General features: G+C 46.3%; 2 protein-coding genes across 2 annotated transcripts; one reads left to right on the top strand and one right to left on the bottom strand.

Moving 5' to 3' along the window:
• Positions 1–23432: 23432 nt before the first annotated feature.
• On the bottom strand, positions 23433–31810 carry LOC134396183 (zinc finger protein 397-like). The gene is made up of 3 exons (XM_063122587.1): positions 30933–31810; positions 29184–29292; positions 23433–24804 (listed from the first exon to the last, which is right to left on the bottom strand). Exons 1-3 carry the CDS (start codon positions 31731–31733, stop codon positions 23783–23785), a joined length of 1932 nt encoding a protein of 643 aa, XP_062978657.1. The 5' UTR covers positions 31734–31810; the 3' UTR covers positions 23433–23782.
• Positions 31811–39068: 7258 nt separating this feature from the next.
• LOC134396217 (zinc finger protein with KRAB and SCAN domains 1-like) lies at positions 39069–53313 on the top strand. The gene is made up of 4 exons (XM_063122636.1): positions 39069–39193; positions 41574–42289; positions 45349–45475; positions 52225–53313. The coding sequence occupies exons 2-4, from the start codon at positions 41588–41590 to the stop codon at positions 52956–52958; spliced, it is 1563 nt and encodes a 520-aa protein (XP_062978706.1). The 5' UTR covers positions 39069–39193; positions 41574–41587; the 3' UTR covers positions 52959–53313.
• Positions 53314–71486: the final 18173 nt, after the last annotated feature.

The raw sequence follows: 71486 nt of genomic DNA on the forward strand, positions 1-71486 counted from the left end.
TGTTCGTAATTTTGTAAACAACTATCATGTCCATTACCTCATTAGTCTTTTTTTTTTTTTTTTAAGATGGCTGCACTAAAAAAACCACAACATTTTGACTCATCAGGAAGGTTCTCCATCTCCTTGGTCATCCCGTAGCTGCGCTTTTATGTACACTCTCCAGTGTCATGATATCATTTTGGACTCAGGGAAACCAGAACGGCACACGCTGTTCTAAATGTGGCCACATGACAGGCTTATGCAACACTTTTCTCTTTTATTTAACCCCTTTCCTAAGAATGACTGTTTTTCGCATTCACAGATAAGGCGTCGAGGGTGAGTGTGGTTGGGCAACAGCTGAGGCCCCACATCCCAGCAGGGGCCCATTGACAGGAGTCTCCTGGAGTTGCGCCTCCTCTTCACCATGGCAACCTGGTTGTCCACCTGCCTCTTGCTCTGGCCCAGACAACATTGGTGGTGAGAAGGAGGAGCAGTAGAGGCCAAGGCCTACATGCTCCCTGGTTCTCTGCTTGGCAAGCAAGCGGGAGCAATGTTGAGGAAGAGGAGCAAGAGGAGATGGTGACAATGGTGGTGAGGAGGTAAACCTCACTGAGGGAGGGGATGATATTGAAGGCTGACTGCCTAAGGTAGGGTGGCCATATGAAAAGGAGGACAGGGCTCCTGTATCTTTAACAGTTGCATAGAAAAGGGAATTTCAGCAGGTGTCGTTTGTATGTATGGAGAACCTGGTGAAATTTCCTCTTCATCACAACAGTTAAAGCTGCAGGAGCTATACTAGAGTGACCAGCTTGAAAAGAGGGCAGCTTTAACTGTTGTGATGAAGAGGAAATTTCACCAGGTTCTCCATATATACAAATGACACCTGCTGAAATTCCCTTTTCAATACAACTGTTAAAGATACAGGAGCCCTGTTCTCCTTTTCATATGGTCACCCTACTTAAGGACTGTCAGAAGCCTGGAGCTATCAATTAGGGTGATCCACATTGAAAGGAAGACAGGGGTCCTGTATCTTTAACAATTGTATAGAAAAGGGAATTTCCTCAGGTGTCATTTGTATGCTATACTAGAGTGACCAGATACAAAAGAAGACAGGGCTCCTGCAGCTTTAACTGTTGTGACGAAGAGGGAATTTCACCAGGTGCTGCATGCATACAAATGACAACTGCTGAAACTCCCTTTTCTATGCAACTGTTAAAGATACAGGAGCCCTGTCCTCCTTTCCATATGGTCACCCTATATCAATGATCATAGCACACACTGCACTGGATTTTTTTACTGTGATCCCCAAAGAACGTAATCAGTTTGGACCCATACCTATGTATCTGTGAAGCTCGTATTTCTTTAATATTTATTTATTCTCCTACGGGCATGACTTTGACACTTGTTTAAAACAAACCAATTTTGCTATTTTGGAGCCAGTTTGGAGAGATTTCTTAATTAGGGTGACCCAATGAAAAGGAGAACAGGGCTTCTTTGACATTTATATAGAAAATGGGGTTTCAGCAGGTGTCACTTGTACATACACAGCACCTGGTGAAATTCCCTTTTCATCACAACAGATAAAGCTGCAGGAACCCTGCCCTCTTTTGTATCTAGTCATTCTAGCATAGCTCCTGCAGCTTTAACTGTTGTGATGAAGAGGGAATTTCACCAGGTCCTGCATGCATACAAATGACACCTGCTGAAATTCCCTTTTCTATATAACTGTTAAAGATTTAGGAGCCCTGTCCTCCTTTTCTTATGGTTACCCTGTCTTAATAAATAACCAGCTTTGAAGATTTCCCAATCCTGAATAATTGGGGGGGTCATTCTGAAAGCGTATTTATTTATTTGAAGCATTTTGTACCCTGCTTTTCCACTGAAAATGTCCCCTAGGAGCAGCTCACAGAGATCATTAATAAGTCGGTCCCTCAGGTGTACATTCTTAGAAGTCACAAAAATCAAAGGAAAAAAGGCGGGGAGGGAGGAGGAATCAAGCAAACTCAGGCATCCTTTCTTAGTTACAAGACGGCACCAACAACTCCATATGCAAATCTATAGTGTGGACACACTTGGAATACTATGATCTACTCTGGTCTCCACCCCTTAAAAAGGATATTGTAGAGCAACTGAAATGATCAAGGGACTGGAATAAGTCCCGTTTGGGACCACGGTATTTGGGGAGACATTTTTCTCCCTCTCTCATAATACTAGAACCCAATGGGGTCATCCCAAGAAGCTGACTGGTGGAGATTCAGGGCAGATCAAAGGAAGGACTTCTTCACACAGCGCAGAGTTAAGCTATGGAATTCATCACTCTAAGATGGAGTGATGGTCACCAACCTAGAAGAAGGTGTCCAGGTGATCAGTGTGCCTTGCTAAGTCTGCTGTTCAGGGCCTGTTGATGAGCAACCTCTTAAGAACATAAGAAGGGCCCTGCTGGATCAGGCCAAAGGTCCATCTAGTCCAGCACTCTGTTCCCACAGTGGCCAACCAGCCATTGGCCAGGGATGAACAAGCAGGACAGGGTGCAACAGCACCCTCCCGCCCATGTTTCCTCAAGGCCCCGATCTCCTTTCTGATGGTTTTCTATCTTTAGATCAGACTAGGACCAGACAGCCCTTCAAACAGAAGACACAGTCAAAACAGAGGACAATCCTCTGACAGCCCTTGAAATAGAGGACTGTCTTCGATCAAAGAGGACACCTGGTGTTGTTGTTTCCCTTCATTCCTGGATGATTCCCCAAAGGATTGCAATATGGGAGGATTGCAAAGAGCAAGGGGGTAGAAACATGTGCCAATAGGTTCTATCTGTTGTGGTGAGGATGTGGTGAGGATGAGATCACTGAAAATGAGTTTCCCCCCCTCTCATTTGAACTCCCGGGAGATTTCTGCTTCTCCCTCTGCCCCCCCTTCATTTAAGCACCCTTTCCAGCACGGAATTCTTTGTGTTTCTTTTGAAAGAAACAATTCAAGAGAGCTCCGACTGAAACAAAAAAGATGAATTGCATGGGTGGAGGACTGACGTGAATCATATATTCAGGAATAAACAAGACAAACTCCCAAATCCTCCCTCTCTCCGTTCCCTGCTTACACTTTGCCCATTCTGCGTATTAATCAACCCGCTTAACATTCCCTCATGGACACCAGCTGCTTTTTGTAAACGAGCAGCTGAGCAAACCCTGAGCCAGGCTCTAGTAAGACACCAAATCAAACTCAAGAGTTCGGAACATCAAACGCTGCCTTGTGCCAAGTCAGGCCATGGGTTTCTTTAGCATAGGGTGGCCAGGTGTCTTCTTTTATGGGATACCTGGCCTTTATCTGAAAGGCCTCCAAAGGACTGTCCCGTCCAATTACGGTTTAAAGAGAAGAAAACCATAAAAACTGTTGCCCATCAACACTTAAACACCTGGACAGCAAACTGAAAGGCAGGAACCCAGGTCATCTGGTCTCCCAGCATCACTACACCAGTGATTATGGCACGTTCATGATTGACCACTCACAGAGGTTCGCGGGTACATTACATGATGTTGTTAACCTCTAGGATGTCTCTCACATTTCCCCCCCCCCCCCGAAAATCTTGCTAAATAAAAAAACCAAAAACCTAGAGGTAATCTGGTATCTAAAATAATCACAGGATTAATTCTGCCACTAGATGGCACTGTTTCACTGAGCTTTGTGAAACATTGGCCAGAGGGGAAGGTTTCAAATGCAAATCATGTGGTCACATCTGAAAGAGCCTGTAGTGAGCATGGAAAAGCCCAAGGGGAAAAACACCTGGTAGAAAGATGGGTTTCCCCACCTTGATGTAGAGACATTCTCCATCTCCACCACTATGGTGAGATGTACTGCATTACTATTTAAATTAAAATATTTCTATATTTGCATCCATGCATGTAAATTAGTCAACTGCTGTCCTCTTTATTTGAAGGGAGTGGTGCATTTCCTCATTTTCGGTAATTCAGAAGTGGCCACCTGCCTCTAACTCTGTGTTCTTGGCTACACCGGGGGTGAGCAGACTTCATAGAATCATAGAATCGTAGAGCTGGAAGGGGTATATAAGGCCATCGAGTCCAACCCCCGGCTCAGAGCAGGAATCCACCTTAAAGCATCCCTGACAGATTGTTGTCCAGTTGCTTCTTGAAGGCCTCTAGGGTGGGAGAGCCCACAACCTCCCTAGGTAACTGGTTCCGTTGTCGTGCTGCTCTAACAGTCAGGAAGTTTTTCCTGATGTTCAGCCGGAATCTGGCTTCCTGTCACTTGACCCCATTGTTGTCCCTTAACCAGGGATTTAAAGGCCCGCTTCCCCGGCGCGTTAAGGGTACTATGGGCGTACCATGATTCCATGTCCTGCACTCTGGGATGATCGAGAAGAGATCCTGGCCCTCCTCTGTGTGACAACCTTTCAAGTATTTGAAGAGTGCTATCATGTCTCCCCTCGGTCTTCTCAAGGCTAAACATGCCCAGTTCTTTCAGTCTCTCCTCATAGAGAATCATAGAATAGTAAAGTTCGAAGGGGCCTACAAGGCCATCGAGTCCAACCCCCTGCTCAATGCAGGAATCCACCCTAAAGCATCCCTGACAGATGGTTGTCCAGCTGCCTCTTGAAGGCTTCTAGTGTGGGAGAACCCACAACTTCCTTAACTGGTTCCGTTGTTGTACTGCTCTAACAGTCAGGAAGTTTTTCCTTATGTCCAGCCGGAATCTGGCTTCCTGTAACTTGTAGGTGTAGATGATAAGGTTAATGATGGGCAGTGTTGGAGCTGACACGAGCGCCTATGAAAATTGAGTTGTGCTACCATAAGTGACCTCTAGTTAAGGATGTCGGAGGAATCCATCTGTCGTGGGGAGGTTGGAGCTCACTGAACCATCATCAGCTTGGCCCCCCAGACTTTGGCTCGTCCTCCCATGAGCTGGCTCGACTCTGTTTCAAGTCAGGCTAATCCATGGATTTTCTGCGGTTTTTTATTAGCATAATTAGCCATTTGGGAAAGTTGCCGTTGTAATTTGCACAGATTTGGGGTGTCATTTCTGTAATTCGTGGAAATTGTGGATGATATTTGTGTAAAAATTTTATTTTAAAAAATTCTGTTTTTAAATCTCACTTGAAAACATTTCTTTTCTCGAAAGCTTTTTAACCGTAGCATGGTCATACTAGTCTATATTTAGTTTTAATGTCCCCTACCCCTATTGGTTTTCCCCTCCCTCCCGTCTGTTACGGTGAGTTTAGGTTGTCAGCCATATGGCAGATTGTCTTATTTTGTTTTATTCTGTACAGCGCCATGAAAATTGATGGCGCTTTATAAATAAATAAATAAATAATAATAGGCTATGGCTGCAATTTGGGCAAATTGCTGTTTTTGCATTTAAAAAAGACCCCCAGAACCTTAAAGAGGTGCCCTGTTTTCTGGAAGAAACTTGCAGATCATCTCGCAAATGTAAGTCAAGTCAGGGGTGATGTGGAAATCTGGCAAACCCCAACGGGCCACATTTCCCAGCAACAACATCCCTACCTCTAGCGCATTGCCAATAACAGTGGCTGGAGTGATGGGTTTCCCTAGAAAACCCTTTGCATTGACTAACAACATTGGTGTTGCGCTAGACTTGGGATTCCGTTGCTGGGAAATCTGGCCCTTTATGATTGAGCAACATCATTTATGTTAGTGCTCACATCAACTTCCCAGTGGCCGGGGCCGGGGCCAGACTATTTTGCACCCTAGGCAAGGCGAGGTACTTGCACACACACACACACACACACACACACACACATGCCAACTTTGTTTCAGCTGTTCAAGAAGAGTTTCTGAAAAATTGCATTTTCCTTTTATTATGTTTTTTCTTTCTTAAAACAGCTAATTTGTATAAAACTGTAGCCTTTAAAGGGCTCACAATCTGAATGGGCCACAATCTGAAATTTGACATGAAGGGAACCACAGAGGGAGAGGAGGAAAGTGGAGAGAAGGGAAGCCAGTTGCGGCTGGTTCAGCTACACCCCCTTAGACTTAGCTCCAGGCGGAGGAACACACGTGTCCAAAAAGAGGAAATTAATCACCCAAAAAAGAGGATCAAAGCATACCGTGAATTGCATAGGATTGCATATGCTAATTTAGAGATACAGATGTACATTTGGAAAGAATGACTCTTATTTTATTGGAAATAGAATGAAACTAGTTAAGAACATAAGACGTGCCCTGCTGGATCAGACCAAGGGTCCATCTAGTCCAGCACTCTGTTCCCACAGTGATCAACCAGCCATCGGCCAGGGATGAACAAGCAGGACATGGTGCAACAGCACCCTCCCACCCATGTTCCCCAGCAATTGCTGTGCAGAGGCAGTATTGCCTCTGATACTGGAGGTAGCACATAGCCATCAGGACTAGTAGCCATTGATTAAGGTGACCATATGAAAAGGAGGACAGGGGCTCCTGTATCTTTAACAGTTGCATAGAAAAGGGCATTTCAGCAGGTGTCATTTGTATGCATGCAGCACCTGGTGAAATTCCCTCTTCATCACAACAGTTAAAGCTGTACTCGAGTGACCAGATTTAAAAGAGGGCAGGGCACCTGCAGCTTTAACTGGTGTGATGAATAAGAAATTTCACCAGGTTCTACATATATACAAATGACACCTGCTGAAATTCCCTTTTCAATACAACGGTTCAAGATACAGGAGCCCTGTCCTCCTTTTCGTATGGTCACCCTACCATTGATAGCTTTCTCCTCCAGGAATTTATCCAGGCCCCTTTTAAACCCATCCAAATTGGTGGCCGTCACCACACCTTGTGGTAGTGAGGCAGTGAGTTCCATAATTTAACTCCGTGCTGTGTGGAGAAGTGCTTCCTTTTATTTGTCCTGAATCTCCCACCAATCAGTTTCATGGGATGACCGCATTGGGGTCTAGTATTTTGAGAGAGGGAGAAAAATGTCACCCTCTCCACATCATCTGCCCAGAGAACGTTAGTTATGGGCCAGATTAAGAAATAAATAAATAAATAAATAAATCTGACCATAGTGGAGAAGAATGACCATTTGACCCATGTGCCCTGCTTGGTCAACTGATGTCCAAGTGCTGCTAACTGTGGATGGGGAACTTCCAGCCCCCACCTGCGCTCCCTCCCTTCTTAAGGTACTTGCTCTTTAAACTGGATTTGGGATGTGACAGCCCTTCAAATGAAGGACACCTTCAAAGAGAAGATTGCCATCTGACAAGTGTTCAAATAGAGGACTGTCCTATGTAAATAGGACATATGGCCACCCAAGGTGAGTTACAGCCTATAACCTCTTGTGCACAGCACCCACAAACCCCAGAAAGAGACCTTATCGGTAGTGCACCCCCTTGCTTGTGGGATTATGTTCCATCCACCAGGGCCTGTCATTATAGGCTTTCACAAGGGCCTTAAAGACTCACCTGCTTACTTTGTCCTATAATTGAACAAGGACCCAACTGGGCCCGGTGTAGGTATGGTGCTATTTGCATTATTATTTATTTATTTATTTATTTATTTATTTATTTATATAGCACCATCCGTGTACATGGTGCTGTACAGAGTAAAACAATAAAATAGCAAAACCCTGCCTCATAGGCTTACATTCTAATAGAATCATAATAAAACAATAAGAAGGGGAAGAGAATGCACCAAACAGGCACAGGGTAGAGTAAAACTAACAGTATAAAAGTCAGAACAAAATCAAGTTTTAAAAGCTTTAGAAAAAAGAAAAGTTTTTAGCTGTGCTTTAAAAGCTGTGATTGAACTTGTAGTTCGCAAATGTTCTGGAAGAGCGTTCCAGGTGTAACGGGCAGCGGAAGAAAATGGACGAAGCCAAGCAAGGGAAGTAGAGACCCTTGGGCGGGTAAGAAACATGGCATCAGAGGAGCGAAGAGCACGAGCGGGGCAATAGTGTGAGATGAGAGAGGAGAGATAGGAAGGAGCTAGACTGTGAAAAGCTTTGATTTTCTGCTTTCAACTATTGCTTTCTTATGTTTTGTGTGTGTGTTTAAGCTTGTGGCAGGTCTTTGTGGGAGGGTTTGCCCTAAACAGCCAGTTTATACATCTTTCAAGTAAAAAAATCAATAAATAATGAATTAACAGGAGCTCTCTCTTCTCTAACCACTAGGCCTCCCTTCTTTCCTCTCCAATGGAGGATTGCTGGCACTTAAGCCACATCCCTAATTCAATCTGGCGGGAAGGACGGGGGAAGGCCTCCTTTTTGTCTGGTTTATTTGGACCGCGAGGCCTTTATCGCACAGTATCACTCTAGGAGTCAAGGGGTGAGAGGGAGAGAGCACGTCGCCGGCATCCAGCCTCGGTGTGTCTGTCTCCTCCGTCCGTCTCCGTCCAATGTCCGTCCCCCGGGCTCCACATCTGGATCCCATCGTCTCCCGCACAGCTGGGGAAATTCACAGCTCACATCTGCTTCCAATACTGACAGAACATGACTTCACTCGCTGCGGCCTTCGCCATCGCTCCTCACGCTTGCTGAGTCACCCCGGCGGCGGGCGCCCCACCTGACTCCCCCTACCGCTTCGCGGCAGGCCGGGGGCTGGAGACGGGTCCGAAAGCCAGGGGCTGCAGCAACTGGCAGCAGATGCCTCCGTCCCATTACCAACATCTGGGCTTGTGTCAAAGCCGAGCGAAACGTGTGGAAAAACGCACGAAGCTCCTTCTGCGTGTCTTTTTTTGATAATATTTACATTTTTAAGAAACCATTTCCTGGCGGGTTGGATCTAGGGGGAGACCTTGCCAGGTGAATCAGTATCAAAGAAGCAAGATTTTTTGGTTTTTTTTTAAAGCTGAGCGAAAGAAGATAGATGCTTTTGAACTGTGGTGTTGGAGGGAAATTCTGAGAGTGCCTTGCATTTTAACAATCTATAAATACATTTTAACATGGTGTTTTAAATTTGTAATTTTGCATTGCTGCTGTTTTTATCTGGTTGAGCTTTTTTATTGTATTTTATATTATGGTTTTATACTGTTGTTTTATATTATGAATGGTTTTAATTTTTGTGAACCGCCCAGAGAGCTCTGGCTATTGGGCGGTATAGAAATGTAATAAATAAATAAATAAATAATAAATAAGATCAAACCAGTCCATACTCCAGGAAATAAAGCCAGACTGCTCAGTTGAGGGAATGGTATTAAAGGCAAAACTGAAGGACTTTGGCCACATAATGAGAAGACAGGACACCCTGGAGAAGAGGCTGATGCTAGGGAAAGTGGAAGGCAAAAGGAAGAGGGGCCGACCAAGGGCAAGATGGAGGGATGATATTCTGGAGGTGACAGACTTGACCTTGGGGGAGCTGGGGGTGGCAACGGCCGACAGAAAGCTCTGGCATGGCTGGTCCATGAAGTCACGAAGAGTCGGAAGCGACTGAACGAATAAACAACAACAATAGTTATAAACATCCAGATCCTTCGCTGCAATATGGCCTTATCAGTCGAAGACTTTGAAAAGAAAAGGTGGCTTGGATTGCCAACTAGAAAACGGGCCATAGAATCAGACATGTTTCTATGACATGGGCCCAATCTACACCAAGCAGGATATAACACTTTTAAAACTTTATGAAAACGATATAAGTAATGTGTCCTGGGCCTGAACAGTTGTCATAACCAATATAAACCGTTATAAGCAGTAGTGTAGATCCTGCCATGGAGTCTGCTCAAAACTTCTCTTGCGTGGCAGAATTCAAAACCAGGCTAAAATCTTACCGTATATTTATTTATTACATTTCTATACTGTCCAATAGCCAGAGCTCTCTGGGCGGTTTCGCAGGGCCTTGTCAGCGGTGGCCCTTCAGTTGTCCAGCATGATCTGCCTCACTGATTTCCTTCCTCAGACCGATAAAGCAGGCCTTTTCTTGCAAGGTTTTCCAGTAGCTGCTTTATTTGAACGTTGTTATTGCTGCTCTTGGTGTGATTTACCGTATTCCTTCGATTCTAAGACGCACTTGTTTTCCCATATAAACATCTCTAAAAACGGGGTGTGCCTTAGAATCTCGGGTCGTTTATTATTTCTTAGAATCAAAGCTTTTTTTCCTGTTGGTGGTACTGAAATTATTATTATTATTATTATTATTATTATTATTATTATTATTATTATTATTATTATTTATATAGCACCATCGATGTACATGGTGCTGCACAGACCACACAGTAAATAGCAAGACCCTGCCGCATAGGCTTACAATCTAATAAAGTTGTAGTAAACAATAAGGAGGGAAAGAGAATGCAAACAGGCACAGGGAAGTGTAAACAGGCACCAGGTAGGGTGAAGCTAACAGTATAGAGTCAGAACAAACTCAATATTTAAAAGCTATAGGGAAAAGAAAAGTTTTTAGCTGAGTTTTAAAAGCTGTGATTGAGTTGGTAGTTCTCAAGTGTTCTGGAAGAGCGTTCCAGGCATGAGGGGCAGCAGAGGAAAAAGGACGAAGCCGAGTAAGGGAAGTGGAGGTCCTTGGGCAGGCGAGAAGCATGGCATCAGAGGAGCGAAGAGCACGAGCGGGGCAATAGTGTGAGATGAGTGCGTCTTACAATCGATGGGGTCTTAGAATCGAAGAAATACAGTAGTTGCTTCTAATATTTAGTATTGAAATTCATTCTAATATTATATATAGATAGCAGAGTTAGGGCACAATCCTATGCATGTTTAGACAGAAAAAGGCCTACAACTCCCAGCATGCCCTGCCAGCCAAGCTACTGGGGCATGCTGGGAGTTGTAGGCCTTTTTTTCTGTCTAAATTTACATAGGATTGTACCTTAACAGATTTAAATTAAGTACAATTACAACAACGACAACCACAACTCGTGTTAGACAGAATCAAGGCTGAGGCAGTTCTGAGGGTGGAATTTCCTGGATCCAGATCTGAGGTAACTTATGTCTGACTGAGAGGTGAAGAAGAACTTGAGGATGAGAGTAGGGGTGGCCAAAGATCTCCTGGTAGGTCTCTGGGGGATCTGCAGTAGATTAGCAAGGATTTCCAGCTCCCAGCTGCTTAACAGAAGCGACAACATGTGTTTTCCCACCAAACGTAGGCTGCCGAACTGATGAAGAAAGCTCAGGGAGGGGTAAGCCGGGAGTGGACCGGTCCAGAGGCCAAATCCAGCCCTCTCAGCCCAGAAACTCAAGGGTTCCCCAGAAAGCCACACACCCTTCCCCTACCCACACCCCCTTTCACCCCTTTCTAAAAGGTTGATATGCCTCTCCTTAGGCTTAGTTACTAGCATTAAATGCTTTAAGCGAAAATACGTTTGCATTTTTGGCTCCGCCCTTTTTGCCTTCAGTCCCGCCCACTATTGGAATGCGGCTCCCAAGAGATTCTTCAGAATGGAATTTTGGGCCCCGCCTTGAAAGAGGTTCGACACCCCAGTCCCGGGCTCAGAACATGCTCAGAGGCACTCTGTTCTTTCATTCTATGGGGGCGTCTTTTTCCACCAGGCTCATTAGCAAATCTTGGTGTAGCAACGAATTCTTTAATAGTTAAGAAAGAAAATGATAGGGGAAAAAGAATAGCGTCAAAAGGGTTAATGAGTGAAATATATAGAATATTGGTGGAGAAAGGGTTGATGGAGACAGATAAAATGGTAAAATGGTTTGGGAGACAGATCTGAATGTACAAATAGGACAACAGAGCTGGGAGGGACTTTGGAAACAAAGAGCGTTGAGAAATATGTCAGTAAGAATAAAAGAGAATTATTTTAAAATTATATGGAGGTGGTACCTAACCCCGGTTAGATTAAACAAGATAAATAATCAGCAATCAGCAAATTGTTGGAGAGGATGTGGGGGAAAAGGAACGTATTTACATATGTGGTGGGAATGCAACTATGTACAAAAAATTTGGAAGATGGTGTTTTTGGAGATTGAAGAAATTGTGGGAATGAAGATAGAACGAACACCAAAAGTTGCATTACTGTCACTATTTGAAGATTTAAAATGTAAAAAAGAAATTAAGGAATTGATAACGAATTTGCTGACTGCAGCAAGATTGATTGTAGCTAGGAACTGGAAGATTCAAGGGGAATATTCTATTGAAGAATGGTATAAAGAAGTATGGGATATAGCTATTAATGATAAATTGACTTGTAATATTAAATGGAGAAGAGGTATAGCTAAAACAAATGATTTTGAAGGAATTTGGAAACAGTTCCTAATATTTGTGTTTTCTAAGGGAAGTGGGAAACCGCCAGCAGAAGAAAGTATGAGATTTTGGAATCAGGAATGAGATCCCGAGGTGGGGGGGTGCACTTATATGTTAAGTTTGATTGTTATTTAGATATGATATTATGTATTCAACATTTATTCAACATTCATGTAGTATGTTGTTTTCTTTAATTGTAATGCTGTATGTTCAAATTTTTTTTAAAAAAGCAACGAATTCTTGCCACCCCTAGTCTAGAAAGTAGCAGACAATATATCTGATTCTACTGACCAGAAGATCATAGAATCATAGAATAGCAGAGTTGGAAGGGGCCTACAAGGCCATCGAGTCCAACCCCCTGCTCATTGCAGGAATCCACCCTAAAGCATCCCTGACAGATAAGGCTCCCGGTAATGTATAGCTGACTTGGCCAATTGAGAAAGCCTCTAACTGTCTATCAAAAGAGCTGAGACTTGGGCAGGATCTACACTATTGCTTTATAATGGTTTATAATGGTTTTGACAACTGTTCAGGACCATGACACATTCCATATACCATTTTCAAACCGTTATATCCTTCTTGGTGTAGAGCTGGGCTTGGCCAATCCAGAATGGAGCTCAGCTGGATTTTCAACTGAGCTCCACTCCGGATTTTCAAATTTATACTTCCGTTGCCGACGTGCTACCCGCTCATGAGGACTAGAAGCACACCTTTTAAAATTAACACAACAACAACGCCCCGAATGTTGCGATTTTTCAGTCTAGTCCGACAGAGTGGTTGGGCAAATGAAACGGATTGCCTCCTGTATGCATGCCGCCCCGGAAGTCCTCGAAGGGAGAGCGTGATACCGAGGTCACCCGCAAAATCATTCCAGCGCTCGGGTGTGTTCTTGGTTCCAGAATTTAAATTGCCTTCCCAAAAAACAGGCGGGTCAGTTAGTGTTCGTTCAGTGCTTGTGCAGTCCACATCAATTACATCGCAACTGTGAGAGATAGCGAGCGTGTTTATGGAAAACAGAGAGCTGTTCTTGATTTGCACGCTAAGTGGATTCATGTCTCTGGTGGTGCTCATTTCCTTCCCATGCAGTTTCAGCTTGAAGATTTGTTTGCTTAAATCCCGGGTGGGCTGAAGGTGGATCTGGATGTTCGGGGAGATCACTGGATGATTTGCAGAAGATCGGTGAAGGTTTCTGACACCCAAAGGTTTAACCGTAGCGGCAAGGAAATAACCCACCTGCCCTAAGTTATACTGCTGAAATGGAGGAAGTCTGGGCTGACATGGAACGGGCTTTTTGCACAGAGGGCTTAGTCCTCATTGGGTGGACGCTTGTGTGTGGGGATGGCTCCATCTCGCACTTGGACGACGAGTTCATTGCGAGAACATCATTAGCATACAGCAGAGTGGGGCAACCTCTTTCTTCCCGGGGGCCAAATTCCGTTTCAGAGAATCTCTCAGGAGCCACAATCCAATGATGGGCGGGGTCAAAGGCAATGGGGAGGAGCCAAAGGCAAAAAGGGTGTGGCCAAAGCACACAAAACATACCTGCAGATTGTAACTTAACGCCGCTGGTGGCTTCAATTTTGGTGGGGCTGTGCATCCATCCTGAGTTTCAGTCAAAAGCAGACACAACTCTAAATGAGCTATCCAAGGAGCTGAACCCATCCACCCCAAAATAGGATGATGGGTGTTGTAGTCCAACAAAATCTGGAGGGCTGCCGGTTGCCCACCCGAGAGCTCTGGGAAAAGGGAACAGGGCAAGAGAAGGTTCTGAGAACAGCCATGCTGGATCAGACCAAAGGCCCCACGGGAAGGCCGCATGCAGGTGTGTACAACAGCACCCTCCTGCCTGTGATCCCCAGGAGCTGGAATTCAGAGGCAGGCTGCCTAGAGCCACCAGTACGGACTCCACGTCAGGATTCCACATTCAGCTGATATCAGGAAGTAGCCCAGGATTTTCCCCATGACTACCACAACTCCATGTGAATCAGCCTTGAACGAAACTTCCCCTAAGTTAGAGCTCCAGCACACCAGGCTGATAGTGTGCTTTCACGGCGAATTTTATGCAAAAGACGCCCATGACGCTCACTTTTTAGTCTGCTTTCGCAGCGAAGGACTTGGATGGTATCAACTATGTGCTGTTGTGATTGTGGTTCTCCCCCCCCCCCTTTGGTGATGTATTTCGCCCCTTGGAAAGTGCGATTCTTGAACTCCGAGCGGCCACTGGGGACGTGGAAGGATGACGAGGAGCAGAGCCGGCTCCCTTGGCAGCCCCCAAGCGAGCACCACAGAGCCTGGAGCAGGCCCAGACCTCCTGGGGTGTGTGCTGGAGCAGGAAGACGAGGAGCAATACTACAAACGAGAAGGATCTTGGAATTGTTGTAGATCACAAGCTGAATATGAGCCAACAGTGCGATATGGCTGCAAGAAAGGCAAATGCTATTTTGGGCTGCATTAATAGAAGTATAGCTTCCAAATCACGTGAGGTACTGGTTCCTCTCTATTCGGCCCTGGTTAGGCCTCATCTAGAGTATTGCGTCCAGTTCTGGGCTCCACAATACACAAGACAAGCTGGAGCATGTTCAGAGGAGGGCAACCAGGATGATCAGGGGTCTGGAAACAAAGCCCTATGAAGAGAGACTGAAAGAACAGGGCATGTTTAGCCTAGAGAAGAGAAGATTGAGGGGAGACATGGTAGCACTCTTCAAATACTTAAAAGGCTGTCACACAGAGGAGGGCAAGGATCTCTTCTCGATCCTCCCAGAGTGCAGGACACGGAATAAATGGCTCAAGTTACAGGAAGCCAGATTCTGGCTGGACATCAGGAAAAACTTCCTGACTGTTAGAGCAGTACGACAGTGGAATCAGTTACCTAGGGAGATTGTGGGCTCTCCCTCACCAGAGGCCTTCAAGAGGCAGCTGGACAACCATCTGTCAGGGATGCTTTAGGGTAGATTCCTGCATTGAGCAGGGGGTTGGACTTGATGGCCTTGTAGGCCCCTTCCAACTCTGCTATTCTATGATCCTAAGGAGCAGGGCCTCCTTCGGCAGCCCCCAAGAGAGCACCGCGGAGTCTGGCCCAGCCCTCCCGGGGTGCGTGCCAGAGCAGGGCGGAGGTGCGGAGGCTGGAGTGATGGAGTTCAACAACAACAGCTTTCATATGCTATGGAATAATTCGAGGAAGAACCAGAACAAAAGTGTAGGTGGGATGAAGCTTTTAGAACGGCTCCTTCGGTCAAACCCAGCGCAGTTTACCTTGAAATAAACCATGCTAGGAAACAACTTCCTGCTGCCATCTTGTGACCAAGGTCCGTATTGCAGCCCGTATAAACATCCAGACTCTAAACTAAAGTCCCTTGCCAAACGCTTTTGAACAAACTTAACCAGTCGTGGGATAAGAGGAGAGATTAGTAACTGACTAAATAACAGGAAGCACAGTGCAAAAGCTGGGTTGCAGTTAAACCTCAAAAAAACCAAGATTATGGCAACCAGCTTGATTGATAACTGGCAAATAGAAGGAGAAAACGTGGAGGCAGTGACAGACTTTGTATTTCTGGGCGCAAAGATTACTGCAGACGCTGACTGTAGCCAGGAAATCAGAAGACGTTTACTTCTTGGGAGGAGAGCAATGGCAAATCTTGATAAAATAGTTAAGAGCAGAGACACCACACTGACAACAAAGGTCCGCATAGTTAAAGCAATGGTATTCCCCGTAGTAACCTATGGCTGCGAGAGCTGGACCATAAGGAAAGCTGAGCGAAGGAAGATAGAGGCTTTTGAACTGTGGTGTTGGAGGAAAATCCTGAGAGTGCCTTGGACTGCAAGAAGATCAAACCAGTCCATACTCCAGGAAATAAAGCCAGACTGCTCACTTGAGGGAATGGTATTAAAGGCAAAACTGAAGTACTTTGGCCACCTAATGAGAAGACAGGATACCCTGGAGAAGAGGCTGATGCTAGGGAAAGTGGAAGGCAGAAGGAAGAGGGGCCGACCAAGGGCAAGATGGATGGATGATATTCTGGAGGTGACAGGCTTGACCTTGGGAGAGCTAGGGGTGCCAACGGCCGACAGAAAGCTCTGGCATGGGCTGGTCCATGATGTCACGAAGAGTCGGAAGCGACTGAACGAATAAACAACAACAACAGAGTAGAAATAAACGGGTGCTTCTTGCAATGGAGGGGTGTAAACCGTAGCATTTCACGGGGATCTATGTTGGGACCCAAGCTTTTTAATGGGTTCATAAAAGATCTGGAATTAGGAGTGAGCAGTGCTGGTGGCATCAAATTATTCAGAATAGTAAAAAAAACAAAAAGGATTGCGAAGAGCTCCGGAATGATCTCAGCAAAACGAATGGCCATTAAAATGGCAAATGTGGTTCAATGTAAGCAAGTGTAAAGGGTTGGTTTTAATTTTTGTGAACCGCCCAGAGAGCTTCGGCTATTGGGCGGTATAAAAATGTAATAAATAAATAAATAAATAAATAAATAAATAAATAAATAAAAAAGCAAAGCACATCTGGGGCAAAAAAAAATCATCTGCATAGCACATATACACTGATGGGTTCTGAGCAGGCGGTGAATGACCAAGAGGGAATCTACACGTTGCACTGAAGGCATTTGCATGCGCCTCCAGTACGCCCCCAAAACGATGGTGTAGATTCCCTAGCTACCTGCCCAGAAGAGACGGAGGAGGAGGAGGCTGGGGAATCCACCGAGCTCTCCGACCCGGGTCGCTCTTACCCCAGCAGCAGGAGGCCGGCGGGGAGGCGGCGGCGGCAAGGGCAAGGACGCGGGCGGATTCCCCAGCCGCCGCCTCCTCCATCTCTTCTGGGCAGGGAGCTAGGAAATCTACACCATCGTTTTGGGGGCATACTGGAGGCGCATGCAAACGCCTTCAGTACGACGTGTAGATTCCCTCCAAGAGAAGGATCTTTGGGTACTGGTGGGTAGCTCATTCAAAATGTCGACCGAATGTGTAGCAGCCATGGAAAAAGAAAAGGGGGGAAATGAAAACTCCATGTTGGGGATGTTAAGGAAAGGAATAAAAGAATTTGCCAGTATCATAATGCCTTTATGTATACAGTTCAGGGCATTGCACCTCAAAAAAGAATATGGAAGAGTTAGAAAAGGTGCAGAAAAGGGCAAACAAGATTATCAAGGGGCAGGAGAAACTCCCCTATGAGGAGAGGTTACATGTGGAGAGGGAGACCTTTTTCTCCCTCTCTCAAAATCCTAGAACCCAGGGTCGTCCCATGAAGCTGACTGGTGGGAGATTCAGGACAAATAAAAGGAAGGGCTTGTGAACCGCCCAGAGAGCTTCGGCTATTGGGCGGTATAAAAATGTAATAAATAAATAAAATAAGTAAAGGCTTCTTCACACAGCACATAGTTAAATTATGGAATTCACTACCGCAAGATGTACTGATGGCCACCCATTTGGATGGCTTTAAAAGGGGGTTGAATAAATTCCTGGAAGAGAAGGCCATCAATGGCTACTCCAGTATCCAAGACAGTAAGCCTATATACCAGTTGTTGGGGAACATGGGTGGGAGGGTGCGGTTGCACCATGTCCTGCTTGTGGGTCCCTGGTCAACAGCTGGTTGGCCACTGTGAGAACAGAGTGCTGGACTAGATGGACCCTTGGTCTGATCCAGCAGGGCTCTTTTCATGTTCTTATACTGTCTGCAACTGTTTGACTTCGAAAAAAGTCGAGGAGACATGAAAGAGATGTACAAAATCATGCATGGTGCAGAGAAAATGGACAGGGAGACGTTTTTCTCCCTCTCTTATAATCCTAAAACCAGGTGTCATCCCAAGAAGCTGATTGGAGGGGAGATTCCGGACAGACAGAAGGAAGCTGGACAGCCACATGTCAGGGATACCTTAATGCAGATTCCTGCACTGAGCACGGGGTTGGACTCGATGGCCTTATGGGTCCCTTCCAGCTCAACTATTCTATGATTCTATAATATGATCCTCTGCACACAGCACGTCGTTAAACTACAGAATCGCTCAAGATGGTGTACATGATTCTCCCTGCCCCCATTTTATCCCCACAACAACCCTGTATGGTAGGTGTTGATGAAAAGGAGTGGCTGGCCTAACATGTGAACTGCCCAGAGAATTTTGACTATTGATTAGCTTTTTGTTGTTGTTGTTGTTGTTTATTCGTTCAGTCGCTTCCGACTCTTCGTGACTTCATGGACCAGCCCACGCCAGAGCTTTCTGTCGGCCGTCGCCACCCCCAGCTCCCCCAAGGTCAAGTCTGTCACCTCCAGAATATCATCCATCCATCTTGCCCTTGGTCGGCCCCTCTTCCTTTTGCCTTCCACTTTCCCTAGCATCAGCCTCTTCTCCAGGGTATCCTGTCTTCTCATTAGGTGGCCAAAGTCCTTCAGTTTTGCCTTTAATTCCATTCCCTCAAGTGAGCAGTCTGGCTTTATTTCCTGGAGTATGGACTGGTTTGATCTTCTTGCAGTCCGAGGCACTCTCAGAATTTTCCTCCACCACCACAGTTCAAAAGCCTCTATCTTCCTTCGCTCAGCTTTCCTTATGGTCCAGCTCTCGCAGCCATAGGCTACTACGGGGAATACCATTGCTTGAACTATGCGGACCTTTGTTGTCAGTGTGGTGTCTCTGCTCTTAACTATTTTATCAAGATTTGTCATTGCTCTCCTCCCAAGAAATGTAAATAAATAAATATTCCATTTTCCAAGGGCCACAACTGGGCAATTATCTTTATTAGGATGAACCAAAGTTCCACAAAAATGTGCAAGCTTTCGAGCTCTCCAGAACTCCTCATGTGGCTAGATGGTACAAAAGGCCCCCGAATTTGGGCAGGTGTGGCCACGAGTTCTGCAGTTTCAATAGACCCAGACACAAAATGGAGATTGTGAACTGAACGGATTAATCAGTGGTAGCTGTTGCTGGTAACAGATGACACCTAGCAATGCATTTTGGGAGGAACAGCCATAGCTGATCTCCATTTCTGAAAACACAAAGGCCGGCTGTAACTCTGAGGACTGGCAGAACCATGTACATCCCCTGGGCAATTCGGTGCTCTCAAAATGGGCGTAGCGAGACCCCACTGCGCCTATCATTACAGGGAGATAGTCCGTATGTCTAAAGACCCTCGATGTACATAGGACAAACCTCAGGTGACTTGATCTAGATTCCGCAATTTCAGCGTTCTGAAAGTCTCAACTTCCAGGGTTGTTGTTGTTTTTAAAGCCAAGTTCCTAGCCCTCAAGGCTAAAAGCAGATGAGCTATTAATCCAGCCAAATTCCTGGAAGTCAGAGAGGAAAACCGAGCAGGGCCGGATCTACACTACTGCTTTAAAGCGCTTTATAACAGTTATAAAGCGCTTTAGCTGCTTTAAAGCGCTGTAAAACTGTTATAAAGTGCTTTAAAGCAATAGTGTAGATCCAGCCAAGGACACCAAGTAGTTAATTAAAATGTCAGTGCCTTTGAACGCGTTTTGCCACCTTGCCAGGACAAGCAGAAACAGAAACAGTTCTACAAAACAAGCAAACATACACAGACTTGCTTAATTTGAAAAGTTTATATATACAATGCCCTAAATCCAGCTTATCTTGATGCCAATTCCCCCCCCCCCCCGAAAGCAGAAGAAGTATACATAGTCCTGGTCTTTGCCCAGGAGCTGTCACTACAAAGCCCAGCATTGTGGCAGAATGAACCTCTCTCTCGTCAGTTATGGGAAGGAATCTTGGGAAGATCTACAGGTCAGTTACTTGAGCGCCAAGGCAATGCTCCCCTTTCTACATGTGCAGCCATGTCAACCTATATACCCAGAGACACTGTGCAACTTTGGGGCCCACGGCAATCACGTTGCAGCGGATGGTGCACGGCAAGTTAAGTGACATCAGTAATGTCACTCGGGCTGCTCTCAGGTACCCCGGCTGTATCCGTACCTCCCACCCTGCCCCTCACTCCAGTTAATTCATGCGCACCAACGCAGCTCTGTGGTTGGTTATTGATGCAGGGCATTTTTATAATATTGTTGGTGGGAGCTGTGATGATATATAACAGTGGTGCATAACCTCAGGCCTGGGGGGGTGTCAAATGTGGCCCTCCTGGGGTCCCCCAGATGGCCACGCCCCTTCTTCTGCCCCACCCTTCACCCCCTTTCTCCCAACCCCTGAGAATTGGGTATTTCCCAGCTTTTGCGCATTTCCCCACCATTCTAAAAAACTGAAATGCCTAAGGCTTAGTTACTGGCAATAAAAACATTAATAAAAACACCCACCACTGGTTACAGGAGAGTTTTTTGTGTGTGGCAGGACTGTAAGCTCTACCTAGTACTGAGACCAGACTCAAATTCTTTATTCTTGAGGCTCTAGCCAGGGGATTTCATGGTGGTAGCAAAAAACAAAACAAAAACACACACACACAAAGTAAATCTTACAAACCTGAAGTCCGCCAAACCTTGGCTTACAGTGTCTCTTGCACAGTGTGACCCTATGGAAAGGAGGACTGGGCTCCTGTACCTTTAACAGTTGTAGAGTCCTGGGCCCAGTGCTCTTCAACATTTTTATTAATGATTTGGATGAGGAGGTGCAGGGAACGATGATCAAATTTGCAGATGACACAAAATTGGGTGGGATAGCTAATACCCTGGAAGACAGAAACAAACTTCAAAGTGATCTTGATAGGCTGGAGTGCTGGGCTGAAAACAACAGGATGAAATTTAATAGGGATAAATGCCAAGTTCTACATTTAGGAAATAGAAACCAAAGGCACAGTTACAAGATGGGGGACACTTGGCTCAGCAATACTACAAACGAGAAAGATCTTGGACTTGTTGTAGATCGCAAGCTGAATATGAGCCAACAGTGCGATATGGCTGCAAGAAAGGCAAATGCTATTTTGGGCTGCATTAATAGAAGTATAGCTTCCAAATCACGTGAGGTACTGGTTCCTCTCTATTCGGCCCTGGTTAGGCCTCATCTAGAGTATTGTGTCCAGTTCTGGGCTCCACAATTCAAGAAGGATGCAGACAAGCTGGAGCGTGCTCAGTGGAGGGCAACCAGGATGATCAGGGGTCTGGAAACAAAGCCCTATGAAGAGAGACTGAAAGAACTGGGCATGTTTAGCCTGCAGAAGAGAAGATTGAGGGGAGACATGATAGCACTCTTCAAATACTTAAAAGGTTGTCACACAGAGGAGGGCAAGGATCTCTTCTTGATCCTCCCAGAGTGCAGGACACGGAATAACGGGCTCAAGTTAAAGGAAGCCAAATTCCGGCTGGACATCAGGAAAAACTTCCTGACTGTTAGAGCAGTGCGACGGTGGAATCAGTTACCTAGGGAGGTTGTGGGCTCTCACACACTAGAGGCCTTCAAGAGGCAGCTGGACAACCATCTGTCAGGGATGCTTTAGGGTGGATTCCTGCATTGAGCAGGGGGTTGGACTCGATGGCCTTGTAGGCCCCTTCCAACTCTGCTATTCTATGATTCTATGATTCTATGAAAAGGGAATTTCAGCAGGTGTCATTTGGATACATGCAGCACCCGGTGAAAGTCTCTCTTCATCACAACAGTTAAAGCTGCAGGAGCCCTGCCCTTTTTTGTATCTGGTTACTCTAGAGCAGTGGTTCCCAAAGTGGGTGGTACCGCCCCCTTGGGGGTGGGTGGGATTGCATGGGGGGGGGCGTTAAGAGGCAAGGGGGCAGCAGGGGGGGGGGCAAAATTACATTGAGCTGAAGCCAAAGTTTAAGAAATCATATCAGGAGTTTTGGTTACAGAAGGAAATTTCTGATTGCTATCCTGCACTATGGAGAGTGGTTCAGAAGCTCCTGGTTGCATTTCCAACACCATATTTGGTAGAATGTGGTTTTGGTGTGGTCTGCCTACTTCTCTCCAAGCAAAGAAATTGACTCCAGATTACTAAACGTGGTGATTTAAGACTCATGTTAAGTGACTTAACAAGTGACTTAGCCTGGAGAAGAGAAAATTGAGGGGAGACATGATAGCACTCTTCAAATACTTAAAAGGTTGTCACACGGAGGAGGGCCAGGATCTCTTCTCGATCCTCCCAGAGTGCAGGACACGGAATAATGGACTCAAGTTAAAGGAAGCCAGATTCCAGCTGGACATCAGGAAAAACTTCCTGACTGTTAGAGCAGTGCGACAATGGAACCAGTTACCTAGGGAGGTTGTGGGCTCTCCCACACTAGAGGCCTTCAAGAGGCAGCTGGACAACCATCTGTCGGGGATGCTTTAGGGTGGATTCCTGCATTGAGCAGGGGGTTGGACTCAATGGCCTTGTAGGCCCCTTCCAACTCTGCTATTCTATGATTCTATGATTTTAAACCAGACATTGGGAAACTGGTATCACTTCGTTAAGCCCATCCGTCACATTAAGAATTGACAGAATAGTGAGGTACTCTACCCTAGTTACTAAATGTGATATCTAATATTCTTGCTAAATGACTATCAGACTTTGAAAAGGTGATATCACTGGATCAAGTTCATCAATTATGTTTAATTGAATAAACTAAAAAAATGCAATTGGATTTTGAATAAATATTCAATTAATTGTTACTGTTTTGAATTTTATTGTTATTATCTTTCTTAGTGGGCCGTTGAAAACCGCTATTCTGAATAAAGATTTTTATAGGGTAGGGTAGGGGGCACTGGGCATGAGTTTGTGGAACCAAGAGGGTGGTTACCTGAAAAAGTTTGGGAACCACTGCTCTAGAGGGAATTTCACCAGGTGCTGCATGCTTACAAAGGACACCTGCTGAAATTCCCTTTTCTATACAAATGTTGAAGATACAGGAGCCCAGTCCTCCTTTTCATATGGTCACCCTACCCTAGAGGGCCAGTTTGGCCCAGAGCCTGAACCCCTGCATGCCTGATCTAGCCCAATTGTACTTTTTTTGTATATCTCCGCACCTACACACCCCACCCCACACACACTTTTCCCTACCTGCTGCTTTGCTTAACATCCAACCTAATGAAGAATCCTGGAGAACCCGAAAGCTTACTCACTATGCTATGACATGTTTGGTTGGTGGCAAACAAGATATTGCCTGTATGTGGATTTTGGAGGGTTTCTCTCCTTATCGACCAGTGCAGCTATCCTTTGCCTTTTTATTTGCTGAATCGGACCCCAAAAGGTTTGTCAATTATCCAGCCTTCCACTTCCCAGAGACCAGTAAGATGCATCCCGGGAAGCTTATAGGCAGGGCACACATGCCACAGCTTTCCTTTCTAAGCACCTGGTACTCAGAGGTATACTGCACCTGAATCTGGAGGTTCTATTTAGGTATTACATGGCTAAATTGGAGCTGGGGCATGCTTTACTAAAGGGGGACTCCAAAACAGCCACTCCAGTGCTTTGGGCAGGATGCCTAAGACAAGTTTTCGAGGACCTCTGTCCTGCACTAGGGTTTACTCTGCTCCTAAAACTAATTGGCAATATAAGCCGGAAATCTTGCTTCCATCCCTCTGACTACCCTATATTTTTTTCCTGCCTACCTCTATTTTCCAAAACCACCAGACTAATCCTATATCCTTCCCTATTTCTCACTTCCTGCCTGCGCTGTGCAGACCTCCACATTCCAACACCTTAGGGACTAGCCCCCTTCCTGCAAGTATCACAACAGACCGGGACAGGCTCCATCATAAAGAACAGAAGAGGCATCAGTCACAGAGGTGATACCCTTCCCAGGATGTTGCTGGGTCCCTGCTCGGCAGTTTCCCAAGAATTTCCCAGGCTGTAACCTTCAGCTGAATGGATTCTCTGGTGAGTAGTCAGGGTAGAGTGGGAACTGAAGCTCCTCCCACATTCATTGCAGATGTACGGGGTATAACCCGAGTGCGTTCTCATGTGTCTCGTGAGCTTTGAGCTGGAAATGAACCTTTTCCCGCACTCAGTGCAGCCGTACGGCCTCTCCCCTGTGTGGACTCTCTGATGTGTATTCCGGGTCGACAAGTGGCTGAAGCTTTTCCCGCACACGTTGCAAAGGTAAGGCTTCTCTCCAGTGTGGATTCTCTGGTGTTTGCTGAGGTTGGAGCTGTAGCTAAAGCTCTTCCCACACTCGGGACAGCTGTAGGGTTTCTCACCAGTGTGAACTCTCAGGTGCTTCGTGAGATCAGAATTCTGCTGGAAACATTTCCCACAGTCCGGACAGCCGTAGCCGTATGGCATCTCTTCCATGTGGATCCTCTGGTGAGTGACAAGGCCTCGGTGTTGGCTGAAGCAGGCCCCGCACTCGGAGCACACATAGGGCATCTCCCCGGTGTGAGTTCTCTGGTGGATGAGAAGGTTGGAGCGCTGGGCAAAGCATTTCCCGCACTCTGGGCACTGGTGCGGCTTCTCCCCTGAGTGGATTCTCTGGTGTTTGAGAAGGTTGGAGCTCTGACGGAAGCATTTCCCACACTGGGGGCAGGGGTAAGGTTTTTCTCCTGTGTGGATTCTCCGGTGGATAGTGAGGCTCGAACGCTGGGTGAAGTGCTTCCCACAATCGGGGCACTGATGGGGACTCTCTGCTGTGTGGACTCTCTGGTGTTTAACAAGGGCTGGGCTTTGGTGGAAAAGTTTCCTGCTCTCTGGAATCTGGAAGCTCCTTTGTCCTGGCTGCACTCTGCCGCTAGGAACCTTCAGCCCATTTTCAACACTTCGGTTGGTTTTCTTCTCCACACGGTTACTGCTGGAACCACCCGTGTCTGAAATGGAAGGGGGAAAGAGGCCTTATGTTTCCCAATGAAGTTCACTTCCAAAGATGCCATGGAAAGAGAATGGGTCTGTTCACACACTGCACTAACCCATGCTCAACGGTTGAGTGTGGGTTGTTTGTTGAACCGTGGGTTAGCATGTTGTCTGAACACAGCCAGGATGGCTTGTTAACCATGCAGTGTGGCTTCTTTTTCTCGAACAAGGCACCTTGAGCACCTACGGTTTGTTGTTGGGTTGTTCAGGGTGGGTAACAAGCCACGCTGCACGGTTAACAAGCCGCCCTCACAATAACCCACCCTGCGGAAAACATGCTGCGTTCAGACAACGTGTTAACCCACGGTTCGACAAATCAACCCACACTCAACCACTGAGGGTGGGTTAGCGTGTTGCGTGAATAGCCCTAATATCTTACAACTGCTAAGAAGGGCCCCATTCATGTACGCACAGAAAGAGGGTAGTTACAGGACATATGGAGCTGAGAGGGGTAAGAAAACCACTGCAAGGGGACCCACCATACGAGCGGCAACCACACAGTGCCCTGTGATTCACTTATTCCTCCCCACCTGTGAGTATTTCATCATCCTCCCACCGCTGCCGATAATCCCAACAGCTGACGCAGTGGGGAAAGACAACTTCAATCGCAGCTTTTAAAGCTCAGCTAAAAACTTTTCTTTTTCCTAAAGCTTTTAAAACTTGACTTTGTTCTGACTTTTACATTGTTAGTTTTACTCTACCCTGTGCCTGTTTGGTGCATTCTCTTCCCCTCCTTATTGTTTTATTATGATTTTATTAGAATGTAAGCCTGTGCGGCAGGGTCTTGCTATTTATTGTTCTACTCTGTACAGCACCATGTACATTGATGGTGCTATATAAAATAATAATAATAATAATAATAATAATAATAATAATAATAATAATAATAATAATAATGTGCCAGCCGCTGTACCTGTTGCGGTGTGATGGCTACTATTGAGAAAGTCCGTGCCAGCTAGAGCATCACTGGAAGTGACAGACACTCTAGGCTGTCATCTCTGTGGTTGGCTGTCTTGGGGTTTCTGTTTACGGAGCAGTGGCAGTGAACTAAGGAGTTCCTGTCACATGACAGCCCATTAAACCCACTGCAGAATGTAGGTAATGGGCGTGGATACCATCGGGGTGTGTGTGGAACCCCACACATACAACACACTAAGCCACTGTAGATCATGTTTTTGAGCAATTCATGGTGGCTTAGCATGATGTATGAACAGGCCCAAGGTTTCCAATGGAAAAAACAAACCGGCCCGAGAAGCATGTCCTAAGCCCAACTCACACCTAGGCCTCTTTACTGTGGTCTAGTTTTCAGAGAGGTGATTGACCTGTGCCTAAGCTGGGCCATTCTGGAAGTGACGGCTCAACCTATATACCAAGAATGGGGAATTGTTTGCTCTTAACTCCAATCACTGGTTGGAGATAAGAGAGTATTTAAAGGCAATTCACCTTTAAAATACCCTGCAAAGAATCAAAGCTGTTGCAAAGACTTTGAGCTATGCATTTTGCAGGCAGGCTAGCTGCTTCCTTGTGAGTAGACATGCACTGGTTTGGGATTTGGGACACTACCTGAAAGTGCTGCTGAGTGATTGAACCCTCCTCACTTCTGAGTAGAGATGCAGAATCCTCATCCCACTTACCTCTGAGTAATTGTAGAATGGTAATAATCAGGTTTGGCCCTGCCCACTCTGACTTTGGGCCCACCCACAGATGGAAGACCTTTCCCATTTTGCAATTTGGCCCTTGGGCTAAAAATGGTTTCCCACTTCTGTTATATACCGATAACGTACTCAGTTCTTGGAGTGCTGCACTTTAGGTAGCCAAAATGGCACCATCCACCCACAAAAGGGAGGCTTCGGTGAACCCAAGATTTGAAGAAGAACCAACAATCACCACCACCAAAAAGGAATGAAGGGGGGAAATTACCTCAAAACCGCTCAATGAGGACTGATCATGCTCAGTGGGCAGAGAATGCTGACTGACTGGGGCGTGGGAAGGATGGAAAAACAGATATGTGGAATGGAGAATCCTGGAAAAGAGCACAGTCAGCTGCAATCCTGAACAGGAGCATTTGGTTTCAGATCCCCACTTATAGGAATGAATATAGGGGTGGGGGTAAGGAACAGGAACCCCCTGCACACAGAAAGCTAGCATCTCAGGGTGAAGCCTCTTGTGAAGGCAATGTTTGTGTCTCAGGAGAATTTAATGGGGTGACCCCCCTCCCCACTTGCAGTCTGAACTGGTATAGGCCAGAAATGGATAAGTCTGCTCCGTCTTCTGCTCTTCAGATATTTGAAGGCCATTGCCAGGCACCCCCTTAATCTTCTCTTTTCCACGCTCCCATCTCTTTGGACTGTCTCCTTCGGGTGGGTGCGATTTTAGCTTTTGTTTTTGGTACCTCTGCAAACATCAGAGTTTCCCTCTGTGCACGCTGGCACCTTCCTTCTTGTTTCTCAGGGGCAGCGTTTTGCCTACAATCCTGACAGCGCTCACCACCTCACTTTGCTGTTAGTGGGAACGAGAAGAACAACAAACGTTGAGCTACTGGGAGAAAAAATGGAACCACTCTAAGGGACACCAGAGCATCTTAGAACCCAGTTATCAGACAGCCAGTGTGGTGTAGTGGCTAAAGTGTTGGACTTGGCATCAGGAGATCCGGGTTCTAGTCACCACTCAGCCGTGGAAACCCACTGGGTGACTTTGGGCCAGTCACAGACTCTCAGCCCAGCCGACCTCACAGGGTTGTTGTGAGGATAAAATGGAGAGGAGGATTATGTACGCCGCCTTGGGTTCCTTGGAGGAAAGGCAGGATATAAATGTAATAATAATAATAATAATAATAATAATAATAATAATAATAATAGTAGTAGTAATGATGATGATGCCTATGTACACCAGTTGCGGGGAACATGGGTGGGAGAGTGCTGTAGGCTTGTGGGCTTCCCATTGGGGCAGCTGGTCGGCCACTGTGTGGACAGAATGCTGGACTAGATGGACCCTGGGTCGGATCCAACAGTACTCTTCCTCTTATGTTCATTACAACTGATGGGAATCAGAAGTTCTTACTAGTCGTTTTGATTGAAATTAGATGCACCTTTCACCTCCTCTCTTTTAATTGTGACGTTTTTGCCATCTTGCAGACTTGTATATTTGGGGTATGATTATGATCCTAAGTTTACAACCGTACACTCACTTGCATGGGCAGCTGCTAGTCCTGATGGCTTTATGCTACCTGCAGTATCAGGGGCCTTATGCCTGAGTTCACCAGTTGCAGGGGAATATGGGTGGGAGGGTGCTGTTGCACTCATGTCCTGCTTGCGAGCTTCCCATTGGGGCAGCTGGTTGGCCCCTGTGTGAACAGAATGCTGGGCTAGATGGACCCTTGGCCTGATCCAGCAGGTGCAGGGAACGCTGATCAAATTTGCAGATGACACAAAATTGGGGGGGATAGCTAATACCCTGGAAGACAGAAACAAACTTCAAAGTGATCTTGATAGGCTGGAGTGCTGGGCTGAAAACAACAGAATGAAATTTAATAGGGATAAATGCCAAGTTCTACATTTAGGGAATAGAAACCAAATGCACAGTTACAAGATGGGGGATATTTGGCTCAGCAATACTACAAATGAGGAGGATCTTGGAATTGTTGTAGATTGCAAGCTGAATATGAGCCAACAGTGCGATATGGCTGCAAGAAAGGCAAATGCTATTTTGGGCTGCATTAATAGAAGTATAGCTTCCAAATCGTGTGAGGTACTGGTTCCTCTCTATTCGGCCCTGGTTAGGCCTCATCTAGAGTATTGCGTCCAGTTCTGGGCTCCACAATTCAAGAAGGATGCAGACAAGCTGGAGCGTGTTCAGAGGAGGGCAACCAGGATGATCAGGGGTCTGGAAACAAAGCCCTATGGAGACTGAAAGAACTGGGCATGTTTAGCCTGGAGAAGAGAAGATGGAGGGGAGACATGAGAGCACTCTTCAAATATTTAAAAGGTTGTCACACAGAGGAGGGCCAGGATCTCTTCTCGATCCTCCCAGAGTGCAGGACACGGAATAACGGGCTCAAGTTACAGGAAGCCAGATTCCAGCTGGACATCAGGAAAAACTTCCTGACTGTTAGAGCAGTGCGACAATGGAATCAGTTACCTAGGGAGATTGTGGGCCCTCCCACGCTAGAGGCAATCAAGAGGCAGCTGGACAGCCATCTGTCAGGGATGCTTTAGGGTGGATTCCTGCATTGAGCAGGGGGTTGGACTCGATGGCCTTGTAGGCCCCTTCCAACTCTGCTATTGTATGATTCCATGATTCTTCTTACACTCTTAACCCAGGGTCAGCAAGTTCTTACCCAACACCCTGGCGCCTTCTTGCTTCGCCTCTCTGCAGATCCTCTTCAGCCCAGTGCCCACAGGTGACTGCTTTGTCTCAGGCCAATTCACAACCCGGGCTTCCAGTGTCTGAAACAGCAATGAAACAATGAAATTTAATGCCACAGTAACAAGATGGGGGAATACTGGGCTCAGCAATACTACAAGCGAGAAGGATCTAGGAATTGTTGCAGATCACAAGCTGAATATGAGCCAACAGCGTGATGTGGCTGCAAAAAAAAAAAAAAATGCTGTTTTGGGCTGCATTAATTGAAGTATAGCTTCCAAATCGAGCGAGGTTCCCCTCAATTCGGCACTAGTTAGGCCTCATCTTGAGTATTGTGTCCAGTTCTGGGCACCACAGTTCAAGAAGGATCCAGAGGAAGGCAACGAGGAGGATCAGGGGTCTGGAAACAAAGCCCTATGAGGAGAGACTGAAAGAACTGGGAATGTTTAGCCTGGAGAAGAGAAGATTGAGAGGAGACATGATGGCACTCTTCAAGTATTTGAGAGGTTGTCACACAGAGGAGGGCCAGGATCTCGTCTTAATCATCCCAGAGTGCAGGATTCGGAATAATGGGCTCAAGCTACAGGAAGCCAAACTCCGGCTGGACATCAGGAAAAACCTCCTGACAGTTAGAGCAGTATGACAATGGAAGCAATGACCTAGGGAGGTCGTGGGCTCTCCCACCCTAGAGGCCTTCAAGAGGCAGCTGGACAGCCATCTGTCAGGGATGCTTTAAGGTGGATTCCTGCATTGGGCAGGGGGTTGGATTCGATGGCCTTAGAGGCACCTTCCAACTCTACTATTCTATAATTCTATGATTTGAATGCAAGAATAACTGTCTGTCCGGGCAGGGCAAGCGTCAAGATCTGGTCTGGTAAATGCTGAGGGCCCCACACCCCAGCACAGGCCCACTGGGAAGAGTATTGTCTATTCTCTGAGTGACAGAAGCTCTCCATGGCCTAAGGCAGAACTCTTGCACATCACCTGCTAGAATGCAAGTTAGTGAAGGCCTATCCTGAACCACTACAAATCCATTCAGCAACCCCATCTGGCTTTCGAGATTTCAACAGCTATTGCCCACATCTTGATTTGAGTTCAGACAACAAGATACCCGCACGCTAAAGGGTTGAATATGGTTTCTCATTGAACCATGGGTTGTTTTTGAAACCTGGGTTATTATGTTTCTGAACCCAGCTGTGAACAACCCATGGTTTGCTGTGGGGATGTGAACTGTGAGTTGTTTGTGGTTAACAAACCAGAGTTTGTTCCCACGGCTGGGTTCAGACAACAAGATAACCCATGGTACAACGACACCCCAAACTCAACCCTTGAGTATGGGTTATCCTTTTGTCTGAACCCAGCCACTTTCATGCATATCTTCACACTCATAAGGACTAGAAACACGCTCATTAAAAGAAAAAGGGAATCACAGAATAGTAGAGTTGGAAGGGGCCTATAAGGTCATCAAGTCCAACCCCCTGTTCAATGCAGGAAATCACCTTGAAGCATACCAGACAGATGGCTGTCCAGCTGCATTTTGAAGGCCTCTAGTGTGGGAGAGCCCACGACCTCCCTAGGTCATTGGTTCCATTGCGGAGATTCTCAAGAATTCTCTGTGTTTACTTACACTTTGCTGTTCAGCGTGCTCAGGTTTCACTGAATTGCATATCTGTAGCATACAAGCTCTTGCTACAGACTCCCTACCAAGATTACAGAAACTCACCTGTTTTTCCTTCCTTTCGGCATCTCGCCGCCTCAGCAGGAACGCCTCCGCCAGAGGCACTGCTTGGGCACATGTCTCCGGGTCATGTTCCCTCACCCAGCTCTGGATTTCCTGGGGTAGAAGGGTCAGGAACTGCTCAAGGACAAGAAGGTCTAACATCTGCTCCTTGGTGTGCTTCTCTGGCTTCAGCCAGCCCCGGCAGAGCTCTCGGAGTTGGCCACACACCTCCCGGGGCCCCTTGGCCTCGTGGTAACGGAACTGCCGGAAGCGCTGGCGCTGGGTCTCCGTCCGGATGGCGTCCACTTTCAAAATGGCTGCCTTGACTTTCGCGTACTCCCCTCTGTCTTGGAGGCTGAGGTTGCTGTAGGCCTCCTTGGCCTCTTTGCTCAGGACGGGCAGCAGGCGAGCTAACCACTCCCGCCGAGGGAGCTGGCAGGTCCCAGCCAGCCGTTCAAAGGAGGCAAAGAAGGCCTTGTTGTCCCCCCACGGCGCACCTTCCTCCATCCGCTGTGGGCTTCCCCATCCCAAATGAGAGGACTGCATGGCCATGAGGAATTCCTGCCACTGGGCCTCCCAGTGCTCTGGCAACCCCTCCTCAGGTTCCTGCTTCACTTGCAGTGGTGCAGCCCAGTTGAGGAACTCCCTGATGGTCCCAACCTGAATGACGCGGGGCGATTTGCCAGCTTTCTCAGTCGGTTTGGGGCACGTTTGGTCACGGTCTTCCATTTTGATTCCTGCGTGCCCCGGTGCAACCTGAGCCTGGGAGCTGCCAGCTGGTCTAGATCTTTGCTCGGCAGCCATTTCCTCTCAAAAAGACGAAAGCTCACCCTGGTTAAGGTAAAAGCCTGGACTTTTGAGAAAGGCCTTCACTGTAAACTTGTGTGAACGTCCAGGATACGACTTTGGCTCCCTTCCTCCCCTCTGTAAAATGCTCAGCAGAAGAGGCTGTTTGCCATTGGATTTTTATCCCGGATGTGAGTGGGGTTAGCTTTTTAAACAAGCAGATGGCCAGACAACATCCTTAAGCAGCAAGGCCAGGTTCTCTCTGAAAGAAAGAAAGAAAGAAAGAAAGAATGTGAGGAGCTAGAGATGTAAAATTTCCGGAAATTTTGAAGCCATGGGGGAAAACCGGGGGGAGGGGGAGGATGTGTGTTTCCCGTTTTTTCTGGGGGGAAACGGAAATTTTCAAAAAAATTGAAATAATGCAATATTAGCACTTTTTACAGATTGAAAGTCACTTTGTTACTTTAGGAACATAAAATGTAATTATATCCAAGTTGGTTTGGCATAAAATTATTGCATTTGGTAGATTAAAAGTACAGTGTATTCAAACAATTATTACAAATTTAACTTACTTTTTTTAATGTTTTTAATTTTTTTGGTAACAAATGGAGCTACAAGCTCCTGAACTGTTAGGAACATCTGAACTGTAAGGAACCTCTTTGGTTCTGCCAGTTTATGAGGAGCTGGCAAAAAACAATTTTAAAAAACAACTGAAGAAACCACCAACATTAGTAACAAAGAAAATTATTTACGTCTCCACTAGTCCTCCAGTGTCAAGACATAAAGCCCCCATTCCCATAAAAAGAACTGAGAAAAAGTGGGGGACCAAGATTCAATGAATATGCATGAAATTTAATCAAACTCATTTTCTGAGCTATAGCTATCAGTATCAGTTTCAGCCTCTGCTTCAATGGTAGTGCTGCCCCCAAGAGGCAGAAATGCATCTTCCTCTTGCATTTGAGAGTTGTAGTCTCAGTTTGCAACCTAGGACTTGCTTGTCCTTGGTGCACAGACATTGTAATAATCTGATACTGTACAGTTTTTAGAAATCATTTGGAGAAGTAAATATCTGAACACCTTGTCTTAAACATTTTATTCATTATGCTAAAATAAAACATCCCTTAATCCATTTTTTCTTCATTTCTCCCCCATTTCCCCCATTTTTCGGAACACCCCCCCCCCAAAAGGCTTTGAAAAAATGGGTTTTTTAAAAAAAAAATCTGGGTTTTTTTCTGGGCCTTCACATCTCTATGAGGAGCACAACATATATGATTTCAGAAGCTCTTCACCCAAAGCAGACATAAGAAATGAATCAATGTCTGTTTAGGGAAGCAGATGATCTGTGAATCATATAGATGAGGGAGTCAACATCTGAGAAGATTGTTAAACAAGAAAAAAGAGCTGCAGTAGACTAGGCCATGAACAGAATGTTTACAATGAGGGCTGAACTCGACAGAACAAGATGTATTAAATACAGCTCTCAGCCACACGGCTGGCAAAATGGCCTAGAAACAGGTCTGCAAGCAGGATAGGGCAATCATTTCTAGCAGATTGACGCCAAAAAGTAACTCTGAGGTTGATACATAAAAGCTAAGTATATATACGGAGTACATTCTTCAGTCTCCTCTAATAACCCGTCAGTCGCCAACGAATTATTAGAGGAGACATCTCATTGCAAGAGGAAAATCTCCAGACATCTTCTAACAACCCCCTAAAGAAGGCTTTTAACAGGACACAGGCCGAAACGCATTGGGCTTCATACAGATAAATCCTTTTCCCTCCTGAGAACCTGTTTCTCTCTTCTTTTGATTTGACTTGGACGCTTTCCTCCTTTTGATTTTAGCCTGGGAGCTGTCAGGAATGCTGTTAAGGCTCTGGGATTTCCAAAGGGGCCATAGAATGTACTTCCTTCCACCCTGATACATTTAAAGGAAGTTATTCCCTCTTCCTGGGGAAAACACACAAATGCCTGCCCCTCTGACTACCATGCAACCTCTGTTTGAAGGGCAAGTCCAGTCCAAAGCCTATATATCATTGGTTTTATTGTGTTTGCTTTTATTATGTAGGTCTCCCAAACAGCTTTGGCTATAGGGCGACACATAAATCAAATACATGCATAAATAAAGATAAAGAACCATTCGAACGGAAGGAGAGCAGCACGGGGCCTTGATGTTACCCACCCATACTTGGCACCCAAACAGCAGACGGAGCAGGCAAACCCATCATCTGCTCACAATCTTCCCCCCTTCTGTTTAAATTACACTCATCATTTCTACATTTACGTCTATACATATTTGCACGTGCAATTTGCATATGCCATGAGCATAAACTTTGCAATCAGCTCATGCAAATTTTATGCTAATCACTGTCCTCTTTTGCCCCCCCCCCTTTTTGGGTAATGCCTAGACGTCCACCCTACCTAGGAAGAGTAGCTTTGAATTTGCTAATCAAAAGCCTTGGTAGGAGGAAATGGTGCCATTCCAAAGTGTCCTCATCTCCCAGCAAGGTCAAGAACAAATAAGACTCACAGATCAGTGATTTGCCTAAGGCTGGCCTTGAGAATTCATGGCAAAGGTGGGCTTCCTACTCACAAGTTAGGTTCTGTAACCACCATGGCTCTCCGTCTCCTTTTCAGAAAAGCATTTGGTTCAATCCCCTGGTTCCCATGCCCTACTGTAACTAGCCTAAGGATTTGCAGCTGGTGGGGGGAATCACAAATTCCTCCCCTGCCTACCATTGCCTTCAACAATTGCATCCCAGGCAGAAGCCCAACAGATGCAGCTTCCCAATCACTGCATTGCCCTGAGAGGAAATGCTTCTCCTGTTGGATTTCGGCCTGCCATACCATTCTTAAGGCACAGGAGCCCCGCCAGGAATTAAAATAAACAAAAGGCAGAGACGGCAACCCCGAGAAGAGAAAGAAAGCAGAATGCTGTTTTTATTAGCTAGCTGTACTACACATGCCAGGTCCGGAGGCCACAGAAGAACGGGGAAAGATCCCCTGAATTAGCAAATGCCGATGTTGTGCAATGCCTTTTGCGGCAGCATCGATCTGCAGAAGTTAGCAGGCGAGAAAACCCTGGTCCCTAAGCCATGAAGATCTACCAATTCACCTGCTAATTCGCGCAGGTCAGAGCCGTCCTAAAAGGCACAACTGCTGGGGGCGATTAAAGAGTTGGCAACCCGAACGCCTTGGGGCCCTTAGGGCACGATGCCCCACCCCCAAATCATTTACTCATCAAATAGGACTTGACAGTGGAGAGATAAAAGATACAGGGAGAGACAGAGATCCCCACCCCAGTTGCAACTTCTCTTTCTTCTGAAGCAATCACACTTTGCTGTTTTTGCAAAGCAAACTCACCAATGCGTCTCCTATCCACGTCCTGAAAATGCACCCGGCCTTCCAAACAATACCACTCCTGGGAAATCCAAAAGCCAATTTTCTTCACCCCCGGGATAGGTAAAACAGAACAGGAAGGTGCACCTAGTATTTAAATCCCCCCCAAAACCTCCTCTCGGGCCTCTCTAGCAATGACCCTTTCCATCGATTTAACTCTTTGAGTGCTCAATGCAGGAATCCACATTAAAACATCCCTGACAGATGGCTGTCCATCTACCTCTTGAACGCCTCTGCTATAAATTTGATACAAAACACATCGATACATTCAAATGAAACGAGTTTAAAAAAGAAAGGAAGAACAGATTAAACATAGAATAAATTCAATATTGCAATGAAAGAACAAGCACAGGGCAAAATCAAAATTAATTGGTTCACAAAATCTGGTGAACCACCTTGAGAGCTTCAACTGTCTGTTGGGCGATATAGAAATGTAATTAAATTAATGGATATAAATAGAAGGTAGAGCATACCAGTGGTGCTGTACTTGCTGTCCCAGAGGGTCACAGCAACCTGGTTTACATAGAGTTCAGATGGGGTGAGGACTTCTCATTAAGTTTATGTTTGGGGCTCATAACCTGCCTTGTATTCAGGTTCTTGGGCAAGTTACTGGTCTTTTAGCCAAACCAATTTACCTTTATGTGAAAATGGGTGTTTTGTGCTTGGCCATACACACCATGGCAGCCATTTGGCCATCCCTCCATGTGGTGGCCATTTTATGACAGCCCCTACTACACTTCCTCAAAATTCCAAATATGCCCACTGGCCCCCCAAAAAAGTTGGAGACCCCTGTGTTAAGAAGGTTCCGTGGCTGGGCTTTCCATCTCTCCTCCCAAAGTGAAGTCCTGTAGAGACTTTTCCAGCTGTTCATGCTGCACTTCTGAAGAAAGGCTGAGGGGAAAAGCAGCAGTGGATTTTTCTGTGATAGATGTGACTGTAAGCTCAGCTCCAGTGCTGAGAATTAATTCCTGGGCTGAGCATCTGCTCAGAGGAACCCTGGAATAAAATCCAACATAGAGTAGACCCATTAAAATAAATGGGACAAGTTATTGTCATTCATTTCAATGGGTCTTCTCTAAGCAAGAAATATGTTGAATTTTATCCCTTTTTTATTCTTAGAGCAGCTTTCCCCAACCTCGTGCCCTCCAGATGTTTTAGACTTCAACTCCCATCAGCCCCAGCTAACATGGCAGATGATACCTAGATCCCATTGATGGACCGTGAGCCAGTAAAAGACAAAGAAGATCACTCAATCCTGAAGAAGTCTTCCCACACCTTGCCTTAGACAAACCACTTTCTCTCTCTGCCACAGTTTTCCCATTTGCAATATGGGAGATAATACTGACTTACCTTACAAGGGTTGTTATATGTCAACTGGTTTGAATTGAAAAGTACTATACAAATGTCAAGTACCAGTACTCTGAAGGTCATTTGGGGAATGATATTTATTATAATATTAATGAGAAGCATTGTTTCATATGTGAGGGATTTATATCTTAGCCTTCAATAAAATTCCTAGTCTGGAATGCAATTATTTTAAAAAAGAATAAATTGATGAGGAAGAGGAAGCCGAGATGGGTGTCAGGATCCGGGTGGGATAAAAACAGCAAACCCAGTTCTAATAAAACAGATAAAATTGTATTTAAAGGGCTGAAAAAATGAAAAGGGCCTTTTAAAATTTAAAATTTTTAATTTTAAAAATTTATAATAGTATAAATTGTGCATGCCGCTTTACAAAGACTGTGGAGGCAGATCCCTGCCCCAAGGGGTTTACAGTCTAGAAAAAACAACACCAGGGAGATAAGGGAAATGGAAGAAGACAGAAAGGGTGGTAGAAAAGAAAATGATTATTTCAGTTGCACCTAATTAGGTTTAGTTACCTTCCTGACAGTTGAGTATGGTGGCTCTGATTTCAGTGGGGTTGTGATTCCATTCTGGGTTTCAGTCAGAACCAGTCTTCTAAAAGACCTATGCAAGATACTGAACCTATTTTGGGGGTAAGGTTCAGCACTTTGGATAGCTCCTTTAGAGTTCGGGCTTGTTCTGACTGAATAGGGTGACCGTATGAAAAGGAGGACTGGGCTCCTGTACCTTTAACAGTTGTATAGCCAAGGGAATTTCAGCAGGTGTCATTTGTATTTATTTATTTATTACATTTTTATACCGCCCAATAGTCAAAGCTCTCTGGGCGGTTCACAGAAATTAAAACCATAATAAAACAACCAATAGTCTAAAAACACAAATACAAAATACAGTATAAAAAGCACAACCAGGATAAAGCCATGCAGCAGAAATTGATATAAGATCAAAATACAGAATTAGAACAGTAAAATTTAAGTTAAAATTAAGTGTTAAAATACTGAGTGAATAAAAAGGTCTTCAGCTGGCGACGAAAGGAGTACAGTGTAGGCGCCAGGCGGACCTCTCTGGGGAGCTCATTCCACAACCGGGGTGCCACAGCGGAGAAAGCCCTCCTCCTAGTAGCCACCTGCCTCACTTCCTTTGGCAGGGGCTCACGGAAAAGGGCCCCTGTGGATGATCTTAAGGTCCAGGCAGGTACGTATGCCCTCCTTTTCATAAGGTCACACTATTTCAGTCAGAACAAGCCTGAACTCTAAAGGAGCTATCCAGAGTGCTGAACCTTACCCCCAAAATAGGTTCAGTATCTTGCATAGGTCTTTAAGAGTTCTGGTTGGTGCTGACTGAAACCCAGAATAGATTCACAGCCTCATTGACATCGGATACAAAAGAGGGCACAGCTCCTGCAGTTTTAACTGTAGTGATGAAGAGGGAATTTCACCAGGTGCTGCATGCATACAAATGACACCTGATGAATTTCCCTTTTCTGTGCAACTGTTAAAGATACAGGAGCCCTGCCCTCCTTTCCATAAGGTTACCCTAGACTGAGGCCAAATCTACACCAAGCAGAATATTGTACTATGAAAGCAATATATAAATGGCAGGAGCCACACCAAGCAGGATATAGCGGTATGAAAGCAGTATATGGTATGCGTCAACGGGCCCCAACAGTTGTCAGTGCACTTCAATACCACCATAAAGCGGTAGTGTGACTCCTGCCGTTTATATACCGCTTTCATAGTGCAATATCCTGCTTGATGTAGATTAGGCCTGAAACTCAGAATGGATTCACAACAACACCGAAACCACAGCCACCAGACTCCACTGCTCCCTGATGCCCTCCAAATCTTTTCAGTTTACAGCTTTTATTTATTTATTTTATCTATTTATTTATTTATTTATTTATTACATTTTTATACTGCCCAATAGCCGAAGCTCTCTGAGCGGTTCACAAAAATTAAAACCATGAAGAGCATAAAAACAACCAACAATTTAAAAACACGAATACAAAATACAATATAAAAAGCTTTCATAAACCCCAGCCATCTTGGCCAATAATCAGGCATTACGAGAGTTGTACTTTTTAAAAACTTGATTTTGTTCTGACTTTTATACTGCCTGTTTGGTGCATTCTCTTCCCCTCCTTATTGTTTTATTATGATTTTATTTGAATGTAAGCCTATGCGGCAGGGTCTTGCTATTTATTGTTTTACTCTGTACAGCACCTTGTACATTGATGGTGCTATATAAATAAATAAATAAATAATAATAATAATAATAATAATAATAATAATAATAATAATACTCCAAAACACGCCAGGTTGCCTGCCCCATATTGCTCCTTGATGCTCTTCTTCTTCTTCTTCTTCTTCTTCTTCTTCTTCTGCTTCTGCTTCTGCTTCTGCTTCTGCTTCTGCTTCTGCTTCTTCTTCTTCTTCCTCTTCCTCTTCCTCTTCTTCTTCTTCTCAACTTTGGGAGGAGAGAAAGAGGTTAAGCGAACTGAGCAGTGATTCCTAGATAGGCCTTGATTTATTTTTATTTATTTATTTATTTTAATTAGCATTGGCTTCCTTTTCCTGTCCCTGCCTGCTCTCCATGGTGGGACCGAAAAGAAACAGCCTTTTGCATGGTCTCAGCTTGGAGGGTTCGGGTGGGAGGTTTCCGGGGGACGCGGCTGCATCTGTAGCAGCAGCAGAGCCGCCGAGACAGGCAGGGAATAAAGGTGAGTGAAATATTAGGATTTTTTTTAAAAAAAAGGGGGGGCGGAGAGGGGGAGAGATCACAGGAAAGGGGGAAGAAATCTGGTATCTTGGAGAAAAGGAGGTGGTTCCCAAACAGAGATCGCAAAACACACGCTCCAGATCAGCCTACCCCAACCTGGCGACTTCCAGATGTGATGGACTACAACTCCCATCGTTCCCAGTGACACTTCTGGAAGGCGGTAAATTGGAAAAGCCTGCTCCAAATCAGAGGGTGTCTGATTTGGCTGACCTAGGGTGACCATATGGAAAGGAGGACAGGGCTCCTGTATCTTTAACAGTTGTATTGAAAAGGGAATTTCAGCAGGTATGGGGAACCTGGTGAAATGTCCTCTTCATTGCAACAGTTAAAGCTGCAGGTGCTCTGCCCACTTTTAAATCTGGTCACTCGAGTATAGCTCCTGCAGCTTTAACTTTGGTGATGAAGAGGGAATTTCACCAGGTTCTCCATATATACAAATGACACCTGCTGAAATTCCCTTTTCTATGCAACTGTTAAAGACAAAGGAGCCCTGTCCTCCTTTTCATAGGGTCACCCTAGGCTGACCACGACAGTGTCCCAAAGGCGCAATGTTCCTTGAGGACTAGGAGCAGCGCACACAAGTGTGAAATCCAACAAAAATCCTTCTCCAGCCCTTTCCCTGGAAGGAGGAAAAGCAGTGTCATTTGGTGTATGGGTTTAGCCAGTGTGGTGTAGTGGCTAAGATGTTGGACTGGGAGTCGGGAGATCTGGGTTCTAGTCCCCACTCGGCCATGGAAACCCACTGGGTGATTCTGGGCCAGTCACAGACTCTTAGCCCAACCTACCTCACAGGGTGGTTGTTGTGAGGATAAAATGGAGAGGAGGAGGATTATGTACGCCACCTTGGGTTCCTTGGAGAGAGAAAAAGGTGGGATATAAACGTAATAAATAAATACATAATTGTATAGGGGGAAATAACGGCTAATGTGGTGGTGAGAGACGCAATAAAGGTTTATGACCTTTTACATGGAGACAGCTGAGGGTGAGTTAAGGTGAAATCCTATACATGTTTAGGCAGAAAAATGCCCTACAACTTCCAGCACTGCTGGATGGGGTGTATTGGGAGTTGTGGACTTTTTTCCGTCTCAACACGCATAAGATTGCACCCTTTGAGGGTTTTCTGTCCCATGCTTCTCACACCAAAACTCCAGTCCATCCAATGAAAGCAATGGCCAGCAGATTCCGGATGGAGCCTCCCCAAAATGTATCTATTCACCCAACTCATAATGAACTTACGGAACATACTGTCACCAGATGCAAGTAACGTAACGAATTCAGGGAGGAAGAAATGAACAGGACCATTAGAGGCTATAATCGCTAAGAAGAACCTCCCTGGCTGGAGGCAGTGTACCTCAGAGCGCCGTTGGCTGGGGAACAACAGCATTGTTCTTCTGACATTTTCCTACAACGTCTACTGGCATAAATCACAACCGACATTGAGAGTCCGCAATGTCTTTTATTGCACGTCGCTTATTTATTGGTGACATTTGTATTCCACCCTATCACAAAGTGCTCTGGCCGCCTTATAATAAACATACATAAACGCCATTTAAATATACATTATAGACCCCAACACCGTATATTCAAACTTTCTGTTTGTCCAGCACAGGGGCCAAATCCGGCCATGCCCCCTTCCCCTAAAGTCGCTGATAATTTGGTGGTTTTTCGGGCGCTCGTATAGTTTTCCTCCTATATTAACAAGTTGAGGTGCCTCCCTTAAGGCTTAATTACTGGCAGTAGATAGGGTGACAATATGGAAAAGAGGACAGGGCTTCTGTGTATTTGTGCTTTTAACCTGTTGATTGTCTTACTATGATTTTAATTTTTGTGAACCGCCCAGAGAGCTTCGGCTATTGGGCGGTATAGAAATGTAATAAATAAATAAATAAATATCTTTAACAGTTGCACAGAAAAGGGAAATTCATCAGGTGTCATTTGTATGCATGCAGCACCTGGTGAAATTTCCTCTTCATCACAACAGTTAAGGCTGCAAGAGCCCTGCCCTCTTTTGCATCTGGTCACTCTAGCATAGCTCTTGCAGCTTTAACTGTTGTGATAAAGAAGGGATTTCAACAGGTGCTGCATGCATATAAATGACTCCTGCTGAAATTCCCTTTTTACAACAGTTAAAGATACAGGAGTCCTGTCCTCCTTTTCTTATGGTCACCCTAGCAGTAGTGCTTTCAGCTTTTTAAAAGATGCTGGTATTTGGGGGGTATTTTGGCCCTGCCCTGAGAGCTTCCCCTAATGGAATTCATTCTCCACCCGGAAGCCAAGACGTGCCTCTTTTTCTCTTAATTAAGGCTGAATATCCTTCGCAGGTCAGGGAGCCAAAATGGAAGAGCTGGGCCCAGCCAAAGAAGAGCTGCAGGCAGGAGGAAGAAGAGATCCGTGCGTTGTCCAAGTTGGGACCATCCAGGAGCTTCTGACTGGAGCAGCCCTGCAACGAATTAAGAAGGAGCCGGAAGAGGGACTGCAAGAGCGTTGGGAAGCTCAGTGGCAGGAGTTCCTGAGGACGATGCAGGCAGGCAGGGAAAACCTGCCGCTGCTTCGCCCCTGGTCACACGAGGATGCGAAGGACTTCCAGGCCTCCTTCAAAGCCGCAGTGGAGGCCAACCAGGGGCCTTCAGGAGAGCATGTGGCTCAAGACCTACAAGGCCTCAGCGGAGAAGCCCAAGAGGCCTACCGAAGGCCGGAGCCTCCTGTCAAAGTGAAGGAGGAGATCCTGGACGAGGAAGACGGCGTCAGCGTGGAGTTGCGTTGCCAGCGCTTCCGGCAGTTTTGTTACCGGGAGGCCGAAGGCCCCCGAGAGGCCTTCAAACAGCTCTGGGAGCTTTGCCGTCAGTGGCTGGTGCCGGAGAGAAACACCAAAGTGCAGATGCTGGAGCTGGTGATCCTGGAGCAGTTCCTGGCTATCCTGCCCCTGGAAATGCGGAGCTGGGTCAGGGAACGCAGCCCGGAGACCTGCGCTCAAGCGGTGGCCCAGGCGGAGGATTTCTTGATGAGACTGCGAGAGGCGGAGAGCCCGAAACAAAAGGTGGGTGTCGTTTGTGTAGAGAAGCAGCCAGCACCTCCATTCATCTAGGCTGACCATATGGAAAGGAAGCCTGTATCTTTAACAGCTGCATAGAAAAGGGAATTCTAACAGGTGTCATGGGTATGTGTGCATCACCTGGTGGAATCCCCTCTTCATCACAACAGTTAAAGCTGCAGGAGCTATACTAGAGTGAACAGATACAAAAGAGGGCAGGGCGCCTTCAGCTTTAACTGCTGTGAGGAAGAGGGGATTTCACCAGGTGCTGCATGCATACAAACATCACCTGCTGAAATCCCCTTTTCTACGCAACTGTTAAAGTTACAGGAGCCCTGTACTCCTTTTCACAGGGTCACTCTAATATCCATCCTGCTCCAATAAAATGCTCAGCACACACATATGCACAGTGTGGTGTAGTGGCTAGAGTGGCGACTGGGAGTTAGGAGATTCTGTTTCTAGTCCCCACTCAGCTGTAGAGGCTCACTGGGTTGTTGTTGTGAGGATAAAATGGAGAGGAGGAGGATTATGTACACCACCGTGGGTTCCCTGAAGGAAAAAAGGTGGGATATAACTTCCTGACTATTAGAGCAGTACGACAATGGAACCAGTTACCTAGAATCATAGAATAGCAGAGTTGGAAGGGTCCTGCTATTTACTGTGTTATCTGTACAGCACCATGTACATTGATGGTGCTATATAAATAAATAATAATAATAATAATAATAATAATAATAATAATAATAATAATAGAGTCCAACCCCCTGCTCCACCCCTAGGGAGGTTGTAGGCTCTCCCACACTAGAGGCCTTCAAGAGGCAGCTGGACAATCATCTGTCAGGGATGCTTTAGGGCAGATCCCTGCGTTGAGCAGGGGGTTGGACTCGATGGCCTTATAGGCCCCTTCCAACTCTACTATTCTATGATTCTATGATTCTAATAATCAAATGCACAATTGAATTGTTTGTCATTTGGGGAATATATCAGGCAGGTTGGTTTAGAGCCAGTGTGGTATAGTGGTTGGAGTGTTGGGCTGGGAATACCTGGGTTCTAGTCCCCACGCAGCCATGAAGCTCACTGGGTGACTTTGGACCAGTTACTGACTCAGCCTAGCCTACCTTACAGGGATGTTGTGAGAATAAAATGGAGAAGAGGAGGATCGTGTATGCCATTTGGATTCCTTGGAAGGAAAAAAGCTGAGACGTAAGTGTAATTAATTAATTAATGCAATCCATTGGATAAGCCTTAAAAAGCCTTCCCCAACATGGCATCCTCCAGGTATTTATTTATTTATTTATTTATTACATTTCTATACCGCCCAATAGCCGGAGCTCTCTGGGCGGTACACAAAAATTAAAACCATTCAAAGTATAAAACAACAGTATAAAACCATAATATAAAATAAAATATAAAAGCTCAACCAGATAAAAACAGCAGCAATGCAAAATTACAAATTTAAAACCATGTTATTTAAAATTTATAGATTGTTAAAATGTTGGGAGAATAAAAAGGTCTTCACCTGGCGTCTAAAAGCATATAATGTAGGTGCCAAGCGAACCTCCTTAGGCAGCTCATTCCACAGCTGGGGTATTTTGGACTACAGCTCCCACCAGCCAAAGCCACCATGGCCAAGTGTCATGGATTGGTGAAGACCGGTCTAAAATGACACACGTTTATCAACTCAGTATAAATAGCGATGGAAGCAGAACTACTCCAGATCTTCTGTAGTCAGTGTGGTGTAGTGGCTAGAGCGTTGGACTGGGAGTCAGGAGATTTGGGTTCTAGTTCCTACTCAGCTATTGAACTGCACTGGGTGATTTGGGGCGAGTCACAGACTCTTAGCCCAACCTACCTCACAGGGTTGTTGTTGTGGGGATAAAATGGAGAGAAGGAGGATTATGTTAGCCGCTAGGGGTTCCTTGGAGGAATAAAGGCGGGATATACTTGCGATAAGCAAATAAATAATAATTTTGTAGTGGTGCCAGAGTGATACATTTCTCCTTTTTTAGTCCAGTACTCATATCACCAGGAGTGGGAGATGGGCAGTAGGGGCATTTTTAAGAAAGGGTTTAGCTCAGTGGTGGAGCAGAAGGTGCCACGTTCACTCCCGAGCATCTTCAGGTAGGGCTAGGGAAAATCCTTCTTGAAACCCTGGACAGTCCTTGCTGCCAGCCAGTGTTCTGACCAATGCCAGCTCCAGGTTTGGAGGGCCCCTGGGCAAGACGGCCTCAATCAGGGTGACCCTGTGGAAAGGAGGACAGGGCTCCTGTATCTTTAACAGTTGTGTAGAAAAGGGAATTTCAGCAGGTGTCGTTGTTATGCATGCAGCACCTGGTGAAATTCCCTCTTCATCACAACAGTTAAAACTGTAAGAGCCCTGCCCTCTTTTGTATCTGGTCACTGATTAGACACTTTGTGGTGGTGCCCACAGCAGTATGTCAAATTCTCAAATGTGCCCATGGATCCAAAAAAGACTGGGGAGCCCTAGAATAAGGAATAGATGCCCTCTATCCCGCCATCCCAGGTTGTGGTATTTGTGTATTAATTTGACCAGTCCTGCCTCCTGGAGGTGGAGTAAACCAATCCACGCTGCCCTTCTATCTCCTGGCAATTGAACAGGCCTGCCTTCCCCAGAACTGACCAACCTAGGATTTAAAACCTGCCAGGGAGACTCTGTTTCTGCTGCTCATGCATTGTGGCCTGTCTGGCCACCACACGTAACAGAGCCTTCTCGGTGGTTGCACCCCGATTTGGAATTCCTTTCCAGCAGGGATTGAGCTGTCTACCAACGCTGTTGCCAGGCGCCAGCTAAAGATGTACTTATTTGTACAGGCCTTTGGGGGCGTCTAGGCAGGTGTTTTCTCTGTTTTAGTGATGATTTTATTGCACTTTTAATATGTATTTGTAATTTTAGAGCTAGGACAGTAATGGTGTTTATATCGTGTGCTGTACTTTCTCTAGGTTATTAGCCGCTCTGGGCTCCTTGAGAGGAAGGGCAGGGTATAAACCAAATAAAGCATAACCCATCATTCACACTAAGCGGCCATTTTAATTTTTCCTTCCAGGTACTGGGGCCTTTGGAAGAGGTGGCAATCAATTCCCCCAAGTTGGAGCAGGACACATCAGACGCCGTGGAGATGCCACTCCCCATGGAGGTCAAACAGGAGGAGGATGGGGAGTCCAACTTGCTGGGTAAGGCCTTATTTATTATTATTTTGTCTTATTTTATATTTGGCACTTATATCCCGCCCTTCAGCAAACTGCCAGACCAGTAAGGATCACACTAACGTTCCACAGAAGGACTTGCGTCAGGCTTGCTGATCTCAGGCAAGAGTAGGAAGCCCATGTCTCTCCAAATGTTATTGGACTCCAGGTCCCATCATCCTCAACCATTAACCATGCTGGATGGGACTGATGGGAATTTGCATCTAACATCATCCATGGAGGCCCTCAGGTGCACCACCCTGGTCTAAGGACACAGTTCCCACTCTGGATGCAAGATGGCCTGGGTTCGAATCCTGGTGATGCCCATGTGGCTAGAAGAGAGCTGGAATTTGTGCAGGGCTGTAGCTCAGGGGATTTATTTATTTATTTATTAAAACATTTGTATCCCGCCCTATATCATTGGGAACTCAGGGAGGCATAGAGCATCTGGTTTGATTGCAGAAGATCTCAGGTTCCCAGCATCTCCAGGTAGGGCTGGGAAAGGCCCCTGCCTGAAACGCTGGAGAGCCTCGGCCAATCAGTGTGGACAATACTAAACTAGTTGAACCAATGGTTTGACTTGGTATAAAGCAGCTTCCTCTGCTCCTATGGCTGCTGTGCCAGTATGCTCTGAGAAATAAGGCTCTTTTGAACTCCAAGCGGCATCCTTTCACAAAGGAGGAGGCTTTCTGCCTCTGCATGAGTCACTGCTCTTGCTGAGTCCGTTCTGTCTCTGCAACATCCCTGTCCTTGGAAGAGGTTGCTTGGCACATCTCTGCAATCCCAGAGGCCAGATCTGGCACCTGCTTTGGAAGGGCGTTAAGCACCCTGTGGCATGGAATCCACTCTAGAATCATAGAATAGTAGAGTTGAAAGGGGCCATTTAAGGCCACCGAGTCCAACACCCTGCTCAATGCAGGAATCCACCTTAAAGCATCCCTGACAGATGGTTGTCCAGCTGCCTCTTGAAGGCCTCTAGTGTGGGAGAGTTCATGACCGCCCTAGGTCATTGGTTCCATTGTCGTACTGCTCTAATAGTCAGGAAGTTTTTCCTGATGTCCAGCCAGAGTCTGGCTTCCTGTCACTTGAGCCCATTATTCCGTGTCCTGTACTCTGGGAGGATCGAGAAGAGATCCTGGCCCTTCTCTGTGGGACAACCTTTCAAGTATTTGAGGAGTGCTGCCATGTCTTCCCTCAAGGCTGAACATGCCCAGTTCTTTCAGTCTCTCTTCAAAGGGCTTTGTTTCCACACCCCTGATAATCTTTGTTGCCCTCCTCTGAACCCCCTCCATCTTGTCTGCATCCTTCTTGAAGTGTGGTGCTTCTCCTACTGCCTGCCCCACCCTCCCTGGCATGGTGTGCTGCCCTCCCTGCCCTTCCCAGGCACAGCAGCAGCAAAAAAAAATTTTTAAATGCCAGTCTAGCTAGCAAGTGCTACTGCTTGCAACCACCATTTTTATTCCCCCACAATGTCCCTGAGACACCCAATGGAGTGTTTTTCTGGAGCATTTGTAGTTCAGAGCCCCAGAGGGATTGTGAGGGAATTAAAATGGCAGGTGCCAGCCAGAGCCATCTGAGCTCCAGTTGTGGGAGGCTGCTGGTTTTCCTTTACCCAGTTGGGCCATAGGGTTTGGGCCATTGGCAGCTGCCTGAAGGAGAAGGCTGTCGTTGACTAATAGTCCCCATTAGGGTGACCATATGAAAAGGAGGACAGGGCTCCTGTATCTTTAACAGTTGTATTGAAAAAGAAATTTCAGCAGGTGTCATTTGTATATATGGGGAACCTGGGGAAAGCTGCAGGTGCCCTGCCCTCTTTTAAATCTGGTCACTCTAGTATAGTTCCTGCACCTTTAACTGTGGTGATGAAGAGGGAATTTCACCAGGTTCTCCATATATACAAATGACACCTGCTGAAATTCCCTTTCCAATGCAACTGTTAAAGATACAGGAACCCTGTCCTCCTTTTCATATGGTCACCCTAGTCCCCATGGCTATATGCTACCTCCAGTATCAGAGGCAGTATGCCTGGGTACACCCATCACTGAGGAACATGGGCAGGAGGGTGCTGTTGCACTCATGTCCTGCTTGTGGGGGGTGGAATGTCAGGGGAAAAGCAGATGGGGGGAGTTTAACAAACACCTTCCCAGAGCCCTGAGGACTTGATCCAAATCAGGGCTGCTTACATTTACACAGAAGTAAAGAAAACTAAACAGAACATTTCATTTGACCCTAAGGGTATTTATTCTTCAAAATTTGTTAGTCCTTAGAAGCCACGCTTCTTCTTGTTTGTATTCTTATTTATGTTATTTATTATAGTTATGAGTCGCCCTGTAACAAAAATGTCCTCAGAGCAACATTTGTAAAAAAAAAAACACCCTGCATCTTCTCTCTCTCTGGCTCAGTTCAGACATGTTTCTCAATGGTGGTTTTAGAACTCCACGATGGAATTTTTATACCACCGTTGAGAAAAGTGTTGTTTGGCAGGAAAACTGCATGCAGAGGTGGCATTTTGGCGGGGACGGACACTCCACACTGACGATCCATGCTGTGCAGAGGAGAGTTCCTGCACAACTGTTGTGTGGTGGGCTCCGTGAAGTTTTCCTTTGTGTTGAGTCGACTTTTCCCACTGGCTACAGAGTTCTCAGGTAAGAGCGGTGAAAGGAGGGAGTGCCGCTCTAGGAACGCCGCCAGGATTGGTTTTTTGCAGCAATAACTGATGGGATACCATTGGGAGGACTGGAGGAGGAGCGAGGACGGAGGAACTGTCTATCAAACATCGTAATGGATTTTACTCAACTCCACAGTAGCCTACAGTCACACAAAGCTGGAGTTAGAACATGTGGAGTTAAAAACTCAACCGTTGAGAGGAGTTTTCACACTGCGTTGACTAATGTGTTGTCCGAACTGAGCCTCTCTCTCTCTCTCTCTCCCTCTTTCTCTCTCTCTCTCTCTGTATACATATTAATGCTAATATTATCAATTAAAAAGCAGCACAAACAACTATTATTATTATTTATTATTATTATTATTTATTTATTTATATAGCACCATCAGTGTACATGGTACTGTACAGAGTAAAACAATAAAATAGCAAAACCCTGCCGCATAGGCTTACATTCTAATAAAATCACAATAAAACAATAAGAAGGGGAAGAGAATGCACTACACTCACATCAGTTAATACAACACAACAGTGCAGTTACAGTGGACTAAAAGATGCATGTAAACAGTCTAAAAGATTCATACTTTTGTTATATCAGCAGAATTAAAATATTACGAACAATAAAACCTTCAAAAGCCTGGGGGAACAGAAAAGCCTTTGCCTGGTGCCGAAAAGGTGTCAGTGTAGGTACGAGGCAAGCCTCACAGGGGAGAATATTCCGTAATGAAGGACCGAGAGGGCTCAATGGAAACAGCCCTCTGTTGAGTAGGGCTGGGGAGGAGGGTTTTTTGGGGAATTGCATATTAATACGACCCAGTGTAATTCACACTTCCTGCGCTAACAGGCAAACCGGAACTGTAATTATCATCCAGTTTTCACACATCTCCGGATTTTGCAATGGGGTTCTCCTATTTTTTAAAAATGGCTACCTCAGGGGAAATTCCAAACGAAGAATGTGTACGTTACAGAAAAGAGCGTACATTAGGAGAAATGGCTTGCCAAAACTGCGCGTCGAGGGGAAAACGTGTACGAAATGTGTCACAAATTTCCATGTGGACTTCAGAAAGCGTCTGCAAACTGAAATTGTGCTTAAAGCTCTTGCTTCTCTGTTTTTTTTAAAAAAAATGGGAAGAGCAAATCCTTCCTTTTTGTTTTCTTCTCTTTGTTTTCTTCACACAAGTCAAGGTTGAATTCTTTGGGATTAGCAGTGGATTTATTTGCATTGTAGATTTCTGGTATAGAGCGGGGTGGGGTGAGGTGGTCTGTTTTCTGTACAAAAAATAGTGATGTGGGGTGGCAAATTTCCCAGAGCTTAGCATGTCTTCTGACCCTGTTCAGAAGACACACTAAGCCATGGTGGTTAAGCATTTTGAGGTAAACATTATGCCGTGACGTGTCGTGTGAACCATAAATTTAGCGTTGTGTATTAACCATTCCTAACCATGGTGGCTACATAACCATGGTTTAAACACACTCACTAACCATTTGCTGCAAAATGGTTAGCAGCCGAACCATGGCTTTTATTTATTTTTATTTATTTATTTATTACATTTTTATACCGCCCAATAGCCAAAGCTCTCTGGGCGGTTCACAAAAGCTCTCTGGGCGGTTCACGCTTAGCGTGGTTAGGCTACTTTCAGCCAAAGGAACAAATTTATTTTATTTTATTTTATTTATTACATTTTCATACAATTCCATTTCGAAGAAGCTCTCGAGGGCCTAAAGCTGTTACTGCCAGTTGCTGAGCGTTAGGAAAGGCATTTTGACCTTTTAGAATGGGGAAAACTGCACAAAAGCTGGGAATATACCAAACAAGTGGTAGTCAGGTAAAAGGTGTGGCTACCTGAGGAAGCCAGAAGGAACCCCAAGCAGGTCAAATGTGGACCCCCTGTTCTGCACCACTGAGCTACACTGTTGGTCTGATACAGTACGGCTTTTGTTTTTCTCTGTCTTTGAAGCTTTGTTTTTCTTATGTTTGTTTTTATTTCTGTTTGTTGCCTTTAAAACTCCTCCTGGGGACCAGGATATTGGAAGGACTGCCCTCTTCCCCCCATGAACCTGCCCCCATGCCCACAGGAATCTTCATCTGAGCAGGCCATGCTCCACGTCCTGTTGCCATTGGCAGTTTGGTTGGTCAGGATACAGGACAGGGCCTTCTTAGTTGTGGCACCCAAACTGCGGAACTCCCTACCTCATTTCAGCAGTTTAGTTGGTTTGGGTTTTTTAAGGTTTTGTTTTGCTGCATTTTTAGTCTGGTTTCAGGTCTTTCCCCTTCTTGTTTGAAAATGGATTACTTGACATTTGTATTTTTGGTTTAATCTGTGATTGCGAACTGCTGTGGGGCAGGGGAAATATAAATATTTTAATCAATAAATAATAATAGAGGTGGAGTAATAAAAAGGTGGGATAATAAAAAGGAGAGCCAGTGTGGTGTAGTGGTTAGAATCTTGGACTGGGAGCCGGGAGATCCAGGTTCCAGTCCCCACTCGGCCATGGAAGCCCGCTGGGAGTCTTTGGGCCAGTCACAGACTTTCAGCCCAACCTACCTCACAGGGTTGTTGTGAGGATAAACGTGGAGAGGAGGAGGATTATGGACGCTGCCTTGGGTTCCTTGGAGGAAAAAAGGCCGGGATATAAATGCAATAAATAAATAAATATTTTAATAAATATTGATAATTTAAAAAAAGTGGAGTATAAAAATTAAGTCCACCGGCAATCTACCAAACACCCAGAAATCTACACTCGGAATCCAGTCTCCTATTTATTTATTTATTTATTTATTTATTTATTTATTATTTATTAATTACATTTCTATACCGCCCAATAGCCGGAGCTCTCTGGGCGGTTCACAAACCTTCCTTCCACCTACCCCCACAGGAAGACTTCTAATGCGTGAGGAGAATGGAGAGTTCATCTATTCACTTCTTTGTAATGGATCCTGTTATCCATCATCAGACTCCTGGGAAAAAAAGCTTGAGCCAACAATCGGCCATTTTGTGGAAAGGAGCCATTTTGTGAAAAAGGCCTGTGGATGGAAAAGCACCAGTGTACCCAACTGTCTGGAAACATTAAGAGAATGGACAAAGTTCTCGTCACACCAGCATGGTTCGAACGGCTGATAAAAAAACGAGGTCCTCATAATTTTGGAAGAAATGGCCCTCTTCACATGCTCACTGTGTTTCCAGAACCTATCCCAAATTAGGTGCTGAGATTTTTCTTCTAAATGTGTTTTAGTTAGTTGCTGGACCTGGAGAAATAGTTCAAGGGTAACAGCCTTCTCGGTCCCCATTGACAAGACCATAAGTTTGGGGCGTTGGGCTGGTAGAACTTTGCATCAGTCTTTGAAGAGGTCACAAGAGTCAGGAATACCTCCAGAGGGTCCCTGTACCTAGCTAGGGGGTGGGGAGTTTGGGAAGATGTGTATACCACATAAACTTTCTCAATAAATTTGCTTCATTAATCTAGCAGTATCAACTGTGGTGTGTATTTGTTTACCACGTTCTTTTGCTTCATTCAGAGGTAACAACAACTCCTCTCTTCAGTAGTTCCCTACTGATTTCCAGCAGTTGATTCACCGCTTACATCAAGGGGGGGACACGACATGTGCCTCCCCCCAGCCTTTATTGCGGCCCCACACTGCACCACCATTGCTGCTGATATTTCGCGGCATGGCAGCAGGGAAAAAGCCGCAAAATAGCCTTTTTTTTTTTAAGGATAAAGGGACGGTGTCGAGGCAACAGCAAAAAAGAGCCATTTCCAAGCAAAATCGCCTCATTCTGCCGCCCCCATGCCAGCGTATTTTGAGGGAAGGTTTCACTTTGTCCTTCAAAAAAGGGGGGGCTATTTTGCGCCTCCCCACTACTCCCACTCACACCCTATGACTGCTGAATTTTGGCAGCAGATTCAGTGGCGGTGAGGCAGGCCTGTGGCCCTAGAGAGGCAATGCAACACCCTGACCCCTGGAAGCTGGCCACTTCTTAGATGGTCCCTTTAACTTCGGTTTCGGGCATTTCAGCTTGATGTTCCCTTCCACTCCACTGTAGGGTATGACTCATGTCATAATTCTCTGTTCCAGAAGCCGACGGGCACAGTTGGATGCATGAGGAGAACTTTGGCTTGCAAAGTCCTGAGAGAGGCACCAGCAGTGGGCTAGCATTGACAAGAGCCGAAGGGATGTCTTCCCAGGATCCCAAGACGGACGTGATGGCCAGAAGTCAGCAGGGAAGAGGCATTTGCCTCCCAAAACGGGTAGAGGAAACAGAAGAACGAGGCTTCCTCCGTGAGAAATGCGGCAAAGCTTTGAACAGAAGTGCCTTACAAGAGGGGCTTTTGGAATCTGCGTTGGGAAAGACAGGCATTGACTGTGGAAAAAGCTGCTCTCCAAGTGTTGACGTTCCGAAGAATCAGAAAATGCAAAAACTGTTTGAGTGCACCTATTGCGGGAAAATCTGCAACAATAGCGCCCACCTGGTTATCCACGAGAGAATCCACACGGGCGAGAAACCGCACAAATGCTCGGAGTGTGGGAAAAGCTTCACTCAGAAAGGAAACCTTACTACTCATAAGAGAATCCACATGGGAGAGAAGCCCCATCAGTGTAGGGACTGTGGGAAAAGCTTCAGCCGGAGACAACAGCTTGCGAGACATGAGAGGATCCACTCGGGAGAAAAGCCCTACATCTGCCCCGATTGCGGGAAAAGCTTCTGTCGGAAAGACTCCCTCATTACACACAAAGGAACCCATGCCCGGGAAAAACCCTTTGAATGCTCTCACTATGGGGAAAGCTTCACTTCCAGCTTTGGTCTTTAAACACCCCCCCCCCCCATAATACTCATACATCAGAGAAACCACAAATATGTTCAGAACAGAAGTCTTCTTTGTACCGAGATGTGGTGTCGTTTTTGGTTTTTAGAGTTTCATACTCTGAATAGGAAGCATTAAGATCCCCACTCAGGGCTTCTGTACACCAGGGTTTTATCCCGCACCTTTACCATGGGCTTCTGCTGCTGGATTCTTTGCGGGATTAAGAACACTCCTTTACACATGCTTTTTGTGGTGGTGGGTCCTTTCTCTGCAAGAGGCAGCTGGAGAAGCATCTGTCGGGGATGCTTTAGGGTGGATTCCTGCATTGAGCAGGGGGTTGGACTCGATGGCCTTGTAGGCCCCTTCCAACTCTGCTATTCTATGATTCTATGATTCTAAGTTCTTTATGTTTCATTGTATAGCCACTTTATGGTGCTCTGGTATAGAGGAATTGCAGAAGTACACACAACTGTTACAGTGCTTCATCGTGCATCTAGAAAAATGCTGGATTTTCCCCAATCTTAAAAAAAAATGGGATAAAGGTTATAAAGCATGGGAGAGGTTCTGGAGGTTGACGATGTCATCTAAAGGACACGCAAACTTCTACGAGTGACCAATCACGAGCGCACAATAAAAGACTCGTGTAGAGATGTCCTCAGTGGGTTGTCATGGTTAAGTCCAGAGAGCTCCGGCTATTGGGCGGTATAGAAATGTAATAAATAAATAAATAAATAAACCTCAGGTCTCCAGATGTTCTTGGATTACAATTCCTATCATCATTGGGAATTATCTGTGCTGGCTCAGGATGGTGGGTTATTGTAGCCCAACATCATTTAGGAACCAATAATCAGGACCCAAAGGTCTCATCACACACACACAGCTTAGTCTACCTCATAGAGTTGTTGTGCAGATAAATTGAGCAGTGGCTAAACCATGTATGCTGCTCTAAGCCCATAAGATAAAGTCCAGATAGAAATGGAATGAAGGATTCTTCCTGTCTCTACAGTCCCATTCTGGGATCTCTTGTAGATCACAGGGGAAGCTGGTAGCAAGTTCAAGGCAGGAGGAAAGTAGGACCGTGGATAGCTTCAAGGGGCCCTGCTGACTGAAACACTCTCCTACTAGGATAATAGAAAGATGTTGTCTCAGCAGGGAGCTGAAGCCAACTGAGAACTCTTGTAGGCTGACCAGACCTGTAGTGTGGTGAGTCCAAACCCCTCCTGGAGCTGACTGGATTGTTAAAGGGCCCTCACCTGATTTTGTAGCCTGAGATTGCTGTGAGGCTGGGGAGGTGGAGGTTCTGCTGAGAACTCCTCTGAGCCAGAGGATGATGGCAGGTTGTGTCCTCTGGCTGGGAGGGCCCAGAACCCTAACCCTAAGGAATTAGCCTGTGCCTCATCCTCATCTAGGGGGGGTGGAGGTTGTCATGACATCTATGGAACATAAAGATGGCAGAGGTGCTGTCCAAGTCTTTAAGTAAGGATGGGGGGGGGGTGTTATAAAGGAACCTGGAAAAGTACATTCTAAGGCAGGGGTAGAGAACATCTGCCAGTGGAGGCTGGTGGCTCCAATTTCAGTAGGGTGGTAAATCCACTCTGGGTTTCAATCTGAACCAGTCAGAATTCTAAAGGACCTTGGATAATGCCTTTAGAATTCTGACTGGTTTTGACAGAAACCTGGAATGGATTCACTGCCCCACTGACATCGGAGCTGCCAGCATCCTCTGTAGCTGGTCCTCCAGATGTTGTTGGACTACAACCTGTTGTAAATAATTTCTGCAGACATTGTTACAACCCCCAGAAGAAGGCCTAACAGAAAGCAAGAGTCCAAAATGCATCCCTTTTTCTTGTTCATCTTGGGTGCTTACCTGCCTCACACCCTCATTTAGCGCTGACCATTGGCCATGATGGCTGGGGCTGATGGGAATTAGAGTCAACATTACCTTGAGAACCACAGGGTCCCCACATTTGATTTAGAGTGTAATTCTGCCGTTTCCTTTGAGAGACGCAAACCGTGGGGTTTTTAGGAGGCTCGGTGTGTGTTAGTTTTCCAAACTTTAAGGCTGTTTCCATGTGACTAACAATATTAATGTAGAATCTTTTAACATATGGATCTGTCTTCGTTGTTCAATGGAAAACCACCAATAAAATAGTTAACAACATTACATGCTGTTAATTTCTAGAATATTTGTAAACATGTTCTAATAGAACAGAGATGGGCAATTTGTGGGCCCGCCAGATTTTTTGGGCTTACAACTCCCATCAGCTCTAGCCAGCATAGCCAATGGTCAGGGATCATGGGAGCTGTAGGGCAAAACATCTGGAGGGCCATAAGTTGCCCACCCCTGTTATAGAACAAGGGTGGACAACTTGTGGCTCTCCCGATGTTGGCAGACTGCAACTCCCATCAGCCCCTGCCAGTATAGCCAATGGTAAAGGATCATGGGAGTTATAGGCCAACGCATCTGGAGGGCCACACCTTCCCCATGTTTTACTGAACATATTAGCGCCATTGCAGAGATAGCTTGTAAAGGGATTAGGCCAACGTGTGAAGAAAAAGTCTGTCGACATAGCTAATAGGAAACAACATAGAGGCAGTGTACCACTGAATACCAGGGATTGGGAACCAACTGTGGGAGATATGTACTCCCAGGATGCCTTGCTGTAATTGGCCACAGTGGGAAGCCAGATGCTGGACTAGATAGGCCTTTGGTCTGATCCAGCAGGGCTCATCTCAGGTTCTCCTTAGGATGTCCACACAAAAGGTAAAACCCCAAGCAGGGCTGTGTGTCCCCTTCATCCATCCTAGAGTTCTCGAAGAACTCAAATATGAAATTGCGGACCTCCTCACAAAAATATGCAACATGTCCCTAAGCTCAGTCTCTGGACCAGAGGACTGGAAGATGGCCAATGTAACACCAGTTTTCAAAAAGGGATCCCGGGGGGATCCTGGAAATTACAGGCCAGTTAGCTTGACATCTGTTCCAAGTAAATTGGTTGAAAGCATTGCTAAAGACAAAATTAGTAAGCATACAGAAGGGCAGGTCCTGCTGAAGAAGAATCAACATGGCTTCCGCAAAGGCTTATCAAACGCTTATCAAATTTGCAGATGACACAAAATTGGGTGGAATAGCTAATACCCTGGAAGACAGAAACAAACTTCAAAGTGATCTTGATAGGCTGGAGTGCTGGGCTGAAAACAACAGAATGAAATTTAATAGGGATAAATGCCAAGTTCTACATTTAGGAAATAGAAACCAAACGCACAGTTACAAGATGGGGGATACTTGGCTCAGCAATACTTCAAATGAAGACTGAGCGTGCTCAGTGGCAATGGAATAATGACTGTTGGAAGGGGAAGAGAAGATTAGGAGGGGGGATAGAATGGCTGGAACCACATTCCATTTGGAGTGATGTAAAAATTAATTTCCTTTTCTATGTAAACCGCCCAGAGAGCTTCTGCTATGGGGAGGTATATAAATGTAATAAATAAATCTATTGGGCTTTTACCTGGTGCCTAAAAGTCATCAAGCGTGATGCTAAAAAAGCAGAGAAAAGGAGGAAGTTCTACAACGGAAGAACCACCACCAAGAAGGTCCTGTCTCTGGAAGATGAAGGTACCCAGAGTCAGATCTCCAGTGAGGATCTCAACAGCCAGGCATATTTCCATAAAGAAAATCTCCAAGCAGCCACCCATATTTTTGCCTGTATAGTAAAGGGGGGAAATGTGTTAAATGTTACAAACCTCTGTCAAACACTAGACTTAAACTTGATGTAATTTTCTTTTCTTTTTGTTTGTATTTGGAAAAATTAATAAAACCTTATAAGTAAAATAAACGCCCACGCATGGCCCTAGTAGCCAGTCCTTGGAATACCCTACGTCGTTTGAACTTTATAGGTTAAAACCGTCACTTTGAATTGCACCTAGAAATAAATTTCTAGTCAGTGGGTTTTTCAATATCGGTGAAACATCCTCATTTGTAGATGTTCTGGTTAACAGCTTTGTGCATTCTGAACCAGCTGAAGTGTCCAAACAGTCTTCAAGGGCTGTTCCATGTGAAGCGTGTTACGGAAGACTAACCTGGGTGCTACATGCCTGGCATGCCATCAACCCAAGCTGGCTAAAGGCATTTTGTGCTAATGGGCACCAGCCACTAAGATGATCCTTTAAAATCCTTATCCTCTTGCAACCTTGGTTGACTTTACACTGCACTGTCCTGGGTGATCACATTCAACAGTACTAGTGCAGTGGACACACTCATCCGAGAGTCACGCACTGGACTTGACCTTCCTCCTCTGTTTCAATTCTGAACTACGCAATTGGTTGACCAGATCACAGGAGCAAGCGAGCAAGCAAGCATCCTCTTCGGTGAGATTCTTTTGTGTGGTCGGTTTGGGTGGGGAGAATTCTCCAGCTTTTAAATTTGTTAGATTGTCTTTTGTTTTGTTGATGGATTCTCTCATTTGTCTGCTCGCACTTTCTCTGATTGATTGATTGATTGATTGATTGACTGTTATTTTATTTATTTTATTTATTACATTTTTGTGCCGCCCAATAGCCGAAGCTCTCTGGGCGGTTCACAACATTTAAAACCATTAAGAACATAATAAAACATCCAACAATCTAAAAACCCAAATACAAAATGCAATATAAAAAGCACAACCGGGATAAAACCACACAGCAGAAATTGATATAGGATTAAAATACAGAATTAAAACAGCAAAGTTTAAATTTAGTTGTTAAAATACTGAGAAAATAAAAAGGACTTCAGCTGGCGACAAAAAGAATACAGTGTAGGCACCAGGCGGACCTCTCTGGGGAGCTCGTTCCACAGCCGGGGTGCCACAACAGAGAAAACCTCCTCCTAGTAGCCACCTGTTAACATTTATATCCCGCCTTTTTTCCTCCAAGGAACTCAAGACAGCATACATAATCCTCCTTCTCTCCATCTTATCCTCACAACAACAACCCTGTGAAGTAGGCTGGGCTGAGAGTCTGTGACTAGCCCAAAGTCACCCAGTGGGCTTCCATGGCTGAGTGGGGACTCGAACCCGGATCTCCCGACTCCCAGTTCAGCACTCTAACCATTACGCCACGCTGTCTCTTGTGCTTTCCCACTTCTGTTGCTATATTTGGCCAGGACCAAGGTAGAGGGGGTATATTATGCTGGGATGCCTCTTGCTGGGCTACCGAGAGGTTTCCTTGGCAGGTGTACCCCTCTGTGTGTGTGTGTATGTGTGTGTAAGAGGGAGAGAGAGAAATCTCACACTGCTTATTGCTCGGTTCAGAAAGAATAAGAAAGCAAAGAAAGCTGTGTACACCCATAAGAAAAATTCCAAACTCCGCAGTTCTGCAATGCCTTTATTACAGTACTGCAGAACCTCAACACTCAACACTGTGGTCTGAATCTGGCCTACTTAAGAGTTGCAATCCAGCCCTCCGGCGTTTCCTAGATAAGAGGGCCACAGCCCTTTACCCCAAATGCCCGTGTTTTGCGCAGGCTCTTTTCCTCCATCCTAAAAAATGCCTCCCCTAAGGCTGAGTGACTGGCATTAAGAGCTGTAAGCTAAAATATGCTGGTATTTTGGCCCCGCCCCCATTTTCCCTTTGGCCCTGCCCACACCTGGAAGGCGGCCCCCCAGAGCTTCTCAGAAAATGGAATGCGGCCCTCGGACTGACAGAGTTTCAACACTAGGGTGACCCTATGGAAAGGAGGACAGGGCTCCTGTACCTTTAACAGTTGTAGAGAAAAGGGAATTTCGACAGGGGTCAATTGTAGGCATGCAGCACGTGGTGAAATTCCCTCTTCATCACAACAGTTAAAGCTGCAAGAGCCCTGCCCTCTTTTGTATCTGGTCATTCTAGAGCAGCCTTCCTCAACCTGGGGCGCTCCAGATGTGTTGGACTGCACCTCCCAGAATGCCCCAGCCAGCCTGGGGCATTCTGGGAGTTGTAGTCCAACACATCTGGAGCGCCCCAGGTTGAGGAAGGCTGCTCTAGAGGGAATTTCACCAGGTTGAGGGGAGAGGGCAAGGCGGGACCAGTGGATCAGCCCCGAGCCTCCAGATGGGGAAGGGGAAGGTTTTCCCACTCTAGGGAGAAGAAGGGAGAGATTTTGGAGCGTTCCTATCATGGCCTGTTTCATTTCATCTCTCTTCTGTAGATGCCTCCGTCCTGTCCTGTCTGTGCTTTGCAGGAAGGAAATGGGACATGCGGCAAAAAGGCCAACCGCTTCTTGCTTCTCCAATCTCGATTGAGGTAGGCCAAGGCCAGAGGTTACTCTGCCTTAATTATCACCGGTGTGTGTGTGTGTGTGTTGGGGGATGGAGATGTTCAAAGCCCTGGCTCATGGATGCAGCGGTACTGTCAGGGCAGGATTTTAAGGCAGATATCTGGGGCACCGCACAGCAGGAACCCCCATCATGCACGCACAAACATGGCAGGGCTAGCTTATCATGTTTTGAAGTAAGTGAAAGAATACACATGACCACCTCAGGTGGTGTAAGCGAAGGAATACACTTTACCACCTCAAGTGACATAAGTGAAGGAATACACTTTACCACCTCAAGTGGAGTAAGCGAAGGAATACACTTTACCACCTCAAATGGTGCATGAGTGTACGTTTCTATGTGTGCGTGTTTTGGGAGCATGTCATATTATGCCATAATAAAGACTTCCCCAGCCCGGGGCCCTCCAGATATGCCGGGTAACAACTCCCATCAACCTAGGGTGACCATATGAAAAGGAGGACAGGGCTCCTGTATCTTTAACAGTTGTATTGAAAAGGAAATTTCAGCAGGTGTCATTTGTATATATGGGAAATCTGGGGAAATTTCCTCTTCATCACCACAGTTAAAGCTGCAGGTGCCCTGCCCTCTGTTAAATCTGGTCACTCTAGTATAGCTTCTGCTTTAACTGTGGTGATGAAGAGGAAATTTCACCAGGTTTTCCATATATACAAATGACACCTGCTGAAATTCCCTTTTCTATGCAACTGTTAAAGATACAGGAGCCCTGTCCTCATTTTCATAGGGTCACCCTACATCAACCCCAGGCAGTATGGAGATGGTGGGATTTGTAGCCCGACGCACCTGAAAGGCATCAGTTTGCTGAAAGCTGCTGTTCTAGTGCTTAATTTTGTCTTGGGGGAAGAGCGTCCTGCCATTTTACCCTGAAAATGTAACGGTTGCCTGGGACTATCCAAAGCTCTTTGGCCATGTGGAGCGGGGAGGGAGGTTCTCCTTCTCTCACGACTTACAGTACGCGTCGTCGTTTTCTCTCTTCTGTAGCTTCACCTGTCCACTCCTCCCGTCTGCGATTTCCTCGGCCGCGAAGGAAGTGAGGTGCCGTCGCCATGCCTACCGCCAGCCAAAGCGTCTTCCCTTCCTCCTCCTCCTCCTCCTTCCACCTGCAATCTTGCATCAGGTAGGCAAAAGGCACTTGAGCGCTTCACCTCAAAAGCATCCCCTGTCCTGACACCAACGGAGAGGTGCCATAGTTCAGTACTATAGAGCAGGGTTGGGTAGAGAGGATAGGGCCGGTTCTACTGGTCGATCGCTGGGTGATCTGAAGTAGATCAGCAAGGGCTGCCAATGTCTAACAACTATTTATTTATTTTATTTTATTTTATTTATTACATTTCTATACCGCCCAATAGCCGAAGTTCTCTGGGCAGTTCACAAAAATTAAAATCATAGTAAAACAATCAACAGGTTAAAAGCACAAATACACAATACAATATAAAAAGCACAACCAGGATAAAAATCACACAGCAAAATTGATATAAAATTAAAATACAGAGTTAGAACAGTAAAATTTTAATTTAACTTAAAATTAAGTGTTAAAATACTGAGAGAGAAAAAAAGGTCTTCAGCTGGCGACGAAAGGAGTACAGTGTAGGCGCCAGGCGGACCTCTCTGGGGAGCTCATTCCACAACTGGGGTGCCACAGCGGAGAAAGCCCTCCTCCTAGTAGCCACCTGCCTCACTTCCTTTGGCAGGGGCTCACGGAGAAGGGCCCCTGAAGATGATCTTAAGGTCCGGGCAGGTACATATGAGAGGAGGCGTTCCTTCAAATAACCTGGCCCCAAACCGTTTAGGGCTTTAAATGTCAATACCAGCACTTTGAATTGGCCCGGACCTGAACTGGCAGCCAATGAAGTTGTAAAAGGACTGGCGTGACGTGATCTCGCCAGCCAGTCCCTGTTAGTAAACGGGCTGCCCTGTTTTGTACCAGCTGAAGCTTCTGGACTGTTTTCAAAGGCAGCCCCATGTATAACGCATTGCAGTAATCCAAACGAGAGGTTATCTGAGCATGGATAACTGTAGCTAGGCTATCTCTGTCCAGATAAGGGCGTAGTTGGTATATCAACCTAAGCTGATAAAAGGTGCTCTTTGCCACTGAGTTCACCTGTGCCTCAAGTGACAGCTCTGGATCCAAGAGCACCCCCAAACTACGGACCCGATCCTTTAGGGAGAGTGCAACCCCGTCCTGGACAGGGCAAACATCACCTCGCCAGACAGCTAACTCGATCCCCCTCCCCACCGCAATCAGGTTGCTGAACAGGGTCAGCATGGGCAGACAGGGGTTTTATCCCCAAACACCTGGAGTTTGGGGAAGGCTGCTTTACTCCCTCTCTGCCTAACCTTTGCTGAAACTACCCCCCCCCCCAAAAAAAAGGGCAAAAGCGGGAGAGCGTCCAAAACAGACCCACGAACGGAAGAGAAATATCTCAAGCTACTGAAACGAAGATTTCATTAGTTCATAAAGCCCTACACGTTTCGGCCTATTTTTATTTGCAGACCGTCTTCTAGGGGCTGTAAAACAAGGCAAGACAAACATGTTACTAAAACGCATAGGATGATGTTAACACCGAAGAACAAAAACATTTAAATCAGTCCGCAATGCAGAAAGGCCCATGCATACTTATAAAAACACCTGCAGAAATTCCTGTAAAAATAAATAAATAAAAATGTTTCCGGCTCGAATCCACTGGCGCCTCAGAAAAGTGTTGAGAAGGTTGTCATATTTATTCTGCCTCCTAGAGACGTTGTTCCAGCGTTCCCCAGATGCACCAGTTAGCTCAAGCCTCCCATATCTGGACAGGACTGTGCTAGAGAGGGAAGAGGGACAGTCACATTTTTCCTCCTCCCTCCCAACCCCCTTTCCTTTTGTGTCATGTTTGTTTTAGATTTTAAGCCTGTAGGCAGGGAATGTCTTAAGAAATATTTTTGTAAGCTGCCTTAAGAGCCTTTTTTGGCTAAAGGGCGGGATAAAAGTACTATAACGAATGTCTGAAAATGATTTGGCTCTTTTTGTTAAATTTAGAAGGGCAGGTGGCCCCAGGGTGGGGTGGGGGGCCGAGCACTGAAAATTGCCCTCTGAGCTTGCCAGCGTTGTGAATCCACCCAACCTGACCTGTGCTTCCCCCCACTGCAGGCCTCATCATGGTGCACATGCAAGGGAAGACCGCGCTCCGTGGCTCCCCGGCCAACCGCTGCTCTTCCCCAGCGCCCCGAGCTGGATGGGCTGCCTCTGCCGATCCCGCCGCTGTGACGTGGTCCACCAGAGGATCATCTCACGTGGCACGAGGAAGGGCCCGCCAAGGGACACCACACACCAGTGAGGAAGGGGCCATGGACCAGGGGGGACACTCTCCTTCCTGTTCTGCAGAGGAGGAGTCCCACCCGGTTCAGCCTCCAGAGGCTGAGGAGATCCTCCTCAGCGCCCGTCCTCCGATGCCAGCTCAGCTGAGGACGTCTACGAGCTCCAGGGCCGGATCGCTCCATTCTGCCTCACTGTCCTTCACACAGGCCGGTGCCAGCGACAGCTCCCCCACCGGTTCGCACTCCACTCCTTCGGCCTGCAGGACCCCTAGCACCGCTGCCACTGTCTGGCACGCCGCCCCTGCTACGGGGGAGAAGCGTCCCGCCGCGCCGGCCCCTGCGGAAGAAGCGAGGGCCGCCAAGCTGCACACCAAGCGGGGGAGGAAGGTCTCCTCCTTCGTGTGGAACCACTTCTCGCACACCGCCGACAAATTCGCCGTGGTGTGTAACCACTGCAGGCAGCACGTCCGGCTGGGGAAGGAAGGGGGCTGCGGCAAGGTGGGGACCACGTCGATGCACCGGCACCTGTCCTTGCACCACCCTCTCCTCCTTCCCGATAAGACGGCCGCCGCCCCGTCGTCCTCGCCCGCCGCACTGCCCGCTATGGTGTGCGCCACCGGCAGCTTGCGCTCCCCCGCTCCAGGTGGCCGCACCCCCGGTGTCCCCCGTGCCCCCTCTCAGGCGGAGAAGCGGGCCGCCACACTGCCGCCTTCCAAGGAAGCGCACGCCGGCGGCCGGCGTGGGAGGAAGGTCTCCTCGTTCGTGTGGAACCATTTCTCGCACCACGTGTCCGACCGGTTCGCCGTGGTGTGCAACCACTGCCGGCAGCACGTGCGGCTGGGGAAGAAAGGGGGCTGCGCCAAAGTGGGGACCACCTCGATGCACCGGCACCTGTCTGTGCACCATCCCTTCCTCCTCCCCCAGAAGCCTCCGCACGTGCCGGGCGCCAGACCCTCCTCTCCCCCGACGCCACCCGCTGCAGGGAGTGCCAACATGACTGTCCCTTCGCTGCCGCGTGCTGCAGCCCAGGCATCAACCCTGTGGACTCTCTCGGACTCAGTGAAGGAAGAGGCGTTGGCTCCCGCCGACCCCCATGCGCTGGAACGGAACCAGTGGCTGGCTGAGTTCCTTGCTCGGAACATGCAGCCGTTCTCCCTGGCGGACGAACCCGCGTTCCGAGAATTCCTCCACCACTGCGTGTCTCAATTTCGGGTTCCTGGGAGGAACCGCTTCTCCTGCGCCGCCGTCCCGGGCGCAGCCGAGGGCATCAGGGAAGCTCTTCGGAAGGAACTCGAACCATGCATCTGACGACTGGCCTCCGGGCTCGGCTGCCCAGTCCAGGGCTGTACGTTGACCCCTGCACCTTAGCCAACACAACAGGCCAGGGGACGTCCTGTGCAACGAAAGGCAGTGCCGGAAACGCCTGGCTTCAGCCACGCGCACGCTGCGGCAAGCAAAAGCCAGCGTTTAGAACTGCAAGGGGTGCGAGGCGCCTTGTTTCCGCGCTCCCCGTCCCCCTCTGCTGGGCGTCACACCAAGAAACATTGCAACAAGCTATGGCCCCGTTCAGACAACGCGCTAAACCACGCTGCTTAACCACAAAATGGTTAATGGAATGCATTGACCTTAATGCATTCCATTAATGCATTCCTGTACAGCACCATGTACATTGATGGTGCTATATAAATAAATAATAATAATAATAATAATTAACCATTTTGTGGTTAAGCAGCGTGGTTTAGCGTGTTGTCTAGGATGACCATATGAAAAGGAGGACAGGGCTCCTGTATCTTTAACAGTTGCATAGAAAAAGGGAATTTCAGCAGGTGCCATTTGAATATTTATTTATTTATTTATTTATTACATTTTTATACCGCCCAATAGCCGAAGCTCTCTGGGCGGTTCACAAAAATATATGGAGAACCTGGTGAAATTCCCTCTTTTTCACCACAGTTAAACTTGCAGGAGCTATACTAGAGTGACCAGATTTAAAAGAGGGCAGGGCTCCTGCAGGTTTAACTGTTGTGATGAAGAGGAAATTTCACCAGGTTCCCCATATATGCAAATGACACCTGCTGAATTTCCCTTTTCAATACAACTTTTAAAGATACAGCAGCCCTGTCCTCCTTTTCATATGGTCACCCTAGTGTTGTCTGAAGCCAGCCAATGCAACAAGGAGGTCTGTAAGACTGAAATCGGACGGGGTTCTTTGCAAGAACTCCACTGACACGCTGTAAAATGCCCAGGGCCGGCTTCAAAGTGGCCCAGGCGGATGCTGTGTGCTGGGCTGCCATCTTCTTGGATCACAGATTTGCTATGGACACGGAAGGTCTTTTGAGGGCCCTGCTCAGCAGAAGCTGTGGATGCCTGCACTCAAGGTAATGGTGGCGGTAACATGGCCCTGAGGAAGTAGGGTGACCATATGAAAAGGAGGGCAGGGCTCCTGTATCTTTAACAGTTACGTAGAAAAGGGAATTTCAGCAGGTGTCAGTTGTATATATGGAGAACCTGGTGAAATTCCCTCTTTATCACAACAGTTAAAGCTGCAGGAGCTATACTAGATTGACCAGATTTAAAAGAGGGCAGGGCACCTGCAGCTTTAACTGTTGTGATGAAGAGGAAATTTCACCAGGTTCCCCATATATACAAATGACACCTGCTGAAATTCCCTTTTCTATGTAACTGTTAAAGATACAGGAGCCCTGTCCTCCTTTTCATATGGTCACCCTATGAGGAAGCATCACCGGCTTCACCCAAGGGCCAGCCTGGAACAGCTCGTCCGTGCCTGCGGGAACCTTCACCTCCCTCCACCAGAGACTTCGACACGTGACCATCCAGTATGGGCACAGTGGCACACGCCAGATGCTGCCAAGAATTGCAGGCTGTGTGGACCGGGCAATGGGTCCCTCTTCGGGGTCAACACTGAGTGGGAGAGATTTGCAGCACCCTGCAAGGACCAGGCTGGATCGTGGGAGAGAAAGTAGCCCAAGTGGGCCTTGCTATACAACGCTGTTGTGGTGTAGTACACGTCATATGCCTCTCCCCCACACAAACACACCAGCATTTCCCCAGTATGGGTGCAGAGCGGCGCAGCTGGGAACATGCAAAGGAATGGACTCGGAGCAGACAACGACGCTCTCTGCTTCACCACAGCCTTTCCAATTTCGGGTCCCCGGATCTCATTGGACTCCAGTCCTTATCGTCCCTAGCCAGCATGGGCAGCGGTCAGGGACGGTGGGAGTCGTAGTCCAACATCAAATGCAGAACCACCTTTGGAAAGGGTGCTTTACTGGAATGAACAAAGACTGGATCTCCCACGATCCCACTTCTAGCTCCCACTAACATTTTTTATAAAAGTAGGGTGACCATGTGAAAAGGAGGACAGGGCTCCTGTATCTTTAACAGTTGTATAGAAAAGGGAATTTCAGCAGGTGTCATTTGTCTGCCTGCAGAACCTGGTGACATTCCCCCTTCATTGTAGTTAAAGCTGGAGGAGCCCTGCCTTCTTTTGTATCTGGTCACTCCAGCTATAGAGTTTGCGAAGGTATACTAGAGTGACCAGATACAAAAGAGGGCAGGGCTCCTGCAGGTTTAACTGCTGTGATGAAGAGGGGATTTTCACCAGGTGCAGCATGCGTACCAATGGCACCTACTGAAATTCCCTTTTCTGTGCAACTGTTAAAAGATACAGGAGCTCAGTCCTCCTTTCCATATGGTCACCCTAGATAAAACTATACGGGAACATCACGGGACACTGCAGGCAAGGGGCGGGAACGGGGTGGCTTGGGCCACAGAGGCTGAGTCTTGGGATTTCGGCTGCTGCTAACAAATGAATGCTGTGATTTTGTATCTTTTCGTGAATGTGGGTGGGTAAGGTACCAGGTGGTTTGGTCTTTAAAAAGTATTACATCACTCGGGTGGGGAACCTCCGGGCCCGGCTCCTAATCTGACTTTTTTGGTGTCCCAATCCAACCCTCCCGTGTTCCTCACACGGCCCTGCCCCCTTCCCATGGCCACGCCTCCTTTTCCCCAACCACCAATTGCTTGTTCTCCCCCTGCTTATGTTCAGTTCCTCCCCCTCATTCAAAAAGGGTGAATTGCATCTCCTAAGGCTTAGTAACTGGCAGTAAGAGCTTTTAAGCTATTTTTTTTAAAAAAACATTTTATTAATTTATTCTATAATACACAAACCACAACCATACTTATTCTATAACCCTTCCAATGTGATAATGTTTTATGTAGGGGGGGTGTATTTCTGTCCCCACCGGCTTTGCTTTTGTCTAGGGTGACCCTAGGGAAAGGAGGACAGGGCTCCTGTATGTTTAACACATGTATAGAAAAGGGGAATTCCAGCAGGTGTCATTGTTATGCATGCAGCACCTGGTGAAATTCCCTCTTCATCCCAACAGTTAAAGCTGCAGGAGCCCTGCCCTCTTCTGGATCCGGTCACAGTAGGCAGGGCTCCTGCAGCTTTAACTGTTGGGATGAAGAGGGAATTTCACTAGGTGCTGCATGCATACAAATGATACCTGCTGGAATTCCCCTTTTCTATACATGCGTTAAACATACAGGAGCCCTGTCCTCCTTTCCATAGGGTCACCCTACTTTTGTCCGTGCCAAATTGAATTCGGCTCCCAGGTTCAAAGGAGTTCCCCACCACTGATATAGCTGCTCCTAAAAATCCTGTGTTTCAAATACCCTACACACACTACAAAGAAATACAAGAGTTATTTATAAAAAAAGAATTGGTTAATGTTTAGTGTAAATTTACATTTGTGTGGTTTTTCAAACATAAAAGTGCTTATCCTAAAATATATATTTATTATTGCATTATTTTCAATTCAACTTTCATCCTTCCCTTCCTTTTTCCAAGGAGTTTGAGGTGGCTTCCCACCCCCGTTTTATCCTCACAACAACCCTGTGAGGTAGATTAACTTGAGAAAGAATGGCTGAGGGGGCAATTGAATTTGGAACTCCTGGGGCTTCTGGGCATGCAAAATACAAAATACAGCTCACGTTTTCATTTTACAAAAACCCAGTGTTGTGTTTTTTGGTGAATATGGGATAATTTGCTTTTACAAAACAAACAACTGTCTTTTCCTTTTTTTTAATCATTGTATTTTATAATGAATTTATAGTGTCTCTCCACCCGACAAATATAAAATGCATAACAATGAGCCACAGTCTTTGTTGTAGAGAAATTAAGCAGGCCTCTGTGGTGTGTTGCAATAATGATAACTTACACACAGTAGTAAATTGCACTTATGCATTAAAAAATAAATCGTAACAAAATTATAATTTGTACTATTGACTCAAGAAAATAAATACAACCATGGATTGGACATTCAGCTTCTTCTTCTTCTCCTTCTCCTTCTTCTCCTTCTCCTTCTTCTCGAAGTATTTACAGTTTTAAGTACCAAAAATAAATCCCAAACCCTGTTGCATTCATTCATTTTTTAAGTTGCAATTCTAAACACACTTACTATGGAGGAAGCCCCATCGAACCTAGTGGGACTTACTCTGGAGCAGACATGCAGAGGAATGCACTTCTAGAACAATAAACAAATTAATAAACAAAAAACCTTCATTTAAGAATGTGACAACTTGCCTTGATTCTCTCTCTTTCTGAAGAAGTGTATTGCATCCAGATCTCTTCCCAGGAAAGGGGGTGGGCAGAAGCTTGATTTCCACCTCCCCTTCCCAACACCCCTTCCCAGTAAATGGTCCCTTGAGGGTTGAGTGGAGGGGGCTAGGGCGGATGGGGGATTGCAGAAAATTGGGCATAGGTATAGAACCATAAAATAGGAGAGTTGGAAGGGGCCTATAAGGCCATCAAGTCCAACCCCCTGCTCAATGCAGGAATCCACCTCAAAGCATCCCTGACAGATGGCTGTCCAGCTGCCTCTTGAAGGCCCCTAGGGTGAGAGAGCTCACCACCTCCCTAGGTCATTGGTTCCGTTGTCGTACTGCTCTAACAGTCAAGACTTTTTTTCCTGATGTCCAGCCAGAATCTGGCTTCCTGTCACTTGAGCCCTTTATTCAGTGTCCTGCACTCTGGGAGGATCGAGAAGAGATCCTGGCCCTCTTCTGTGTGACAACCTTTCAAGTACTTCAAGAGTGCTATCATGTCTCCCCTCAGGCTTCTCTTCTCCAGGCTAAACATGCCCAATTCTTTCAGCCTCTCCTCATAGGGCTTTGGTCCAGACCCCTGATCATCTTCTGAAAGAGTCCACCCTGATTTCCTGTGAAACATCTGACCCTATGCTGCATGCCCTGATCCTTAAGGGAGTATTTAGGAAGTTTGGGGATTTAGGGAGAGAAGGTAGGGAATTCAGCTTCCGCCTGCCGCCGTCTGCAGGCAGATATGTGGATCAGGGCTGGTTCCAGGTTTCTGATGGCCCTTGGGCATGACATCTTCCATGGGGAGCCCTCCCTCAGAGAGTCTACTATATCATGACTTTTACAATTGTATTTTGATTTAACCTTTAGGCCGCCTTTACAAGATGGGATATAAAGAATTTGCATAAGTGCAATGAACAAACAGTCAGTTTGGCATTCAGAACAAAGATATACACATGCATTAAAATAAGGCTTTGGCATTGTTTTGTGAACTTTTCTAAAAATGTGTTTCATAGTCTGATTCTAGTTTCCCTTTATGATTTAGATATATAAATCATGATCCACCTTTACTACCTGGAAATCTTTTGCTTTTCGCCCGTCTAGCTAAGGTGTCAGGAAGGAAACTGGGAAGGGCAGAGGATTCCTCGTAAGCCTGCGTACTCAGTCCCTACTCACGGGAATGCCCCCTTTACCTTCCTTCTGAGGTCGCTTTAGCAATCTCGGAGAGGCAGCTGGCACAGTACTCTCCATGCTAGCTGCAAGGGGGAGGGGAGCTCAGACTCTTGGCTCCAAGATCAGAGTTCTCTCTCTGACCTTGGATCCAGGAATCCAAACTACCCCATGCCTGCCCCCACTGTCTAGGGGGTATAGGATTGCTCTCTAAACTGGTCTTCCAAAACTGCATTGACTACATGTTGATTTACTTCATTTAATTCATTGTTTTGAACAGCCTTCTCCAGAATGGGGTGAGGATGATGGGAATTGTAGTTAACACAGCTGGAGAGTACCAGGAACCTGGTTTAGAGATCCTCTCTGTGGCCCGGCTCAGTTGTGATGCTAAACCATAGTTTGTTGTTACAGAACAGAGCCACATCAAGTTTTGGAGTCATGGGCTTCCTTAGCTGGTGTGACTACAAGGAGGAGATGAGATATTATCTGAAACCTAAACTACGGTGAATCTTAACTATGGTGAGTGGAAGCAAACCAGCTTCATAAACAGCAGTTTGAAGTTTTCTTGTTTCCACTAACCATGCTCAAAATTGACCAAAGTTTTGAGGATCGGACAACATGGCAAGGAACGATTAATGGAAAATGGAAGCCAAAGCTTCTGAACTCTTCTTTGTGACCTAGCCTCAAACCAATCTTCTGTCTCCAGTATGGGTTATGATGATTCATGTTACAATTCTCTATTTCAGGAGCTGATAGGCGCATGTGGAAGAATCAGGAGAACCTTCAGCTAGGAAGACCTGAGCAAGTGGACATTGGTGGAATATCACCAAGAAGGACCAAAGGGATTTTTCCCCATGGACCAGAGGTGGATGAGATCCCTCAGAGTCATCCGAGCAGACAGCTAGAGATGACCGTAAAACAAGACCTTGTTTTTAAAGAAGATGACAAAGGCTTCCATAAAAGTGCTTTCAAAGAGAGAATCCAGAGGGTAACAGCAGTAGTTGGCTATGGAAAAATGCAGCGCCAGGGCTCTGAGCAGCCTGACAATCGGAAAACAACAATGAAAGAAAAGCCCTACAGGTGCATACATTGTGGGAAGATCTTTGTGAACCCGTCTCGCCGCCTCCTCCACCTAAGAACCCACACGGGAGAGAAGCCATACAAATGCTTTGAGTGTGGGAAAAGCTTCAGGTACAAGCACCACCTCGTTATACATGAGAGGACCCACACGGGGGAGAAACCGTACAAATGCTCAGATTGTGGCCACTACTTCACCTACAGCTCGGACCTCAAAATCCATAAACGGAAACACACCGGGGAAAGGCCGTATCCGTGCGCAGAGTGCGGAGAAAGCTTCATTAAACGATCGGTCCTCGTTATGCACCTGAGAACCCATACGGGAGAAAAACCGTACAGGTGCTCAATCTGCGAGAGAGCCTTCAGTCAGAAAGTGCACCTCATTAAACACCAGAGCACCCACACAGGAGTGAAAGCACATCAGTGTTCAGACCACGACAGAAGCTTCAGTCATAAAGAATCCCTCATTGAGTGCAAGAGAACCCTCATGGGACAGAGACCGTACGAATGTCTTGAGCACCGAGAAAGCTGCCACGATAAGGGAATTTCTATGAAGCACGACGGAACTCACACCAGTGAGAAACCAGGTGTTTCTTCAGCCCCCGGCAAGGCTTTTTGTGAAGGAAAATCCCTTATCGCACATGAGGAAACACGTTTGGGAGAGAAACCCTGTGAACTCTCACCGTGTGGGAAAAGCTCCTGGGATGATAAAACCCTTACCGAACATGAGGGGACTCACACCGAGAAGGTACATGCCTGCTCACAGTGTGGCAAAACATTCAGTAGCGGCCCTAACCTTATAAGGCATCAAAAGCTGCACACTGGAGAAAAGCCGTATCCATGCTCACAGTGTGGGAAGCGGTTCTCCCAGACCTCTTCCCTGCTGAGGCACGAGATCATCCACACGGGAGAAAAGCCGCATAAATGCTCTGCCTGTAACAAAAGCTTCAGTCGGAAAGAGTCCCTCATGGAGCACGAGCGCATTCATTCGGGGGAGAAGCCCTACGAATGCTCCCAGTGCAAGAAGCGATTCTCCCGTTCCTATGGACTTCGTAAACATCTG

This window comes from Elgaria multicarinata, chromosome 3 (genome assembly GCF_023053635.1).
Source record: "Elgaria multicarinata webbii isolate HBS135686 ecotype San Diego chromosome 3, rElgMul1.1.pri, whole genome shotgun sequence".
Taxonomy (NCBI): domain Eukaryota; kingdom Metazoa; phylum Chordata; class Lepidosauria; order Squamata; family Anguidae; genus Elgaria; species Elgaria multicarinata.

Excerpts from the sequence above, each read along its gene's own strand:
- LOC134396183 (XM_063122587.1), bottom strand. The coding sequence starts at position 31,733 with ATGGCTGCCGAGCAAAGATCTAGACCAGCTGGCAGCTCCCAGGCTCAG. Across the intron at positions 29,293-30,932 it reads CCGAAAGGAAGGAAAAACAG|ACACTGGAAGCCCGGGTTGT; the intron begins GTGAGTTTCTGT and ends TTGCTGTTTCAG. Across the intron at positions 24,805-29,183 it reads AGAAGGCGCCAGGGTGTTGG|ACACGGGTGGTTCCAGCAGT; the intron begins GTAAGAACTTGC and ends CTTCCATTTCAG.
- LOC134396217 (XM_063122636.1), top strand. The coding sequence starts at position 41,588 with ATGGAAGAGCTGGGCCCAGCCAAAGAAGAGCTGCAGGCAGGAGGAAGA. Across the intron at positions 42,290-45,348 it reads CGGAGAGCCCGAAACAAAAG|GTACTGGGGCCTTTGGAAGA; the intron begins GTGGGTGTCGTT and ends TTTTCCTTCCAG. Across the intron at positions 45,476-52,224 it reads TGGGGAGTCCAACTTGCTGG|AAGCCGACGGGCACAGTTGG; the intron begins GTAAGGCCTTAT and ends TCTCTGTTCCAG.